Below are 60,948 nucleotides of genomic sequence, written 5' to 3' on the forward strand. Positions count from 1 at the left end.
AGCGTTTAGGTGGGACCCTTCAGGGTGGGAAATGTGTGGGTGGGCAAGGAGGGCTTCAGGGCCAAGCGTGCGGGTAGGACAACACAGGCGAACTCAGGGATGAGGCAGGTAATTAGGTTTCGCTAAAGCTTGGGGTCCCCGGTGCGGGAGGATCACAAAAGCACGTGGGCTTTTGTGGACCTTCCCAGGGATCCTGCCAGGGGGGCGGGTGAGAAGGAGTTTCTCAGACAGTCCTCTGAAATCTCACCCTGCCTAAAACCCACCATCTCCTGGGGTGGGCGGGGCCCGTGCTCCCACCCCCCACCCCTCAGGAAGGGCTCAGATGCCATGCTTTCCTCTGCATCCTTCTTACTTCAACCTCTCAACTTGCGGAAGCCAGGCTCGAATTGGCACCGCAATGCTGGGAGGGAACGGGGAGAGAATCCAATTCCTATTACATGGAAAGAGACCAATGCAGAAAAGATAGATTGTTCCCCCAGGTTGAAAAGTTAGAAGGTAGAAGCAGAAAACTTAAAGGGAAGAATTTCTCTGTAAATCCAGATATAGACCCTCCCCTAAAAAAAAAAGTCTGTAATTTTATCAAAAGCTCCATGAGCGCTGGGACCACATCTCATTTTTCTTTGTATGATTTCCATCTTTGCACATATCGGGCACCAGCTGTGTGCCAGGCCCATTGCAGGATCCTTTCACGTGTCCTCATTTATCCTCCCAACTGGGCACGGGAGCAGATTGTGGGAAACTAAGGCCCAGAGGAAAAACAAGGCCAAGGGTCCTGAGTTGCCACCATTACTAGTGGGCCCAACTGTTGGACCCCAACTGCAAGTGCTGTCTCTAGCCTCAGACTCCACTCCCCCCAGCCAGGCCCCTGGGGCATGAGGAGCTTAGACAGAGCCTCTGGGGACTGGGCCACTCAATCCGGGGTTGGAAGGTGCCAACTTGCTTTGACAAAGGCAGCCTAGACTTCCTGTGATGTGCATCCTCAAGTGGCATTGGTGCAAAACACAAATTGAACAGGAAATAGCAATATGACAAGTACCAGGAAGGAGAGGAATGACCCTGGGGACTGGGTTAGGATTAGATGTCCACCCCCACCCCCGTGCCCCCAACCCCCCCCCACCCCACCCTACCACGGGTGCCCCACAGATCAGCCTGGCCTTTGTGGTGAAGGGAGGGGTCTGGGAAGGCATTAGATCTTCCTGTTCCAGTAGAGGGAGGTGTTAGCTCCTCACACCCCCGCCCCGGCCGTCACCTCTCCGTAGAGCTGTTATCACAGTTTTATTTTTAACCTGGGCTCAGTGCTTTCCTTATTCTCACTGTGTAAACATGTTCTGCTGAGCCAAGTGGACACCCGTAATTACCTTTTCTTCTTGGTACAACTTTCTGGTTTTCCTCCAGAGTTGGTCATCGCTTAACATTTTTGCTGGCTCCGTCTCCTTTAAACTTAGAGCCCAGTCTTCCTTCCTCTGACAGGGGCTCTGCTCATGTGACCGTCCACACTGTCAAGCGTATCAGTCCATCTCTATGCTTTGATGAGAGTCGGGCAACCCCTGCCCAGGCCCCAGCCCCCACCCCGGCCTCCCTGGTGTGCTCAGACACCTTCCTTCCAGGTATGTCAGGGAAATAGGAATGCCACCACTTCAGCTTCCTCCCACAAACAGAGAAAGCCGCCAGGAGGAGGGCTAAGGAGTAAAGGCCCTCTGCTTGACAGTGAGAAGTGGGGCTGGGTGTGCTGTGGCCAGTGTTCAGGACAGCAGGTAGCTAGAAACAGCCCCCAGCCTCTCAAATCTCTTCTCTCCTTTCCGTGCTCACTTGGCTACCCTCCTGCACGTCCGTGGCCTGGATTAGAGCAAGGCCCTCCACTGCGCTGGCTGGGTGGCTTTCTGCCTGTTGGTGTGGGTTTGTGGGGGCCCATGCCACTGGCAAGCACTACTTCCTGCTCTGGTCCCCCAGCCCCCCTGGAGTGTGCTTGCCACGCCCTCTGCAGCTGCCTCTGCCAGCACCTCGGCCCCCCCCCCTCCCCACAAAAAAGCAACAGCTGAATCAACATTGCAGGAGGAAGCTACTGGCAGGAAGAAATTAAAAAGAGAATTTCTCTTTTTAAGATGGGGGAAGGGTCTGGAGAAGACAAGGGCTGGGTTGGAGGGGGAATTTGCAGGTCAGGTGGGAGGGCGGTTGGCAGAGGGAGGTGAGATGGTGGAGGCGTGCCAGCCAGGAGCTGGGGGCTGGGAAGGAGCTGCTGGCAGCCTTGCTGCTCCCGTGAACGCCCGCACGTCACGTGGGGCGAGTTCTCAAGGGACTGCGTTCTGCCTTTTGGGTGCTGGGTGCTGGGTTGGTCTTTCTCCGGCTCTCGTGCCTCATCTGTCCCACAGACACAGCATCGTGGGCCTCATGTGTGACTGCAGCCTCCCCCCAGTGTCGGCAACAAAACTGCACCCACCCGGGAACCTCTGTATGGTGAGCTTGGAACCCCTTCGCATGTTCTCCATCATTAAATATTTCTTAATCTTCACACTGTTGCAAAGGAGCCCCCTTCTTGTGCTCTCGGGGCTGTGTGTTGTGGGGATGTGGCTGGGCGGGAAGGGGGCTGGGGGTGCCCAGGTCAATGTCCACGATGGCAAGGGGATGGCATCTCTTCCTCTTTTCTACACTCACCTGGCTGCCTCCTGCCCGCCCCAGCCCCCAGGCCTGGCACACTTGGGTATCCCTCCTCATCCTGCTTTATATCACCATGGCATGCTTGCTTCCTGAGCCAGGCCATGATGTTCCGGAGGGCATGGCCGTGCACCCTCTGGGCGTCCAGCTCAGTGTCCCGCCCAGGCCCTGGAGTCCTCAATGAACGCCTGGTGAAATAAAGTCAATTTTCTGGAAGGTGGAGGTGAAAGTGACTGGAAGTGGAATTTCTCGACTGACTTAGGGGAGAAGATTATTCCCCGAATGCTGCTCCAAAAGCTCACTCATCCCTGGCTTCAGTTTTCTTCGAGATGCAAAGCCCTGTCCCTCTCGGTCACTCCCCACAAAGGCCTGTGATGTCCTCAGTTTCACGTTTTCATTCCCAGAGCTCCCTGTCTGCCTTCTTGCCGCCGGCGTTTCAACGGCTTCGTGAATTCCCAAGAAAGGATGCGCCAGGGTTGGCCGAGGCCATTTCCCTGGTACTAGATGAGATTTAATGACATTTCATACAAATACTGCCCCATAGAGACACAGACACTTCAGAACGATGGACACAGAACGATACCCGCACTGGTGGGTATTGTTCCTGGCGGGTGCCGCTGAGCCGAATGGGGTGCACACTGTGCACCTGAATGCAGGATGCCACCCCCCATTTCGCCCCACTCTTTAATTCGCCTTGTAGATCTTGTCCCCGGATGGCTGGGAGAAGGATTCTCAGGGCAGTTCTGATGCTAATCTCCCCATAGGCTGGAGTCTCTGTCTTGCTGGTCTTCTCAGCACAATGCCTGAGAATCACTCATGTTGTTGGGTCTCTAATGTTTGCATTTAATGCTATAAATTTCCCTCTACACCTTGCTTTAGCTGCATCCTACAAATACGGTATGTTGTGTTTCATTTCATTCCGTCCAAACTCTTTTCTAATTTCCCTTGAGGCTCTGTTTGATCCATGGATCATTTAGAAGTACGTTGTTTCTTAGGAGATTTCTTCTGGCTTTCCGTTGCTTATTTTCTGGTTTAATTCCATTTAATAATTCCATTATGGCTACGGAACGTATCATGCATGATTTCAATTCTCTTAAATGTGTCCTGGTTTATGTTATGGCCCAGGACTCAGTCTTCCTTGGTGACCGTGTTGTGGGCACCTCCTGCTGCTGCTGGGTGGAACGTCTTTCGGGTCCAGTTGGTCAGGGCTGCGTTTTAGGTCTTCTGTGCACTTGCTGATCTTGTGTCTAATTTTTTAAAAATTGATTTACTGGGAAAGGAGTGTTGAAGGCTCCAGCTGTCATTGTCTATTTCTCCTATTAGTTCTTTCAGATTTTGCTTCATGTATTTTGATGTTCTGTTGTTAGATGTATGCACATTTACAATTGTTGTATCATCTTGTTGCATAGACCCTTTCATCATTAAGTCAAGCCCCACCATACACCTGGTACTTTGCATTGTTGTGAAGTCTACTTTGCTTGATATTAACACAGTCATTCTATTTTTCTTTTTATTAGTGCTCGTATGGTATATCTTTCCCATCCGTCTTCTTTTTACCTACCTGTATTATCATATTCAAAGTGTGTTTCTTATAGGTAGCATATAGTTGGGTCATATTTTTAGAAATTCCACCTGCTAGTATCTGTCTTACAGTTGGTGTATTTAGATCATTTACACAATGTAATTATTGAAATTGTTGGATTTAGGTCTATTGTTCAAATTTTTGTTTTGTTTGCTCCCTTTGGTTTTCACTTTTCTATTTCCATTTTCTGCTTTCTTTTGGATTGTATCAGTGTTTTTAGTATTACATTTTAATTTATCGGTTGATTTTTAAACTATATCTTTTGTGTGTGTGTGTGGTACGTGGGCCTCTCACTGCTGTGGCCTCTCCCGTTGCAGAGCACAGGCTCCGGACGCGTAGGCTCAGCGGCCATGGCTCACGGGCCCAGCCGCTCTGCGGCATGGGGGATCCTCCCGGACCGGGGCACGAACCCGCATCCCCTGCATCGGCAGGTGGACTCTCAACCACTGCGCCACCAGGGAAGCCCTAAACTATATCTTTTTATGTAGGTTTTTCAATGGTTGCTGGAGGAATTGCAATATATATACTAAACACCTCGTTGTCTACTTAAAATGAACATTTTACTGTTTCAAGTGAAATGAAGTAGAACTTTAAGACGGTGTGTGTCCCTTCACTGTTCTCCTTTTATGTTGGAGCTGCCACGTAGTTTACATCTACATTCATTGAAAACCCCACCAGACAATGTTGTCATTTTCACCATCAACATATTGCAAAGACCTTAAGAGGGAAAATAGCGTAGTTACCCGCTAGTTTCCTTTTCTGTTGTTTTTCCTTCATTTCTAAGTTTCCCAGTTTTCCTCTGGTATCATTTCCCTCCTGAAATCTTAAGATTTCTTTTAAAGTTGTCTGCTGGGAACTAATTTTCTTACTGTCCCTTCACCTGCGAGTGTCTTTTTTTTTTTGACCACACTGCATGGCCTGTGGGATCTTAGTTCCCCAACCAGGGGTTGAACCCTCGCCTCCTGCAGTGGAAGCTCAGCCTTAACCACTGGACTGTAAGGGAAGTCCCGAGAATGTTTTTATTTCCCCTTCGTTGGTGGAAATAATTTTGTGGGAACAGAATTGAGAGCCGGCAGTTCTTTCCTTTGAGCACTTTATACAGGTTGTTCCACTGTCTTCTGACCTCCGTGATTCTGACGGGAAATGTGATGTTTTCAAATGGTTCTTCCCCTATATGTGACGTGCCATTTTCCCTGGAGGCTTTCAGGACATGTTTCTTTATCTTTGGTTTCCAGCAGTCTAAGTGTGGTGTGTATAGGCTTGATTCTCTTCAAGTTTATCCTATTTGAGATTCACTGAGATTCTTTAATCTGTAAATTTATATTTTTCATCAAATTTGGGAAGTTTTCAGCCATTATTTTTTCAAATACTTTTTCTGGGTCAACCCGTTATGCCTCTCATCCTGGGGCTCCAACGGCAACAAATGTTAGATCTCTTGATGTTATTCCACGGGTCCCCAGGCTCTGTTCATTTTTTGTCAATCTTTGTTTTCTCTTTGTCTTTAATATTGGATAATTTCTATTGGTCCTCAAGTTCACTCACTCTTTCTTCTGTCTTCACCACTCTCCTATTAAGCCCACTCAGTGAATTTTTTATTTCTGTAATCATATTTTTAATTTTAATACCCAGTTGGTTCTTTTCTATAGCTTTTATGTCTCTGCTGAAAATTTTTACCTTTGCATTTGTTTCAAGGGTGTTTTCCTTCCTTAATGGAGCACATTTTAACTAATTGATTTAGATGCTTTATGTGATAATGTCAACATTTGGACCATCTCAGAGTTGGCGTCTATTCGCTGTTTTTTTCTCTTACAAATGCTTGAGATTTTCTTTGTTGTTGTTGCTGTTTGAGTAACTTTTCAATTGTGTCTTGGACACTTTAGATATTATTTAATGAGACTCTGGATCCTATCAAAATCTTCTCCAATGTTCTCCAACATTTCTCTCTGTCTCTCTTTTTTTTTTTTTCTGGCCATCAGCCTGGTTGGGTCAGACCACAAGTTCAGACCTGCCTCCTGTGGGCTGTGGTTCCGATGTGAGTTTAGTTTTCAAAGTCTCTGCTGTGCTACTTGGATCCATGTTGCACTTGCATCCCCCTGGTCCAGTTTTCAACCTTGGCAGTGGTCTACACCACGACTCAATTCTCAAAACCTTTGACATGGTATTTGGGTCATTTCCACATATGTCCAGCTCAGGGGTGAGTCTGGAACTTCATATAAAGCTTTATAGGGGACTTTCCTGGTGGTGCAGTGGTTAAGAATCCACCTTCCAATGCAGGGGATGCAGGTTTGATCCCTGGTCAGGGAACTAGATACCATATGCATGCCCCAACTAACGTTTTGCATGCCGCAACTAGCGAGCCCGAGAGCCGCAACTAAGGAGCGGGCCTGCCACAACTAAGACCTGGCGCAACCAAAATAAATAAATAAAATTTTTTAAAATAGGCTCTATAGGGTCTCTTTCTCAACCTCCTTCTTATTATTTTCTCTGATGCTCTCTGGCTCCCCGAGTCTTCCTTTCCGGGTCCTCTGGCTATAAAGCAGGAATTTTAGCCTCCTGCACTGTCGCATGCTTCCTGTGCCTAGATCCACCTCTGGGTCAAAGTGACGATTACAATAGCTTCTGCCGCTATAGCTGCTGCTACCACCATCTTGGGAGTGCGGCTTTGGGACAGAAATTTGTCTCTGGGGCAAGACCAGGAAAAGGAAAATGAAATAGGGTATTTCTCTGAACTCTCTCTGTCTTTCAGGGCATGCTCCTCCCAGCCCACTGACCAGAAAGGAGGGGTTCTCTTGGCTGTGCTCACTGTGCTGTCCTGGGGTGCAGGCTACCCTGAATCTAGCGCACGGGCTGTAGGGGGACAAGACATTTGCTACCACATCAGCCTTTCCTCAGGTTCTGATTTCTCACCCCAGTCTGTCTAGAAAGTTGCTTTATTTTATCCTGTGTGATATTTCTAGCTCTGGTCAGTGTAAAGGTGGAGTGCAGTGTGCTTACTGTGTCTTAGCTGGGACTGGAAGATGTTGGTGCCTTTTTTTCTTATTCTTAATTTCAATTCATTTTTCACAGCTTCATTAAGATAGAATTTGAATGCCAATATCCACTCATATTAAGTATACAATTTAATGATAATGATTTTTAGCTGAATTTACAGATTTGTGCAATCATCACCACAATCTATTTTTAGAGCATTTCTGTTACCCCCAAAAGGTCCTCATGCTCGTTTGCAGTCACTCCCCGTTAGTTCCTTCTTTTTTTTTTTTTGAATTTTCTTTTTTATACAGCAGGTTCTTATTAGTTACCCATTTTATACATATTAGTGTATATATATGTCAATCCCAGTCTCCCAACCCATTAGTTCCTTTTCAAAAAGGAAAATAGATTATCTCAAGACTACAGAAAAGGGTGGAGATCAGCATCCCTACACCCTTGTACCCACCATCCAACTTCATCAAATCTTAATATTTTGCTTTACTTTGCCAAGAATTTTTTCTTCTTTCTTCCTCATGAAACTACCCACCCCACCCCTGATTATTTGGAAGCAAATCTGAAACATCCTGTCATGTCCTGTGCAAATATCTTAACATGAGACTCTGAAAGGTGACGATTCTGTAACATAATCGCAAAACCTTTAACACGTCCAAAAGTTTAACAGTCATTTGTTAATGTCCTGTGGTCTGTGCACTGTGCCTGGTTGCTATTCTCTCCCATCTCTTATCTCGGGTTCCCACACCTCCTCTCCTCTTCTGCAACCTGCTCTTCATCTTGGGGGCTTCTCTCCAGCCTGGATTTTGCTCACTGCATCCCTGCCAGACCATTAACCCAGCCCTCTGTCCCCATTGCTCCTATGTACTGGGAGGTGAAGTGTTGACGTGATTCGGGTTCAAGAGTAAAAGTTGTGATTTTTATGTTATTTACTTTATGATTAACTTACTTTCTAATGCTGTTTTCTCCAAGGCCTAGGACAGCAAGCAACTTGTGTCTGAGTGGAGTGTGTCCTTGTGGTGTCACAGCCAGCGACAGTCACCAGGAGGCGTGATTCGGGGACATTCTCAATCTCTTCCTTTTTTGTTGTATTTTCTGGAATAGTTCCATAAAGAGGAAGTTCCCTTGATAGAGAACATATCATTAGAGTTTGCTCTATTTTTAAAACTCATCGAGACTATATATATATATATATATATATATTTTTTTTTTTTTTTTTTTTTTTTTTTTTTTTGCGGTACGCGGGCCTCTCCCGTTGCGGAGCACAGGCTCCGGACGCGCAGGCTCAGCGGCCATGGCTCACGGGCCCAGCCGCTCCGCAGCATGTGGGATCCTCCCGGACCGGGGCGCGAACCCGTGTCCCCTGCATCGGCAGGCGGACTCCCAACCACTGCGCCACCAGGGAAGCCCGAGACTATATTTGAGGAAGGTGACCCCTTCGCAGGTGCTGTGACCCTGGAACTCTGGATTCTCCGGAACTTCTGAAATCATCCCTGATACCTTATTGTGTGTTCTTAGTTCACAATCTTTCTTGTTTGTTCTGTTTCCCTTGCCTTAAAAGAAGGATTTGTCATATTTTCTTCTTTTTCAGATGTATACTTCCTAGTTCTGTTCTTTAGGAGAGTTTTAATCGTTGTCACATATAAAATTAAATATTTCCTAGCAAAGTGTCCATTGATGAGTATCAGAAGCTGCAGCACCTGCTCATCTGTTCTGCTCCTCTAGGATTTTTGTTTCCAATTGTTAATATTTTTACCTCTGTTTTAAAATCAGCAATTACTTAGGCTTAACAGTCTTTCCTTATTTCTTTGGTCGCCTTTCCCTCAGGGACCCTCGGATTCCTCTTGCATTCCTTCATCCGTCTGTCTTTATTTCGGGAGTGCCTCTTCCAAGTAGATTTTAGGGTCGTTATGTGTCTGAGCCCTGCTTCGTCTGAAGGCTCTGCTTTCTGCTCCTTTGTGGATGTAACCAGTGTCTCCTCTTCTGCTTCCCTTCCTCCCCACCCTAACCCTCCCCTTCCCTCGTTCTCTCTCTCTCTCTGTCTGTCTCTGTCTCCCTCTGAATCTGTCCTGTTTTCTTTCTATCACTAACGTTCTGTGATAGCATCACAATTTAACCCGGTTCGGGACCTTTGTTCTTCCTCCCAAGCCACGCGGCAGCCTCTTCATCTGGGTCCGGTCCTCTCTCTCCGACCTCCTCTTCTGTTGTCCGGGTCTCTCCCCTCTCTGTTTACTGTTCTCTCCTGGAATTGCTGCGGGCGGGGCCGGGCAGACGGACTTGCCTCTTCCCTGTCCCATCGTCCTCCCGGGCCGACGCCCTCATCCTGCTCTCCAGCTTCTTATTCTGCCCTTTGGTCCGTGTGACGCTTTTTAATTTCCGTGACCCAAGTTTGAGTCCCCAGTGCCTGTGTGCTTCTTCTTTGGTGGGGGCATGCTCCCCTCCCGTGTGCACAGTCTGCGGGCCGGGTCCCTTCCTGGGGTGAAAATTCCTGGGCACTGCCCTCCAGGGTTTTCTGTCCCCTGCGGGGCACGGCCACCCCCTCGGCCCATGGGGCATCGCATGGTGCCGCCAGAGGCCCTGCTCCCACCCCATCCTCCCCGCACGCTGCCCCCCTTCCAGCTGTGAGCGTGTGTGACGGATGGTGTGTTCCCATTGTGTGTTGCTCCTCTGCCAGCCCTCTGTCGGGCCCTGTAGGCAGACGGGGTGAGGTTGGAAGGGGCACATGTGGTGCAACCAGCCACATGTAACTACTTCCTCCAGTTCCTGACTTAGAACAGGAAGCATCGCGCCTTCACCAGTGGAGTCTCGGGCGGGCCGGCGTCTTCCCACACCCGCTGCAGCACCGGCCTGGTGAAGAGCGGAGCCCAAGCCCCCGCCAGCCCAGCCAGGACCAGCCCTGCTGAGACTCCAGAGCATCAAGCAGGTGAGTGGACAGAGGCCCCCCTGTGTCCGGGCTGGTTCCTCTGAAGGGGAGCAGCTCAGCCCTGAGGCTCTCCCGTGGCCATGGCTGCTGCCCTTCCCAAGGCGGGCAGCTCCAAGGGGCCCAGCCTGCAGAGGCCCTGGTGGCCCTGGTCCGTGTCACACACCCTGGGATCGTCCACTCTAGGCCCCCTGAGCTGAGATCCGGCAAGGGGAAGTGCTGAGCCCACCGTGGGCAGAGCTAGTGGCGGGGTGATGGGGATGTAACCAAGGAGATGGGACTGGCACGCTGGGAGGATGCACTCAGACCCCAGCCTCGGCTCCCCTGGTGAGGGTCCCTCAACAAGCCCCAGGCACCTGCTGAGCCCCTGATGTGGGGACTGCGAGGCCGGGCAGAGCCAGGAGGAGGCTGGGGGACAGGCAAAACCCCTGTCTGGTGGGTACGGGGCCGGCACGGCCAGGCTGCGCAGGAGGGTCCCTGGGCCTCCCCAGCTGCGCCTTCCACTTCCTGCTTGAGCGGGTCCTGTTCTGTCTTCACAGCTCTGTGGTTGCCGGGGTGGTTCTGTCCTCCAGCAGTGTGTGTGTGTGTGTCTGTGTGTGTGTGTCTGTGTGTCTGTGTGTGTGTGTCTGTGTATGTGTGTGTGTCTGTGTTCTGTGTGTGTCTGTGTGTGTGTGTCTCTGTGTGTGTGTGTGTGTGTGTGTGTGTGTGTGTGTACGGTACATTGTCTCGGGGGTGGGTCTGCTGCTTCTCTGGGACTCCCGAAGGTTCACCAGCTCTGGCCTAACGACGTGAACACGCTGGGTGACAGTCAAGCTTTAGGGGGTGAGGCATTGGGTGTGTGACCTAAACCTCCCACAACCAGGCCCCTGGAGGCCTGTCCCCTTAGGATTGGGGGGACTGGGGCCCGAGGACCTGGACAAGCGCCGGGAGAGGGGACTCACGGCTGCCCCAGGGCTTTGTCCCGACGGGAGTGAATGGAGACATTTCTCGAGGGGCTCGGCCCCGCAGCCAGACACCGCTCCAGTGACCTCGGGTTTCTCAGCTGAAATCCGCGTGGATTGGTCTGCCTGCGGCTGTCAGCTTGCACTGCGCCGGAGCAAAGACCCGGGCCGGTCACGGTCGCTTCCTGGAGATCTCACGAGGGAAGACACCCCAGACAGCCGGGGCCCTGAAGGAGCTCAGCAGAGGGGTCACCACTGTCCAGGGGATGGGAGAGGCCTGTCTGCACCCCGGCAAGGTGGGCAGGAGATAGGCCTGCTGCTGGGCCTCCCATCTGCGAAATGGGCCCGTATTTACATTCCAGCTGACTCTATATCAAATTGTTATTCAAAACTCGCTTCCCTGGAGGGGGCGAAGGTGTGGGTCTGCGTCCACAGGGTCCCGCGGGTTCAGCTCAGGCCGAGCTCCGCCGGTTACAGGGCTGTGGAGAGGCTCCGCCCCATGAATGGGGCAGCACAGAGCCTGCAGCGGCCTCTCCTGACTCGGGCCCCGCCAGCTCTAGGAAGAGTCCTGGGTGGCAGGGTCCGGCGGCCTGCACACCTGTCACCGCGAGTGGCCCACGGTCCCGCCTGAGCCCACGTTGTGGGACAGCTGCCGGCAGCTAGTAATTGTGCCCCCAGCTGAGAAGCCCCGTCCGGCGCTCCCCGCCAGCACTAGGCAGTCTCCTGGTGACGCCACGGTGACACCACCAGGCGGGCAGGGCTGGGATGCTAGTGTGGTCACTGTCCGTTTCCCTTTGCACAAACTGGACCTAAAATGGGGTGTCGGTTCTGTCGTCACCCAGACCTGCCCGAGCGGAGAGCTGATGCCCGATGGGGGTGCTGAGGCCCCCAGGGAGCACGCGGCTGGCGGGGGAAGGTGCCGAGTCCCACGGGCCCCGGGATGCCGAGACCCACCTGTCCCAGCCATGCTGCCACGTGTCACCTGCCTGGCCGCTGGGGCCCCGTCCCCCGTCCCCCATCAGGCTGGTGGAGTCCACATTCAGCTGTAGCAGCGGGCGGGGTCCCCAGGCTGCTCAGAAAGAGCGCCTGCCTTCCCCCTCCCGGGCAGGCTAGGCCATGTAGAGGGGAGTCCTCGGTGGGCCTGGGGGTTTCCAGACTCTCCCACCGCTGACGAGTGGGTGTCCTGGGGACATGGCAGGTGCAGGTGAGTCCCTGAGCTGCCAGCCTGTGGCCCGAGCAGGCCTTCCTGCCTGGTCCAAGGTCCCCACCCCCGACCAAAAGCTGGGGGTGTCCGGGCGGCTCACCCTCCCAGCAGTGGAGCAGCAGGGCCGGGGGTGCCTGGGAGCACGGTCCCTGCTCAGCATGGCACCCCACGCAGCCCAGGTCTGAAACCGTGTCACGCAGGCCCAGGGGTGGGGTGCCGCCACCTCAGGGCTCTGATGGGGTGGAGAGAAACAGGAGCCCGGTACCCTCACTGCCTCTGAAACACACGGAGCAGGAAAGCACGGCTCTGCCCACTCACCTCGAAGTGGTGTTGAAAAACCCTGAGCCTGGGGTGCTCTTGTTGGGGTCTGTAGTAGTGCGGGCTCCCCAGAGAGACAGAACCAATAGGATGTGTGCGCGTGTGCGTGTGCGTGTGTGTGTGTCTGTGTAGAGGCAGAGATTTATTTCGGGGCTTGTACGATTGTGGAGGCTGGCAAACCCCAAATCTGCAGGGCGGGCTGGAGACCCAGAGGAGAGGTGACATTGCAGCTCGAGCCCAAGGCCGTCTGGAGGCAGAGGTCTCCCCTCCTCGGGGGACATCAGTCTTTTCTTTAAGGCCTTCGACTGGTTGGATGAGGCCCGCCCACATCGTGGAGGGCCATGTGCTTTCCTCAGAATCCACTTACGTAATGTTAGGCTCGTCCAGAAACACCTTTGCAGCAAACAACCACATCCAGACGAGGGTTTGAGCAAAGCTCTGGGTACCACGGCCAGCGGAGTTGGCACGTGAAATTCACGTCACAGCACCCTTGGCTCTCTGTGACAAGGGGGGAAACTGAGGTCCGGAAGGGGGTCACCTGTCCACACTCACTCGGCAGCTGGGCGCAGACTTGGGCGTGTCAGCCCCGGGGTCAGGCGTCTGTCCTGGCTGTGTGGCTGACCCTCTCAGAGCCCTCCCTAGGAACAGGGAGCAGGTTTGGTCCACCCCCGGGGCAGCTGCGGGCGAATCGAGGCTGTGAGTGCAGAGTGTAGCCAGGCCAGCAGGGTGGCTGCCACGGGCAGTGCCCTGCCCTGGTCCTCTGGGATCTGGGGTCCTGAGTGGCTGTCCAGGCAGGGACCGCCACCCACCAGCTGAGGCTCCCTTGAGAACTGACCATGTCTGCCGTGGTCCCCAGCGCTGTGGCCCAACCTTGCACAGCCACTGCCCAGGCGTCGTCACAGAGCAAACCACGGCCCCTTTCCTATTGGCAGGTGTGGGGTCAGGCCCCTCAGATGCTCAGACCTGGCCAGTCTGAGATGCAGAGGCCTCCGCACCCATGTGGCTTGATTCCGCTGTTCTGGAAGCTTCCGGAGGGAAGGTCGTCTGGGTGTGTCGCACCCTGGGCTGCAGCCAGAAGTAGTTGGAAGGGTTCCCTACTGGCTGAGGAGCTAAGATCAGGGCCTGAGGTCAGCCTCCTTGACGGACGAGACCTCAGCAAGCCAGGGCTCCTGCCTGACGGGCCTCCGTGGGCACAGGGCATGCATTCTCTCACAGTACTCCAGGGGCTGGGGGCGCACAGAAAGGCAGCCCCTCGGGAGCCGTGCTTCCACCAATTTATTTCTTTTGTAAACATATTTTTATTTGTATATGGTTACAAAAGACAAAACAAACGCTTTAGAATTTGTTGCAGGTGGAAGCATCCAACGGTGGTCTGGGGGTCCTTGCTGAACACCTAGTGATGCAAACCCCCAGTTCACTGTTAAATAGTATGGGTGTGGCCACGCGTTGGTGTCTGCAGCAGTGGGGCTTTCGGGTGCGATGGGAATCTGGGGGAGGTGTGGAGGTGCCCTAAGGTCTTGGCAGAGGTCAGAATCCTAGAATCCGGGAGAGCAGTGCCCAGGGGCCAGACAGGCAGCGCATGTTCAGTGAATGAATGAGTGAGCGAACGAGCTATGAGCAGATGTCCCAGCAGGGGGTCACTGTCCTCAGAAGTGTCCGCAGTGGGAACAGAGAAACTGACCACTTTAGGAATCTGGAGACATCTCCAAGCAATTCCTCAACCACCACAATGTTCAGATTTTCTTAAATGTATGAATTTAAAAGAAAATCATTATATATGTTTATTGTAGAAGGTTTGGAAAATACAAACCAGAGTAATGAAGAAAATTGAAAATACTTATAACGCCGCCACACAGAAGAAACATGGCCTGTTTCGATTATTTACATGTATTGTTTTCCCGCTCAGCGACTTTTGATTGTAAAAATTGAGCTGCGAGCAGCCGTCCACACATTTTCATGCCATGTGGGTTCCACTGGGTGGGCCTCATGGATGTTAAAAACAGTGTCCAGTTTGACAGCTAGACCAGGAATCTCGATATTTTGCTTACGATGCCCAATTATCAGCCAGAGCGGCCTTTCCGAATGTTTGGTAACAGCTGCATTTCTTCTTTTGTGAATTATCTGTTCACAAGATCCTTTTCTATGGGGTATTTGCCTTTTTGTTATTATTTCTAAAATCTCCTTGGACACAAAGATTACCATTCACCTTCTGCATGAGACATACTAAATATTTTCATCTATTCAATTTTTTAGGTACAAAATTTGTTTTTAGAGCTTGTCTTCTTTTTATTTTTTTAATTTATTCAAGCGTAGTTGATTTACCATGTTTCAGGTGTACAGCAAAATGATTCAGTTTCCTATGTATATATTCTTTTTCAGTTTCTTTTCCATTATAGTTTATTACAGATATCGAATAGAGTTCCCTGTGCTATACAGTAGGTCCTTGTTTATCTGTTTTATACAGAATAGTGTGTATCTGTTAATCCCAAACTCCTAATTTATCCCTCCCCCCTTTCCCCTTTTAAACCATAAATTTGTTTTCTATGTCTGTGAGTCTGTTTCTGTTTTGTAAATTCGTTCATTTGTATCAATTTTTAGATTCCACATATAAGTGGTATCATATGCTATTTGTCTCTCTTTGTCTGACTTACTTCACTTCGTGTAATAATTTCTAGGTCCATCCATGTTGCTGCAAATGGCATTATTTCATTCTTTTTTATGGCTGAGTAGTATTCCATTGCATATACATACCACGTCTTCCTTATGCATTCCTCTGTTGATGGACACTGAGGTTGCTTCCATGGCTTGGCTATCGTGACTATTGCTGCTAAGAACACTGGGGTGCACGTATCTTTTCGAATTAGAGTTTTCATCTTAGAGTCTATCTTCTTTTGTTTGATATTTATTTATTTGGCTGTGCTGGGTCTTAGTTGCGGCATGCATGCAGGATCTAGTTCCCTGACCAGGGATCGAGCCCAGGCCCCCTCTATTGGGAGCGCAGAGTCTTAACCACTGGACCACCAGGGTGTCTGAGTCTATCCTCTTGGTATTTTCTCCCTTAGTTTTTACGCTGAGTGTCCTTACTCTGAGATACACATTCTTCTATTGCTTTTATCATTTCTATTTGCTAAACCTGGGTTCACGGGTCCCGTGGTGTGAGGGGGCACTGCCACGGCACGTGCCTTCCCGGGAACGTGCTCTGCCTGGTGCCTTTGAGTCCGGAGGCCGCTGCTCTCTTCCCTCCCCCCAGCCACCGGCCCGAGGGCCAGGGTCACACAGACCGTCCCCGAAGCTCTGGATGCATTTTACAGGCCAGCGCACAGCTCACTGCTGCCTTGCCTCTTCCTTTCCTAAGCTCCCTGGCGACTACCATACGTGCTCTCTTCCAGATGACCCATTTTATTGCTTTTTCCAAAGAAACGATTTTCGACGTATTTATCAATTTTAGCTTTTTTGTTTGTTTTCGGATTCATCGACTTTTTCTGCTGTGTATTTCCCACCTCCCTTCCCTTATTTCCTGAGCTTTGTGGCTCTTCCTCTCACGTCTGCACTTTCCATCCTGCACGTGTATCATCATTCCCTTCCGTCAGGCAGAAAAGCATTTAGGGCTTCAGGCTTCCTTCTCCATCGGGGACCCGTTGAACAGAGAAAGTTGCGCTGTCTCTTTTCTGAAGTGTCTGTACGTGTATATTTGATTTGCTCTTGGACTTAAGGGATATTGAGCAGAGTGTTTTAAAGGTTCTAATTAACACGTGTGTGTTGGGGGGGCACCTCATTTTATTCCATTTGGTCAAAAACTGTGGCCCTAAAAATTTCTGCCATCAGCCTTCATGGGCGGTGAACGGAGCAGCGACGAACACGTGCAGTGGATTCTCCTGGGGCCGAGAATGTGTGGGTTCAGCGAATATGCGGGTGGCATCTTCCTCAACCCCCTCTGCCCTCGTCTTCCGATCTGTCTGGAAACTCCGTGACCTGGGGCGGGGATGGGGGTGGGGGGAGGGGTTCCAGCCCCCACTGGAATCTGCTTCTGTCCAATTCTTTTTTGTCTTCACATAAAACAGAAACGACCACATCCTAACTTTGTCTTTTGGTTTTAAAAGGTTGATGCCTATTTTAGATCCATTGTCAACACTGGCCTTTTTCTACATGAAGCAGCCTTGCACCCTCAGCTCCTGGGATGAATACCGCACCCCTGCCTTCCCCTCTTGTAACCTTTTCCTGACAGCATCTCTGTTCCTTGTCACTTGCTGGCCGTGCCTCTTGGAAACCAGCACCAGGTGGTTTATGGTCTGACCTTGAACGGTCAAGGGCAGGCTCTGACGCAAAGTCCTGACGCTCGGTGAGTCCTGGGGCCCCGCAGGGCGTTGTCTGAGGGTCTGCACTTCGGCAAAGCTTTCGTCTTTGACAGCAAGCCTCATCTGACAGCAGCGTACCCTGCCTCGGACGTGGGGCCTCCCTCTGCCTCTTCAACTTTTCTTTCTTTTTTGATGTTTCCTCTTTCTCTTCTGTCTTTTACCAAATAGGGACTATGGGCTTTTGTGGAGTGCGTGGGATTTGGAAGGAATATATCCTATTTTTCTTCTGGTGTTCCCTGACGGACCCCGACGCTCAGAGCTTTATTCATCGTGAAGGGTGATCCTCAGGGTGCCCAGGGTCCGCGGGGATGCGCCACTTCCTGCAGTCGCACTCGGTCGCGCCAGCAGCCCCCTGCCGGGCAGGGTCAGGCTCAAGGGTAGCTCTGACACAATGTCCTCACAGGCCCGTGGGGCCTTGGGTTTCTCAAGCCTCCTCGACTTGGGGTTTTGCACCTTGAGTCCTGGGGCGGGGCTGCCCTTAGATCTGGGGAGAGTGCAGCCTCGGGGCCGTCGGGGTGGCAGGGAGGGTGCCGCAGGTCTGGGCTCGGGTGGCCCAGCTGGAGCCCGCGCCCTCCTCCCTGCTCTCGGATCAGCTGTCGCGGCCGAGTCGGGGCCTCACATTCACGAGGGCGGCCCGAGCCTGCCCTCCCCCAGAGCGGGACCAGGCCCGCAAGCCCTTCCAGGCACGCAGAGGGAGCCGAGGCAGAGTATGCCGCTGGGGCAGCCGGGGACCCGGGCACGGGCACTGCCCTGCGCCGTCCAGGGGGCCGGGCCCCAGGACGACACCCAGAGGAGGCCTCGGTCTGTGAGGCCCCGCCATGATGGTTGCGGCATCGGGGCCTCTGATGGCCAGTCCTGGCCGCCGGGCATGTCCGCTGGCACCCCTGCCCGGGGCCGAGAGGAGGGCTGGCTGCAGGCTCCGCGCTCCGAGCTCCCAGAGCCACTGCGTGTGCAGGCGTCCTGCCCCCGAGGGGCCGTGGGCACTGGGGCTGGGGCGGAGCCGGGCGCAGCGGGAGTCCCAGTGCTTAAGGGGGAAGGGGGAGCGGCGACACCCCTCCCATGGCCTGTGGGTCCTCTTGCCGTAACCAAGGTGCGCTCCCCACCGCGTGGGAGGATGCTCCATCTGTGAGCGGCACCGGGTCCGCATCCTGCCGCTGCCGGGGCCCCGGTTTCCGCAGGCGAGGGCCGGGGTTTGCCTGTGGTTGCTGTGACTGTTTGGGGTCCGTGGCCACAGGAAAGGGCATCGAGCTGCTTTTGGAGGGCCTTCCCCACCCCTGGCGGGACTGGCCCCCCCGCCGGCTACGTGCACAGCTGGGGCGCCTGGGGCGGGGGCTCCCCAACCTCTACTGGGAGCAGCCTCTGCCTCCGAAGTGGGGTGCTATCTTGAGGCCGACTGGGCCCGGTGGCGCCCAGGTCAGCCGGGGGGTCAGTGAGCACGCGCGGGCCTCGCGGGGCGTCCGGCTGCGGAATATGCTAGGGACCCAGAGGGCTCTGGGGCAACACGGGGCTTTCACAAGTGGGTGGGCGTGGAGTAAACTGAAAGCACCTTCCCAGCTCCCGCTCTGTGACCCCGGAAGCCAGAGCAGGGCGTAAGTTCTGCTTTTGACCGGAACAGGAAAGAAAAGGGAAGGGGTCTGTTCTGTTATGACACTTCTAGCTCCTGGTTACAAGCTTGGTGGGGACCGGGGTGCGGGGTCACCCCTAAAAGACCGGAGAGTGGGGCTGGGTGGGACCTCTAAGCACTGGGTCCCCCCATGGGACCCCCTGGGACCCTCCTCCACCCCAGAGCCGCTGGTACACATGCAGGGGTTATGGGAGAGCAGAGGCGAGGGCAGGACCCACCTCCAGGTGCACCCAGAGCCCACAGGCCACGGCAGGGGCCACATGGTCTTCGCCACAAGTGGACCTTGGGTGGGAGCATCTGCCGGCCCAGCACCGAGCAGTGTGCTGGGGAGAGGAGCTGGCGTTTGCAGGTATTCAGGGTGAGCCTGTTGATCCTGGTTGCGGATAAACCACCCCCTTCCTGCCTGCTGCCTCTGGTTTGCTGGCAGCTCAGCACCGTCTCTGCTCTCTTGGCGTCAGATTAAAAGGCAGCAGCCCTACAGGTTCTCACACGTGGGGGCTCGCGGGCCCACGCAGCGCTGCCACCCCTCCCGGGAGCTGGCCTGGAGGACGTTTGCTGCTTTGAGCCCAGCCTGGGTCCCTTGGGGCACTTCCGGGGGAGGGTGCTGCTTCTACCTCCAAGACCGGAGCTCCAGCGCCAGGCCTCCAGCCCGCCCCCACGCTCTTGCCTCTGGGAGCATCAGGGCCAGCTGGTGGTGGCCCAACACCCTGTCCACGCCTTAGCCCAGGCCCAGCAGGTGTGGATGAAGAAGAGCTCAATAATGGTCACCTAGAGCTCGTGGCCTCGGGTACAGCAGGTGATGGCTCTGCGGGCCCTTCTGTTGTCAAACAGCCCAAGTTCGAGTGCCTGACGCACAGTGAGGCCAAACAAACGGAAAGAGCGGAGTTTGGAGCAGAGAAAGGTTTATTGCAGGGCCGAGCACGGAGACGGGTAGCTCGGGCCCAGAAAACCCCGAGCTCCCCAAAGGGTTTCGGCAAAGCGTTTTTAAAGGCCAGGTGAGGGAGGGGGGTCGCAGGGTACGCGATCAGCTCGTCCACAGCTCTTTGATTGGCTGATGGTGAGGTAAGAAGGCAGGGTCACAGAGGTTCACGTTATCAGTCCTTAGGTTCCAGTAGGTCTGGGGGCTACACGTTCATGGTCATTGTGCAATTAACTCCTTCCATTTGGTAGGGGTTTTAGCTGCGCATCAGATACCGTTTGTTCGTTATCTGGGTCCTTCAAGGAGGAACTAAAGATTCTGTGACTGCCGTATGGCTGATTTACTGTTTAAATTCTTACCAGTTCTCCTGGCCCAACTGAAAGTGTTCACATCCTTTCAATCGTTAATTCTCCAGCCAGGCTTTTGTGAGTCAGGGGAGGCCTGGGAGACTAAGCTTTTCTACAGACAAGAGGCAGGCAGAGGATGTGGGGGGAGGGGTCTGTCCCAGGCAGGCCCCAGATGTCCTGCCCGATTACACATCCTCGCCCAGCGGGCAGCTGGCACAGTCCTGGCGCTGGTAGGTGCTCAGAGTTGGCTTCTCCTCCAAGTCCGGGTTCACCCCCCTCCCAGGAGGCCTGGGCCGGCCGAGTCTCTGCTCCAAGCTCCGCTCAATTCACTGAGGACTCGGGGCCACGAAGGCCACGCGGGGCCCTGACCCGGAGCGCGCGGCACCTTGGGCGCGCGTGTGTGCATACGCGTGGTGAGTGTGTATGTGTGAGCATGTGTGCGTATGTCACTGTGAGGAGACCCACTCCCTGCTGGTCCTCGGGGGCTGGGGGCTCAGCTGCGTGGAGTGCACGCAGCCCCACTCAGCCCTCCTCTCCCGCTGGCGGCACAGCCCCATTGAGGTGGATCGAGGAGACTGACCCGTTCTGGCTACGCCCCAGCGCTGAGCACCCCTCGGCAGCAGGGACGGCCCGCCCAGCACTGCGTCTCTGGGCCCAGGGTCTGGGGTCCCAGGCCCAGTCACCGCCCCCTCCCCTCCACAGGACATGCTGCGCCAGCGCCCCCAGCTGCTGCTCCTGGGGAGCCTGCTCGCCCTCCGGTCTGGTGAGTCCCGCGGGGATAGCTCCTCATGGGAGGAATGGGACCCGCCCTGGCACCCTCCTGCCCCCAAGTCCCCTGGTGGAGGCTCAGGAAGGGCCCTGCTCTGCCGCCCTCCTCCATTCCCCCGCCCACCGTGGGGCCCACCCTCCTGGAGGCCGCTTCCCCTGGGGCCCCGGTCTCCTCCCTCCCTCCTGGTCCTCTCCACCACCCCGTTCACACCCCAGTCCCTGGAGGGCCTGCTGTCTCTGTGGGGGGTCGGCCAGTGCCTGCCACAGGCTACGCCCCCCAGCCTGTCTCCTCTCCCCTAGTCCTGTCCCAGGAGTGCACCAAGTACAGGGTCAGCACCTGCCGGGACTGCGTCGAGTCAGGGCCTGGCTGCGCCTGGTGCCAGAAGCTGGTAAGAGCCTCACTGAGCGCTGTCCGCCGCCCCGAGGGGCCTCGCGCCTGGCCTGCCCTCCCCACTTCCCTCCTCCCGGGCTGGACCTTCTTCTCTGCCTCTGGAACTGCTGCCTCCAGGAGTGTCAGCACTCTGCTTTCTAGTGGAGCAGAAGCAGCCCAGGGACACGGTGCCGTCAGAGACAGACAGGCAGACTCAGCATGTCCCCAGGCAGCCTGGCGGAGGCAGACCGGAGAGTGAAACCGCTGGGTCTGGACAGGTGCTGCCCGAGCCCCAGAGGCAGGAGCCCTGGCCAGAGACAAGGCAGAGATGCTTGCAGCAGGAAGGCAGCTGCTGCCGCCCGCCCGCTGTCCGCTCCCAGAACACGGAGCACTGGGGAAGTTCCCTGCTGGAAACCTAACTCTCTGCTGTCCTTAGTTACTTCATATTTAACTTGTGAGACCCTCTGGGAAGAAAGGCAAAGGCCAGGACGTGGGGTAGCTCCACCTCCTCCTGGGGAGGACCCCTTCCCTAGGGACCCCCAGATGCTGACCACGCCCTCCTCATGGGGGTCCCTGAGGTTCTGATACCACAGGTCTGTTTGGAAACACACACATGCACTCATATTATTTTTTTCTCAGTTGTTTGAGGGTAGGTTGCAGACACAAACCCCTTTGTCCCTTAATATTTCCAGGGACTTTGCCGAGAACAAGGTACTCACTTACAAAACCACAATGCATTTATCAAAGATTGGAAATTTAACCTGGTACTTTACTCTGATCAAATTTACACACCTTAAAAAAAAAAATTTACACACCTTGTGCAAATTTTTCCAATTGTTCCAATAATGTCTTTGATATCATCCCCCCCTCCCACCCTACTCCACACCCCACTGGTCAATATTATAATCCAGGACCACACATTGCATTCAAATGTCTCTTTATCTCCTGGAATCTGGAACATTCGTCAGCTTTCTTTGTCTTTCACATCCTTGCCATTTCTGAGGAGTTCACGGCAGTTTTGCAGAATGCCCCTCCTATGGGTTTGTCTGGCCTTCCCTCTGATTCAGCCCAGGGTGTGCGTTTTTGGCAGGAACCCCTTACAGGGCTCCTGTTGTCACTCCGTCCTGATACTGGGGATGCAGCCTGGACCACTCAGCTGAGGTGGCGTCTGCCAGGCTCTCCACCATGACGTCACTATTTCCCTTTTGCAATAGTAAGTAATTTGTGGGGAGATACTCCGAGGCCAGGAAATACTCTGCTTCCCATCAGGCTTACACCCACTAACTTGAGCATCTGTTGGTGTTGGCTGCCTGAATCAGTTCTCACTGGGATGGTTGCAAAATGGTGACATTCCTGTTCATTACTCCTTCTAATGGCTTCTAACGTAAGGAGGAATTTTTCCTTCCCCCAACCTCCCCCTCTCTGTCTCTCTCATCGGTGTAAACCCGTAGATGTTTGTTTTATTCAGTAGCTTATAAGCTATCACTTTCATTTTGCCATTTTGAAGCTCGAAGTGCTCCCCGTTTGGACTTTGGGAGCCCCCAGGCTGGCCCTGTGTCCTGTTAGCACGCCCCAGCATCACTTCCTGAGCTCTCTTACTCTCTGGGATCGGCAGAGCTCCAGGCCCGTCTGCACTTTCCTCGCCCCCACTAGGGACTCAGACATTTCTCTGAGGGTTCCTGGTTCCCCTTCATGAGAAGCCAGCCTCCCAGCATCCGCAATACACTTCCCCATTTTCTTAATCCTACGATTCACAGAAAGTGGTTACAGAGTTGCTACCTGCAGCACTGCAGGGGGGAAATCGGGTGTGGTCTGTGTCGTCTCCTCTCGTTGGGGTGCGGTCATAGTGCCGGCTTAAAAAGTCCGTCCTCAGGGTGAATTCCTCCCTTCCCTTTCCTGAGTTTGTCATATGCATTTGAAATGCAGTCGGGTTCAATTGTTTCCCAGTGGATTCCATTTTAGGGGTTTCTTCCCTCTCCATTCCTGTTAATTTTCTTTCTCGAGTACTTAAAGCATGCATAGGGTTCCGAAAGCGAGGACAGTTCAGAGGCAGCTCAGGAAGCACCGCCCCTCTGCTGGCCCCGCCCCGGCGCTGGGCACGCCCCCTGCACCTGCCTGGTCTCCTGCCGGCGGTTGCTCTCTCGAGCCGCCTTTTGTCGGAGGAAGCCGAGAGCAGGACCCTCCGATTGCGGCCGCTTCTCTCTCCCTGCCGTGTCCACATCCAGGGGGCCTTCGTGGGGGTCACGGTGGTCACGAGGGAAGACCCAGGACCCCCACGCTCCCCTCCGGCCTGTTTCCTTCTGAGCTGCCTGGCCCAGAGCCCTGGCCTGTATTCCGGATCCGCGTGGTGCCTGGGGGATGACACGTGGGCCAAGAGGGGGCGCTCGCGTCCCCTTGGGAGGGAACCACTCCCTCCTTCGTCCGGTGCTGCTGACGCTGCCCAAGGGCCTGAAAACCCTGGGCCAGGTGCTCCGTGGGCCGCGGAGAGTCCCCGTGGCTCCACCTGGGGCTGGAGCCCTTGGTTCCTGAGTCGCCTCTGCCCGCTCGCGGGCTCTCCTGGGATGCGAAGCCTCGTGAACAGGTCCTCTGGAGGCCGCCCAGCCCCTGCCTCGTCCCGCTGCCGCCGGGACTCCTGACCTGAATCCGGTGCAGATGAGGGGGTCAGCTTCGCACAGCATCCACAGTGTGGGCTCCCATCTTTTCTCTGCCCCTGACCCCTGACCCCTGGCTCCCCCAGAACTTCACGGGGCAAGGGGAGCCTGACTCCACTCGCTGTGACACGCGGGAGCAGCTGCTGTCAAAGGGCTGCGCGACGGATGACATCATCGACCCCAGGAGCCACGCCACGACCCAGGAGGACCAGGTGGGGGGCCAGAAGCAGCTGTCCCCACAGAAAGTGACGCTCTACCTGAGACCAGGTAGGCTTGGCCTCGGCTGGGGGTGAGCCAGCCCCTGATGGCCGCGTATCCCATGTGTCCAGGTCAGACAGCCAGGTGGGCTGGGCGAGGCCCTGGGACTGCTGGGAACCAGTCTGAGCTCTTCTCTCTGCCCCGGGGAGGGTGCCCCCAAGAACCCCGTCTGCAACTGGTGCCTAGTCTCTCTCTCTTTTTTTTTTTTTTTTGCGGTACGCGGGCCTCTCACTGTTGTGACCTCTCCCGTTGCGGAGCACAGGCTCCGGACGCGCAGGCTCAGCAGCCATGGCTCACCGGCCCAGCCGCTGTGCGGCATGTGGGATCTTCCCGGACCGGGGCACGAACCTGCGTCCCCTGCATCGGCAGGCGGACTCTCAACCACTGCGCCACCAGGGACCCCCCCTAGTCTCTCTTTTAACCCTGAGTTCTGTGTCCTTTTTACAAGGGAGAACAAACCATCTAGAAAGCACTCATTTGTCACACTCTCAGAAGGCCAGGTACTCTTGGCAAAGTAAAGGCTCTGACAAGTCCTGCAGCCAAGGAACCCCAGTAACCATTTAAATCAGTGCTGCCCACCTGACTTGACCACGGACCCAGGTTCAGGACATAGCTCCCTGTTAGCGCTCCGAGAAACGCCCTTCAGGAAGGCGGCATGGTGGAGCAGCGGGGGGTGTGGCGGGCGGGCCTGGGCGGGGCTGGGGCGGCCACACGTGGGAGCTGGTGCTGGAAGGTGGGCCAGGCAGAGGGGACTCGGTTCGGAGCTCGAGTCCTCACGTCTTTGTCCAGCACCAGCTGTGTGCTAGGCACCGTCCTGGGAGCTGGGGACACAGGCTATTTGCACTGACAGATAGACAAGTAATTAGAGGTACACGTGGTGATTAAGATGGCGAAGCGCAGAAGCCAGCGGGATGTGGTTGAGGAAGAGGGGGTATCCCCAGGATGGCCAGGGAGCCCTTGCTGGGACGGGACGGATTTGCCTGCTGGCTGGTGGTAGAGAAGGCCTTGCCAGGGAGATCGAGGGAGATCCAGGTGGATCCGAATTTCAACAATGCCAGATAAACAGCGAACACTTTTCAGTATCTCTGTGCCCAAATAGTCTTCTATTTGGGAATGTGCTCTTTATCTGAAATTCGAATCTGAGTAGGCGCCCTGCATTTTACCTGCAGGCCTCAGACAGTGGGGGTCATGAGGGTCCCGAGGCCTGCAGGGGGCACCAGTGCCCCCGAGCCCCGCTAGATGAGGTGGCCTTCACTCTCCTGCGATTCCCAAATCCCGCAGGTCAGGCGGCTGTGTTCAACGTGACCTTCCAGCGGGCCAAGGGCTACCCCATCGACCTGTACTACCTGATGGACCTCTCATACTCCATGCTGGACGACCTCATCAACGTCAAGAAGCTGGGGGGCGACCTGCTCCGGGCCCTCAACGAGATCACCGAGTCCGGCCGCATCGGTGAGCTGTCCGCTCCCTCCTCCCCTGAGCCCCGGCCAGCCTGCTGCCTGCACACCCCCCAGGCCCCCACCCCGGGCACCTCTGTGCCCCCACGTCCTGAGGGCAGGGCACCAGGGCTCCAGACCTAGTGTCCCTGGTGCAACCCCCCCAAGGGCCACCTTGCTTCCTCCCCGCCCCCCCCCCCGCTGCCCTCTGGCGTGAGGTGGGGAAGCCGGGGCTCACAGCCCGCCCGACCCCTAGGCTTCGGGTCCTTCGTGGACAAGACGGTGCTCCCCTTCGTCAACACGCACCCCGAGAAGCTGCGGAACCCGTGCCCCAACAAGGAGAAGGAGTGCCAGTCCCCGTTCGCCTTTCGGCACGTGCTGAAACTCACCGACAACTCCAGTCAGTTCCGGACAGAGGTCGGGAAGCAGCTGATCTCGGGAAACTTGGACGCCCCCGAGGGTGGGCTGGACGCCATGATGCAAGTCGCAGCGTGCCCGGTGAGGCCCCTGCCTGCCCTGCTTTCTCCAGACCCGGGGGCCTCCGTCACGACACCCACAGATACCACTGTTAGCAGCTTGTGACCCTGTGCAAACCTTCTGAAGCCTAAATACAAGGAAATGATCCTGTTAAGGAGGACCCCTGAGCCACCTAACCCTGGCGGTTCCTGCAGTAGAATCACCCCTACTTCCAGCGCCCCTCGAGGAACAGAGGGTGTCCTGGCCAGGCTCCCCGACAGTCATGTGGCTTAAGTGTCGGTGCCGGCTGTCCCCTGCCCCCTGCTGACCCCTCACCACATGGTCCTGTCCCGCCGCTGTATTGTGACGTGTTGCAACACATCGACCCACGGTTAGCCACGCAGTCCCGCCACCTTCACACACTGGACCCCAGCCCTCCAGCCTCTCTGCTCCCTGGGAGCGCCATCCTGCGTCGCAGACACGCAGTTTCATTTCTGTGTGACGTCACGGGTCACGGTGCGCGTGTGCCCTGGCTCTGTCGCCTCCTCATCACGGTGTCCGTGGGCTCCTCCGTCTGTGTTTGCAGTGAGATAAACATTTCTAAGTCCTTTTTCTTCTTTGGGAGTGTCCCCTTGGGAAGTGGCCCCAGGTCCGAGCTGACTGGGCCACAGAGTATGCAAATGTAAACATGCATTCCTGTCCCTTCGGTGTCCCACGCATTCCCCTGGGCATCTGGGAGCTTGTCGTCCCACAGACACTTCTCGGGCCCCCCTGGGCGCTGGGCCCTGTCTCTGGTCCTCCTGCCCCCCAGAAAACCCAGGAGTGGGGGGCACACAGCCCCGAGGCCAGCACGGCAAGCTCTGCCTTGGCCCCCCCAGTCTGGGGAAGCTGAGGCAGGTCACCTGCCCTCTCCTTGTCAGGAGGAGATCGGCTGGCGCAACGTCACCAGACTGCTGGTGTTTGCCACGGATGACGGCTTCCACTTTGCGGGAGACGGGAAGCTGGGCGCCATCCTCACTCCCAACGACGGCCGCTGCCACCTGGAGGACAACATGTATAAAAGCAGCAACGAATTCGTGAGTGTGGCGGTGTCTTGGGGGGCGGGGGGGGGGGGGGGAGGTAGGCTCACTGCCAGCCCGGGGTCCAGAGGGGTGGGGAGGGGCCCTCGCTCTGGGGGAAGCACTCGAACGGCACCAAGAGGTCAGAATTCTCTGGTCCAGGGCTGCTGTGAGACGATGCTCGGCACCCTGGAGTCGTAAAGCCCAGGCACTGCAGAGGACTTTAGAGATGTGACCCTTGGGGTCCTCCACCTGCAGCCTGCAGACTCGAGGTGGGTGTTGGTGGCAGCTCTCAGGGGCCCACCGACTGGGACAGGACAGATGTGACATCTGAGGCTCCGGTGAGCCTCTGCCCGAAATCGCGCACGTCGTGAGGTTGTGAAAATGGGTGCCACTGTGCTGGGGGCAGCGTCTGAGATGCCGCCTCCCGGAGAAGGCAGAGGCGTCTCGCCAGCGCCCCACAGTGCAGACACTGCGAAACGCTGCTCACCACTCCTCCGCTTTGCGTGTCTGGGAGCGGCTGCTTGCCACTGGATTTCTTTTTTAGTGCATTGATCAGGAAGCACTTCTCAGCTTTTAATATTTTCTGGAGTGTATTTCAATATTGTCCGGTTCCCTCCTAATCCCATCATCTTACGCGTTTGCGAGCGTTTGCGAACATCATTGGGAACGGCCCCATCACAGCAGGAGGCAGGCGGAGCCTCTGTGCCCCGGGCCGTCACTTCTGCCGACAGGAGCGGACAGGCAGCTTGGATGGCTTGTCCCCAGCCTTGGGAGCCATCTGACCGGGGGTGCCCTCTCTAGGACTACCCATCGGTGGGCCAGCTGGCGCACAAACTGGCAGAAAGCAATATCCAGCCCATCTTTGCTGTGACCAAGAGAATGGTGGCAACGTACGAGGTAAGCGGGCTTGAGCAATCCGGCAGGAAGAGGCGTCGCAACTGGATGGTGACCAAATCCTGGGTGACCACGGCCTGAGTTCTGCTTCCGGGCTGGGTGCGTGGGCTGTGGCCGCACAGCGGCCCGGAGTGTCAGGGAGTGAGCGCTGCTGCTGAGGGGATGAGGCCTCTTGAGGCCGCGTGACACTGACGAGTCCTTGCACTTCAGTAATCGTGGTTTTGCCTCAGCGAAACCCTTTGGGTCTGCAGACCCCGTTTTTCACGTCAGGGAAAGTTCCTTGTTTTGCGTCCACATACGTTTGCACGTCAGCACTGTTCACGCAGTGTAAGGTGTACGCAGGAGGGCTCCGGAACCCCCAGCGCACGGCTCAGTGTCGCGAGGAAAACACCCCCATAACCAGCAGGTGCCCGGGCCCCCCAGCAGCTGTGACAGCGCTTCCTTCCCGGCTCAGGAGACCTGGGTCTGTCCCGACTTTTCTGAATTGCTGTTCTTACTAAATTTTTCTGTGGCGTGGGGAATTCTCGTGGGGAAGTTTCTTTGTCGTAGAGCGTTTCTCATCCCTCCTCCTTCTCCCAGTCACTGTGGGGCTGTTTTAGTTGCTGTGCTCTCATCTGCCGGGCTCAGCGTGGTGGCCTCTGGCTGCGATGGGCTGGGAGCGCCTCCCGGCCCCTGTCCTTCCCTAAGTCCCGGTCCCCTTCCTGCTGAGGCCTGTGGCCTGCTGTGCCTGTGTGGGGCGTTTGCCAGTGGGGCCAGCCGCGCCTGCCATCAGCGTTCCCAGGGGATGCCGAGGGAGGAGGGGCGGGTGTCTGGAAGACCCCCCGGGGGCTGGCAGTGGGTATTGGCCAAGCCACAAGGACAGCAAGGCTGGTGGCCGGGTGCCGCCGAGAGGCCACCCACCCACATGAGCTGCCCGAGCGCTGGCAAGTCAGGGCCTCGCAGCTGCCGTGTCCCTGACCGTGTTACGGGACGTGACAGTCTCCTCCTCGCCAGGTGGTAGCAGGTCCCAGTGATTTGCTATTAGGGCAGGGATCGTGTCCCAGAAGGGAGTGTGGTGATGGGGTAGAAGCTGGAGACGGGAGACTCGGACCCCAGGCCCTGCTCCCCAACAGCAAGGACAAGGCCCCGGGCAGGTCACAGGCCTTTCTGAGCCTTAGCTTCCTGACCCCACTCCCGGGGCTCCTAGCGAGGGGGGGTCAAGGAGGCCCGAGTCTGTATGGGCAGCTTACGCTGGACCCTCCTCAGTATGTGTTTCTGCACCGAATGGAGAGCAGGTGGCCGGGGGGTCTCCGAGCCCTGGCGGGGTCCCGAGGCTGAGGAGGAGAGGAGAGGGTGGCAGAGGCCGGAGGTGGGGTGGCCAGGCTGTGTGTCCTTGTGAGCTGTGTGGAGGAGCCTGGACTCCATTCTGGGGCGCCACAGCAGGGCTTTGTGGCAGGACGTGACCCACCCTTGGTTCTGCAAGATAAAGTGATGGTGCAATTTCCCGTGAAAGATGGGCTAAGCTAAGGGTGGCAGGGGACACAGATGTTCCCTGGAGGCTGCCCTAGACTTGTCTGCATGACCTCGGGCTCCGGCCTGCCCACCCCAGAGGTGCCGCTGGACCAGCCGGCCCCGCCTGCCAGACCCAATTGCCACAATGTTGTTTAACACACAGCCATTGTGAAAGTTAGATTAGGTCAGCTCACACGCTCAGAACACATCGCTTCCTGGTTTTGTGCCACATTTCACGATTACCTGTGCCCTTGGGTTGTTTGTGCCTATCACATCTGCGTGATGGGGTGGCATCTTTTTTTTTTAATAGATTTATTTATTTATTTATTTTATTTGGCTGTGTCAGATCTTGAGGCACGTGGGATCTTTCGTTGCAGCGTGGGCTCTCTAGTTGTGGCACACGGGCTTAGTTGCCCCTTGGCGTGTGGGATCTTAGTTCCCCGACCAGGGAGTGAACCCGTGTGCCTTGCATTGGAAGGCGGATTCTTAACCACTGGACCGCCAGGGAAGTCCCTGGGGTGGCATCTCACCATGGCGAGGCACGCCTTCCTGGCTCTGCCTTCAGTGCTGGGAAATCAACAAGGGTGGAGTATTTCTACTGAGGAAATCGGCAAACGCTGCAATTCAGGGTGTGCTTCCTGAGAGCCAGTGGTTAAACGTTTGCCTGCACAACACTGGACCACGTGCTGTGTTACCTGAATACAGTAAGAAATCGGGGGCAGGGTTGTCTGAGCCAGCTCACAAGCAGGAAGGAAACCCCCTGGGGTGTTATTACAAAACTGGGTGGATGCTGAGGTGTCCTGGTACCAGGGCTCTGGCCACGCCCACCTGTCTTCTTCCCTGACAGAAGCTCACGGAGATCATCCCCAAGTCTGCAGTCGGGGAGCTGTCAGACGACTCCAGCAACGTAGTGCAGCTTATTAAGAACGCCTACAACGTAAGTGCCCCCCGGGTAGTCAGCCAAGACGCCGCCCCGCTGCAGGCCAGCAGGAGGAAGGTCTGGAGAGGAGAGCCCCTGCGTTCTGTGGGCCATCCTCGGGCACTTCCCCAGGGCAGCTGTCCTCCTCGTTGACGGTGTGGTAGGTGCCACCCCAGGCCCTCCGTGCCTCCCCTGGGGCACAGGCATCAGGCCTTCTTCCAGCCAAAGGGTCTGCTGGCCTTGCGAGCACAGCTCGCTGGGAGCACCCAGTAAGCACTGATGACACTGCGTTGAGTCAGAGCCCCACTGAGGCGGCTCCGTTTGCTGCTCGTACCCTCCTGGAGCCCTAGCCACCCCCACCCCGAGCAGGCCCTCCCAAACTCCAGATGCTGCCCATGGGGGGGGCTCTGTCTTTGCACCGACGATGCCACCTTCAGTGAGTGGCTCATTCACCTCTCTGTCTCTCTCTATCTCTGTTTCTCTGTCTCTCTTCCTGTCTGACGGTCTGTCTCGCTCTCTCTCATTCACTTAGACAGTTTTTCCAGCTCCCACCCTGTGCCACGCACTGGGGTTTCAGTGGTGGGTGGACGGTCAAGCTCCCGTTCTTGCAGGGCTGTGACGCGTCTCCACGTCTGTCCCTTCCACTGGCCTGTCTCGGGGGGCGTGGCATGGGGTGCAGGACCCGGCACCCGTGGAGCTCTCAGTGGACACGCGGGTGGAGGGAGGGGGATGAGAGGCGTGCCGCCCATCGGCTGGGGAGGGGCGGGGAGGGCCGGGGCAGCGGGATGAGCCTGAGCACGGTGCTCTTTGCCCACAGAAACTGTCCTCCAGAGTCTTTCTGGATCACAACACCCTCCCTGACACCCTGAAAGTCACCTACGACTCCTTCTGCAGTAACGGGGTAGCGAAGGTGGACCAGCCCAGAGGGGACTGCGACGGCGTCCAGATCAACGTGCCGGTGAGGCTCCCTCCCGGCCTCTGGAAGGGGCTCCCCCAGGGACAGCGAGGGAGGGTGCACCCCGGCACACGGCTTCACAGGGACCAGCAAGAGGCGGGGTCCAGTCCACCGCGGGTCCAGTTCCTTCCCTTGAAAATCCACACACACTGTTCGCGGCCCGGTGTACACCGGCCGCCGCGAGGACGGCAGCGCCCCCTGGGGGCAGATGCCGGGTACAGCGCCACCCGCCTAAGAAGGGCGTTCCTACTACACGGGGCATCTGCTTTGCTTTGATTTTCGTGTTTTTGTTTTGTGACAAACACATTAAAGCAGGGGCCACACAAATGATTATAAACAGGCACTGAGTTATGTCCCTGATATTTTTAATTTGTCGTGACCAGAACAATTAAACTTTTCCTTTCTCCAGCTGTGAATTAATATTCAGCAAAATACTTGCTTTTATTTCTAAACGACATCGGAATTCTTTCAGCTATGTGACTTACTAAATGTGTGGGACTTTTTAGTGAAATGTGTCCCCCTCATACGGGGTGATTCAGACAGGAATTTATTCAATCTTGTGACTGATTGCTTACTTCCCTGATGTTTCTGCTCTGTCTTCACGTACGGGTTGGAGATTCACTCACGTTGATTTGCAGTGAGGCTTGCCGTGGCCGAGCTGGTGCCCCCTGAAGCTCAGTGCTGGCTGAGCAGCAGTGCTGTGTGAGTGGCAGGGACTTTGCCCTGCCCGCTCGGTTCCCCTTGGGCTTTCGGGGTCAGAATACAACCCCACATGCAGAACCTAGGACTTCCTGTGCGATTTTGGCATCTTAGCCTCCAGGCTTCAGGACAAAATACATGGAGAAAATATACATCATTTACAGAGTCATTCTAAAATTTTTTTAAAGGGATGTGAGATTAAAAGTATTCTAGGGCTTCCCTGGTGGCATAGTGGTTGAGAGTCTGCCTGCCGATGCAGGTGACACGGGTTCGTGCCCCGGTCCGGGAAGATCCCACATGCCGCGGAGCGGCTGGGCCCGTGAGCCATGGCCGCTGGACCTGGGTGTCCGGAGCCTGTGCTCCGCAACGGGAGAGGCCACAACAGTGAGAGGCCCGTGTACCGCAGAAAAAAAAAGTATTCTAAAGACATCCCTGCTCAAGTCCAGGCCACCAGAGGATGGGGGGGGGGGGAGCTGCAGGAGGGCTGGAGGGCATGTTCCAGCATCTCTGACTCTGAGTTTCCAACTCGCATCCTCTCTTCCGTCATCTCCCCTCCCAAGTCCTGGAACCACCTGGAGTGTCCATGTCCTTCCCTCCCCCCACCGACATGCACTCCCCTGGGGGCCCAGCAGAGGCGGTCCCCTCCATGCTTGGGAGCCCAGGACGCTGACCCTCACCCTGCTAGGCCGTGCCCTTGTCCACGCTGCCCAGGGAGGAGGTGGGAGCAGGGTTGTGTGCCCGGGGTCCAATGTTCACCTGAGCCCTGCTTTCCCACTACAGATCACCTTCCAGGTGAAGGTCACAGCCACAGAGTGCATCCAGGAGCAGTCATTCGTCATCCGGGCGCTGGGCTTCACGGACACGGTGACTGTGCAGGTCCTCCCCCAGTGCAAGTGCCGGTGCCGGGACGCGAGCCGGGACCACAACCTCTGCGGCGGCAGGGGCTCCATGGAGTGCGGAGTCTGCAGGTGCGGCCGCGGCCCCGCCTCCCGCGCAGGCGCGCCACGGCAGAGCCCGCGCGGGAGGGCCCTGACCCCACATCTCCCATGCAGGTGCGACGCCGGCTACATAGGGAAGAACTGCGAGTGCCAGACGCAGGGCCGGAGCAGCCAGGAGCTGGAGGGAAGCTGCCGGAAGGACAATGGCTCCATCATCTGCTCGGGGCTGGGGGACTGCATCTGCGGGCAGTGCGTGTGCCACACGAGCGATGTGCCCAACAAGAAGATCTACGGCCAGTTCTGCGAGTGTGACAACGTCAACTGCGAGCGCTACGACGGCCAAGTCTGCGGGGGCGAGAGTGAGCGCGGGGAACAGACCAACCGGCGGAGCCTCAGCCGCCCCTGGGGCGGTTGCGGGGGGCGGCTCGGGCTGGGGCTCGGGCGGGGCTGAGTCTGCGGGGGCCCCTGTCTTCCAGAGCGAGGGCTCTGCTTCTGCGGCACCTGCAGGTGCCACAACGGCCACGAGGGCTCGGCGTGCCAGTGCCTCAAGTCTACGAAGGGCTGCCTCAACCTGGATGGCGTCGAGTGCAGCGGCCGCGGCCGGTGCCGCTGCAACGTGTGCCAGTGCGACTCCGGCTACCAGCCGCCCCTGTGCCTCGAGTGCCCGGGCTGCCCCGCGCCCTGCGCCCGCTACGCGTGAGTATCCCGCTGCCCCGCCCGCCTCGCGCCTCCGCGGCCCGGGAAAACCGCCGTCCGGCCGGACCCGGGGCGCGGGGCGCTGAGGACGGCCCCGCAGCTCCGGGTGGCCCGGGCCCCGCGCCCCCGCCCCTCCTGCCCGCGGTCACGCCGCGCCTCGCCCGCAGCAACTGCGCCGAGTGTCTGAAGTTCGACCAGGGCCCCTTCGCCAAGAACTGCAGTGCAGCGTGCGGGGAGACGAAGCTGCTGCCCAGGCCACTGCCCGGCCGCACGTGCAAGGAGCGCGACTCCGAGGGCTGCTGGATGACCTACACCCTGTTGCAGCGCGAGGGGCGGGACAGATACGACGTGCACGTGAACGACACGCGCGGTGAGCCCGGGTGGGTGGGGTCAGGACCGGGTCCCCGCACCGCTCAGCCCGCCCGCCATGCGCCCTGCTCCGGGGCGGCCGGCTGTCCCGCATGGGCGCTTCCCGGAGCGCTGGCGTTGAGCGCGGCCTGGAGCGCAAGCCCCGAGAGCCGGCCCAGGGGACCATTGGGGCCGCCGGACCCACATCCGGCCCTGGCCCTGGAGGGGCCCGCGGAGCCGGAGCCGGCTTCCCCAGGGGCTGCCGCCCGGCTCGCCAGGGTCCCAGAGGCTGACTCTGTCTTCATAGGTTCCCGGGACACGGGGTGGGGACACATGAACCGGTTCCCAGGGGTAAAGACGCCGGCGGGGCGTGTCTCAGAGGTCAGAAGGTCTCTCTGAAGAGGACGCTTGCAGCTGAGACCAGGGGATGAGAGGGTCAGAGGTGCTGGGCTGGGCTCTTACTGGGCCCCTGTGAGGCCGGGGGCGGGGGCGGGGTGGGAGGGGTTGGGCTTATGTCTCTTCCCAGACACACCGGAGGGCCAGCCGGCTTTCAGAGGAGTGCGCTGTGCTCTCACAGGCCGGGTGCAGACCTGGGAAGGGCCACTGCCCAGTCCGGGCACTGAGCAGGGCGGGGTTGGGGTCCTGGGGGCGGCGTGGACAGAGCTTGCCCTTGGATGGAACTCTGGGCGGGATCAGGAGGGAGGGCAACAAGTAGGGACGGAGGGTAGGTCAGTGTTGAGGAGATAGGTTGAGTGGACAATGGCAAAGCGTGTGTGGGACGCGGGGACTTAGAGTAACACACCCACGAGGGGATGGGCTTGAGGGTTACAGCAGCAGCACGGGGAGCCGTGTGGACACACCAGCTCTCGGTACCCCCGCCCCTTTACTGCTCAGAGAGGCTGCGGGGGTGGGGCACAGGCCGCGAGGCCGGCCTCTGGGGTGAGCGCAGCAGACGTGGGACAGCAGCCCACCCCGGGGACCTTACAGGACTGAAACCTGCTCCCAGCTCCCCTCCCCACGACAGGACCCCCAGGAAGGCAGATAGAGCCCAAGCCCTTTGTCTGTTACCAGGGCGGCAGAGCCCAGCCTGCTGGTGCAGACAGCTGTCCCCGGGTGTTTTAACAGGCACGTGTGGGGTCAGGTCTGGCTTTGTGCGCGCTGGCTAAGTTGTTCCACTTCTGTGAGGGAGGGAGGTTCCCTGGAGAGGCCAGGATGGTGCGGGGGGAGTGCCAGCAAACCCCAGTGCCCACGAGCCGGGCAGACGGGCTCACGCTGAACATCGTGCCTTGATCAGGCGCCGCGCAGGCATGCTGCAGTCCAGAGCCTCCCCTCCCCCAAGCTCAGGGGGAGGCTGGGTGCAGCGCCTCAGGCACTGGGACCCCACCCCCCTCATTCCCAAGGCTGCTGCCATTGGTTCCCCTGGGAATGCCTTTACGAGGAGAGTGCCCACCCCTAAACTGTGATCCAACGTGGGTTAGGCTAGGTTCCAGTGATTGGGTCATTGGCTGTCCAGGTGGGAGGCCAGGGTCTGGCCCTGGTTACTTACTGGCCCCCTCGGCCCCCTTTCCTTCTCCATGAACAAAGGGCCTCTCAATTTCATTTGGAACCACACGGCCTGGCCTTGTGCCCAGCTCTGCACCCTCCCTGGCTGGGGGCCGGGGCCAGAGCCGGTTTGCTCACTGCCTGTCACTGAGAGCCAGCAGCGGAGCCCCGACACCATGCAGGGACGGGCGGGCCTGACGCCCCCGCGTGTGTGCCTCTTGCCTAGAGTGCGTGAAGGGTCCCAACGTCGCCGCCATCGTGGGGGGCACCGTGGCGGGCGTCGTGCTCGTCGGCCTCCTCCTGCTGGGCATCTGGAAGGTCCTGACCCACCTGAGTGACCTCAGGGAGTACAAGCGCTTCGAGAAGGAGAAGCTGAAGTCCCAGTGGAATAACGTGAGTGGCCCCGGGGCCCCGCAAAGGCGCGCCTCCCACCTGTGCGCCGAGGGCACGCCCACGGGAGCGCGAGCCGCCTCACCCCACCCTCACAGCTCATCCTCCCTGCGCTGACAGGTCACGCTTGCTTTTCTCACCAGGACAACCCCCTTTTCAAGAGCGCCACCACGACTGTCATGAACCCTAAGTTTGCTGAAAGTTAGGGCTGCTTGGTGAAGACGGGCCTCCTGTGCCGCCCAGGTGGGAGCGCCCCACGCCACGTCCCCTCCCGCAGGCCGCCCGTGACCCCGTCGCCCGGTGGACTCGGCTGGCGACACTTGACAACTTCACCACTAACTGAAAGTCCACCGTTTTTCCTGCCCCCAGAATGACAGACGCGGCCAAATAATTCTAGGGATGCATCAGAAGGGCCAGCCTCCCCCTTCTGACTTTTGATAGCAACTTGAAGAAGGAATTGCTTGCGTCCCATAAGGTTAGACATGTGTTGTCCTTTGTAAAAATTAGCACAGCGGTCTGATGAAAGGTGGTACAGATTTATTTATATGTGAACTTCTCAGAGTGTAAAATTACATCCCGTTGATCGTGCTGCCCCCAATCACGTGTACAGAAAAAATTAATAACCCTTCCGCAGGGGCTTCCCTGGGCGCCGCGCTCTGTGCCCCACCTCCACTGCTCTTCACACGCTCCGAGGGTCCGTGTAGACTTTGGGCCGTGGCTCAGGGCTCTCTTTTCCTCCTTCCTCACCTGCTGGCCGTGCAAGCCCCTCTCCGTCCCTGTCCCGGCCCCACCTCCTAGGCAGCTTTCAGAAGACAGGGGACGGCCCCAGCAAAGGGGTCCCCCTGCAGAGCTTGAACGGGGCCGAGGCAAGATGGGAAAGTGGGCGTCTGTCACGCTCTCGGCTGTCTACACCCGCTCTTGGGTGATGCGTGGAAGAGAGTTTAAATAAGTGTGTTTCTCACGGGCTGTTTCCTGGGGTGACCTGGAGGTCAAGGTGATGAGGTGTGATGGTAGTAGGTGGCAGGTCCTTGTGTGATCACCTAGCCATGTGCATGTCTGCCAACCTCTGCAGGCTCCGTGTGGGTCAGGGTGCGGGTGTGGCCTGTGAGGGCCCGTCAGGGTGGGGCGGTCCTGGGTCCCCAAGGAAAGGGCTCTCTTCCGGTGTGTTAACATCCTCTGCAGCCCTGCCGACGCTGCTCTTTCCTCACGTTACACAGACCTGAGAGACGCAGACAGATGTGAGCACGGGGTGCATATCTGTGATATTCATTCCCGCGCATAGACATAGTTTCAGATGCTGTTTCCCCTTATTTTTTTCCGTAAAATGTATAACTTTTTATTAAAACCCCAGCATAACTCTTTATTAAAAACACATCAAGTCAGGGCCTTCCCTGGCGGCTCAGTGGTTAAGAGCCTGCACTTGCACTTCCAGAGCACTGCCCATGCCCGTCTCTGTGCAGAGAACAGTGCGCAGAAGCAGAGACCCTCGCTGCCCTCCGGGAGGTACACAGAGGGTAGCCTCACAGCCCGTGTAAAATGGTACACGATGCCCACTGAGACGGAAAAGCACGTGGTCCAGGACTGAGAGCGAGGTTTAAAAAAATAAGAGTGACCATCTCCCCCTCTACACCCCCGCAGCTGATAACTTTCACTGCTGCTTGGTCCCCTGCAGGGGGAAGCTCTGCCTTCCCTGCTCGAGCCCACTCGCTGCTGCTTGGATGCCAGCACCCTGTCCTGTCTCGTCCTGTGTCGCCTCATCCCACCTAAGGCCTCTTACGCCTCTCCATCCACACACCAAGCGAGGAGTGTGGCTAAGGCCCACGGGCGCTCCCGCCTGTTGCCCATCACTCTAGCGCCCCTGGCATCCCTCCTTCCTGCCCTGTCCATAAACAAGCGGGTTTAAAACAGAATAACCAACGGTTAACCTTCTACCGCCTTAGTGGTGCTGCATCCTTCCACACCTAGGCGAGGAATCAGGCTCTATTTTTCCAACACGTTAAAACCCGATTGAACAAAATGGAATCACTTGCAGACAACGTTGGGCTGCAGGTCATCCAGTCTCCCCACCTGGTCAATGTGGATGGCTGTGCAGGTTCCTCGCCTTGACCCTTCCCTCCATGACCCCCCGAAGGCGAGCCCCTCCTCACACGTGATCTGCAAGCCGCAGGTCCCCACTCCGGTCCCAAGCCCTTGCAGACGCCCCCCCCCTCCCCGCCATGTCGCACAGGCACGTCCAATGGAGTCTCGTACTCTTCCCCCAAACGGCTCCTTCCTCTGGGGTCCCCTGTGTGCAGTCCCCGTGCCCTTCCTGTGCATCCGCATCCACAGACACTTAATGACCATATTTCCTTTGTTACAACTGGGGTGCAATTCCCTCCTGATGCCCCTTGGTCCCCAAAACTCCAGCGAGTGCCCTTCTTCCTCCGGCAGCACAAGCCCGTGGACCAGAGAAAACGTCCTGAGCCGCACCCTCCAGCTTGGGCGATGTCCTCATTCACCTTCTGGTATTTTTTTTTTTTTTTTTGCGTTACGCGGGCCTCTCACTGCTGTGGCCTCTCCCGTTGCGGAGCACAGCCTCCGGGCGCAGGCTCAGTGGTCATGGCTCACGGGCCCAGCCGCTCTGCGGCATGTGGGATCTTCCCGGACCAGGGCACGAACCCGCGTCCCCTGCATCGGCAGGCGGACTCTCAACCACTGCGCCACCAGGGAGGCCCTGGAATATCCCATTTTTTGTGGGTGGGGAGGGGCACGCCTGTGGCTTGCAGGATCTTAGTTCCCCAACCAGGGATGAGCCCGTGGAAGCGCGGAGTGCTAACCACTGGACCGCCAGGGAATTCCCAAGGGATGTCATGGTTTTAACCCTCAAAGTCCCTTAGCCCGGGAAACCCTGAAGTCTGGGCAAATCTGGACAGTGGGCCATCTCTGGTACGTATGTTTTTCCCACACAAACAAACAATTAACTCAGTTCTCTGAGGACACTGGCCAGACTCCCACAGATTTAACTCCATTCTGACACCGTCTGCCTGGAGATCTCACAGATTAAGGGCTCATTCCCACAAGACCACCCCCCGTCCCTTGACCATCCCAGGTTGTCATTTGTGCTTCTGACGGACCAGCTATAGATCAGAGATTCGGTTCATTTGCAAGAGGGGTTCACAGAACTGGAAAACAGTTTACTCACTAGATTACCAGTTTAGTTTTGTAATAAATGAACAGCTAGATGAAGAGGTGCACAGGGCAGGGGTTGGGGAAGGGGCACAGGGCCCCCAAGCCCTCTGAGCCCACTCTCCCCCTCACTGGAAGCTCCCTGAACGCGGTGCTTCTGGGTTTCTATGGAAGTTCCATTATACAGGCGTAGGCATGGTTGAACAAAGCACTCCAGCCCCTCTCCCGTCCCTGAAGGCAGGGGACGCAGAGGAGACTGCAAGTTCCCCAGGCAACCAGATCTCATCCACAGCTGCTTTCCAAAGGTCACCACACGAACAAACTCAGATATGCTTGAAAGGGGACTGTTACGAATAACAAAGACACTCTTGTATCACTGATTACTTGGGAAATTCCAAGGGTTTTAGGAGCTCTGTGCCTTGAACAGATGAAGACGAAATATATATTTCTTATTAATCACAGTATCACACCACCCTCTGGGCCCCCAGCAGACCTGCGAATGGGCACATCTGGAGGGCATCTGGCTTTGAGTCCGCTACTTGTATTTTAAATTCTAACTGCTGAGGGCCTTTTACTGTACGGGACCTGGGGCTCTCCACCTGGGCAGTTGAGGAGCTAGAATAGTGGGTGCCTTATTGCCCTTGCAGAGCAGCACTTCCCAGCTCAGGGTCTCAGCAGCCTGTGCCTGGGGAGCTTTAAACAACCCCTCGCCCACCAAGTTCTGACTGCCTTGCTGGTGTGTGCGTGCGTGTGTGTGTCTGTCTGTCTGAGAGCACGGGCATTGCCACTTTTAAATGGACTTCAGGTGATGGCAGCTGAGGTTGAGACCCCGCTGGCCCGGAACCACGCTTCTGAAGGGCTGGTTCAGACAGCAGGCTCAGCTTCACCAGGCGGGGCCTGGCCCCCGACCTGCTGAATGAGAGGCTCTGGGACAGGCTTGAGTTCCACGGTTGAGTTTGCCAAGTCCTGCAGGTGGTTCTGTGACACTCTATAGTTTGTGTATAGTTAGGTGAAGCAAGCAAATGGAGGCCTAGTTCTGGACCTAAGGTGCCTCTGTGCATGGGGGCTGCAGGTGCTGTGGGTGCAGGGGGTGGCGCCCCCTCAGGTGAAGGCTCAGAGGGCGCTCCCCTCCCGCCCCCCCACCCCCCCCACCCGTCCACCCTGCCTCTCACTGGCTGCATGACCTTGAAAGAATTAAGTTTCCTGTCTTGTCAAAGTGCAGGTGAAGGGGTCACAAGAGCCCCCTTCCCCATCCCTGAGAGGAAGTGCGTTGAGGGTCGTGACTGCCCGCGTGGAAGGGGGCAGGTGGCAGAGTTTTCTGTGTCTCGGTCCAGGGCAAATCCCTGGGCTCCAAGAGCTCCAGCCTGGCAGGGACCAGGGAGCCCTTCCCAATTGCAGCCCCCCTTGGAGCCATCCTCATACCCTGGGTGCACGCACGGTGCATGCATCTCTTAACCCAACCACAGAAAATGGGCTCTGGCCTGTCGGCACAGTCCTCTGCTTCTGTCCATCCCTCCCGCTGCCCCAGAGCCCCGCTGTCCCTCCCCGGCCTGAGAGCACCCACAGACCTTTCCAGATCCCTCCGAGGCACCTCCAAACTCTGAGGCCCTCAAGTGCACCCTTTGTCCTCAGCTGAGCTGCAAATGAGCTCTCCGCAGTGTTAATGATCACGGTGGTTAAAATGTGACCGGCCCAGGTAGACGCTTCGATCTGTTTACACAGCCTTTCTGGAAGTAATTCTTTAACTTACTAAAGAATGTACTAACAATGATGAAAAAATCAGATGGCACACTCAACCACCAAATAAAAACAACTCAGGTGAAAGGCCCAAATTGTGTGATTCCCATATGCACGGTCCAGGGGCGGGGGCCCTGGAATTCCAGAACCAGCCGGGCTCAGGCCTCAGCCCACCGTGGCCGGTCTACCCCCGGACAGCCCTGTCCATGGTGCTGCCGTTGGACACTCCTCCTAAGTTAACACCACGAACTGTATCAAATCTCATCCCTTAACCACTGTTCTGGAAAGACCATACATTCTTCTTTAATTCCAGGTTGCAAACAGAATACTCATCTGTTTCTCTGGAAAGTCACTGTATTTCGTATTTCTCGTCCTGTGTGGTTTTGGGTCTTTCCTATCAGCTTGAAGCTCTTTGACAATTGAATGTGTCAAGTTAAATAATGCTGTCCCGTCCTCCCCCTTTTCAAACAGGGACTTGGGCTCTAGTTACTGAGTTGTGTTTTTTTGTTTGTTTTTGGTTTTTTTTTTGCGGTACGTGGGCCTCTCACTGTTGTGGCCTCTCCCGTTTGCGAAGCACAGGCTCCGGACGCGCAGGCTCAGCGGCCACGGCTCACGGGCCCAGCCGCTCCGCGGCACGTGGGATTTTCCCAGACCGGGGCACGAACCCGCGTCCCCTGCATCGGCAGGCGGACTCTCAACCGCTGTGCCACCAGGGAAGCCCCTGACTATTTTTTGAACTTCCTCATTGTCGAATTGTCCCACAGCTCAGTTGTATTTTAAAATGCCATTGCTGATGGCACTGTTTGAGATGCAGTAGCGTTCACTGTGTCTTGGTTAATGTTTACAAATGTCCAATGTCCTTCAAATGCCAGTACATGGTTGTTGTGTGGTTGTTACGATGAAACAATGTTGCTTTCTGGGGCCATAGTTCCAAGCCCAGGCTGGTATTTTTAATTCCAAAACTTTCTTTTTTAAGAAAACTTTTTTTAATTGGCGTCTAGTTGATTTACAGTGTTGTACCAATCTCTGCTGTACAGACAAGTGACTCAGTTATACACATATAGACATTCTTTTTTTATATTATTTTTCATTATGGTTTATCACAGGATATTCAATATAGTTCCCTGTGCTGTACAGTAGGACCTTGTTGTTTATCCCGGGCTGGTGTTTACTCCAGTTCCAATGGCAAATGAGTCTTTAAACATCTTTTTCTATAACAGAAGATCCAAACCAAAGGGAGATAGGAAGTATTTGAACTGGAGGATGTAGGGCAGACACAGCTTACTGCAGTCAAGGGCCCTTTGCTGCCTCACATGAACAGGAAGGAACTTTGTCCCTCTACAAAGAGCCAGAGGCAAGTTGAAGGCATGCTTGTTAAAACATTGGACATCCACACTGGTGTGACGTCACAGACGTGCAGTCACTGTGTGCAGGAGCGCCAGGCTCAGGGACGCTAACAGTGGGCCCCAACCTGCGGCCCTCGGGTCCTTTCTGTGCGTGACCCCGTGACCTTGTGATGGTCAGCAGTGCTGTGAGCTGAGCTGTGCCGCTAAAGCGCACGGAAGCGGAGGTCATGGAGGTAGGAGCTGGCAGGGTTGGGATGCCAGCCTCACAGTCCTGATGCGCTGTTTTCCTGGCCCTATGACCTTCCGCAGGCACCCTGCTGGGCCCAGTTTTCCACATCTGGCAGCGGGGAAGGATGAGGTCACGTTGCCTTTGGTCCCTGCACATCGCAGAGGCACAAATACACTGCAACCAACTGTGTCCTCCTGGCCGAGAAAAGTCTTTCCACACTGACCCTGGGGGTTGAGGACCAGTTACATTCCAACCAGTTGGGGCCGTCTCAGGGAGGGCAAGTACGGAAGATTTTAAATGCCACACCGCTGAATCCCAGCACACTGAGAGGGAGGGATGCTCTGATAAGTCTGCACCACACCTACCTCGCCGGGGTCAGCTAGATTCCGTACTGGACTGCAAAGCCCACTGCCCGGATTTCACCGCAGCCCTCAAGAGTTGAGGTAGGTGTGGGACAGCAGTGGAACACGACCCAGTATGTGACGTTGGGGCCCTGAATTAGGTCAAAGATGGCAGACACCTCCCCCGTGACGGACGGCCCACCCCTGATCCCAGCACTGCTGCTACCGGGAAGGTGGTCTTACCAGGCTGGTCCAGGAAGCCACAAGCCAGTGACCCCAGGAAGCTTAGGAGAAGTATCCCTGGCTTCCCTATACAATACCCAAAGCCCCACTGTACTTTGGCTATGGAAACACAATCTTAAAAAGAAAGCAACTGCACTCTCGCAGTATATGTTTTCATCATTCCATGACGCTGTCCGGGGCCGGGGTCCAGCAGACCTCCCAGGAGCCGGCCTCCGCCCGCCCGCTCCCTCCCCGCGGCCCGAGCCCCGACTCGGGGGAGGTGACCTCCGGGTCGGAGGTCTTCCGGGCTGGGGTCAGGGCCCCAGCGTGCTGGCTCTGCGAGGCCCGCGGAACCAAGCCAGAAAGCAAGGCCTCCCGTCCACTCGCTGAGCGCTCCTCCACCCCTCCCAACCGCGCAAGCGCACTGAGCCTCACCGGCCCCCCCCCGCGGCCCGCCCCCTTCCCGCCGCGCAGGCGCACTGATCCGCGCGCCGGGAGGCGGGACCGCGAGCGGCGCGGGGCGGGCCCCTGTTCCGCACTGGCCCGTCCGCCGCCCCGCCCACCTCCGCAGCGCAGCCCTTCCGGGCGGAGGCGCCTGGCCGGGGTCCGAGGTGCTGCGCGTCCGGCAGACGAGGACGACGATTGACTGGCGGGGTCGCAGCCGCCATGGCGTCCGGCAGTGTCCGCGGGCCGACTCCGCGCTGGGGACTGGCCCTCGGCGGCGCCGCGCTGTTCCTGCTGCTCCTCCCGGCGGCCGCCGCGCAGGGTGAGGGCAGCCGGCGGGCTCGGGGCGGGGGGGCCGGGGGTGCGGGGCGGGGTCGCGGCGGAGGGGGAGGGCGGGGGGCGCGGTGTCGGGGTCAAGGGGTGCGGAGGGCCGGGGGTCGCAGCCGCTCTGGGTCGCTGCTCTGGGCCCGCGCGGTCTGCGGCCGGGGGGCCGCCCGAGTGTCGGTCCGCAGCCTGGGGCGGCGGGGCTCGGGGACGGCGGTGGGCCGGCCCTTTGTCCTGGCTCAGCATGCGGGGTGGTCCGGGACCGCGGCGTCGGCCTGGCCGAGCGCAGCGGCGCCACGACCCTCGGAAAGAGCCGTCTCGGGTGTGGACTCGGGGTCGAAAGCAGAGCTGGGGAGCTCGCTTGTCCCACAGCGGGTCGGCGGCCGGAGTCCAGGGGCCGGGCCCTTGTGCGGGCGCGGCTGGTGTGTTGGGGGCCCTGCTCGCTTCGAGGAGGCCTGTATGCGGCCCCTACACCCGCCACCGTGCGGAGTAGGCCCCTCCGAGGAGCTCCAGGGATAGCGGCCGGTGCTTGGGCTGAGCCCGCCCTGCCGCTGGTTCCTGGGCTCTGCAGGCCCGCGCTGCGTGGGCAGGTGGGCGGCCTTGCTAGGCGATCCCCCCTGTCCTCAGTAACTACCTGTGCCAGGTGCCGGGCCCACGGTGGTGACCGGCAAGTGGAGGCGACGAGTTCCAGGGGGGCCTGACCAGGAAACGGCAGTTGAGAGTCAGGGGGTGGTGGTGAGGGGAGTGCATGACCTAAGGGCCCAGCAGTTCCAGAAGCGCTGGTGCTGGAGGGTGGCTTCCTGTAGGTGGTCTGCAAGCCGCTGGGGATCTTGGGAGCGTTTGATCTGGCTGCTGTGTGTGGCATCCCCGCGTGGTCGCTAGTGTGGGGAATCGAGCCTTGGGCCGGTGGCCTAACCGACCTGGGTCAGCCTGAGGGGCCGGGGGTTTTCTCAGCGCCAGTTAGCTGCGGCTTCGTTACCTTCTGTTTAGCACAGCACAGCACCTTTCCTCTCTGTGACCTCATGGGGTGTCGGTTCCAGGGCAGGACTACTTGAGTTTTTTCTCATCGCCTTCTAAGCGTACTTGTGTGTACGTTTGTGATACTGTTCGTTAATGCAGAGTCGAGTGACACAGAATAGGGAACTTCCGGCCCAGATGGCTTGTTCAGCACAAGTGTGGTGCGAGTGCTCTTTACCAAACTGGGTGGCTGAGAGCCAAGGGTCCTCAGTCTCCGGAGAACCTCTCCTTGGTGGCCACCGGAGAGGCCGCCGGGTGTGTATTGTTGAAGTGGGTGTGTCAGGAAGCGCCCCAGGGGTGTTTGACTGCCAGCTTTTCACCCTGCCCTCGCCCTGGACTTAAGGGCAGAGACTCCTGTGGGTTGCGTGGGCATGTCCTGTGACAGTTTGGGAGTGAAACTGGACTCTAATCCTAGTATTTCAGGAGAAAAGTGGCTCTTCTTCTAGCCACACTGAGCCCGGGCTTGCTGTGAGACTTTGCCACTTGTCATGCTGTAGGAATGTGACTACGCTATTTAAGAGATTTTGTTTTCCTCGCAAGGATGCTGTGTGTATTAGGAAAAATCACTCTAGAGAAACAGAACCAACAGGATATACGTAGCTATAGAGAAAGAGTTATTATGAGGGACTGGATCACGTGACCGAGGGGCGGAGGAGCCCCATGAGCTGCCGTCTGCTTTCCGGGAGAGCTGGCGTGTAGCGCAGGCCACACCTCGAGGCCAGGCAGTGGGGAGCCCGGGGGATACGGCCCAGTCTACGCCTGAAGGCCCAAGGGCAGGGGGAGGTGGACGTCTCAGCTCTCACACAAAGAGCAGACTCCTTCCTTGCCTTTCTGTTCTGTTCGGGCCCTCAGTTGGTTAGGTGATGCCCACCCACCTTGGAGAGGGCCAGGTGCTTTCACCCGTCCACCAACTCATGCTCGTCTCCTCTGGAAACACCCTCACGGACACTACCGGAAAGAGTGTTTTGGGAATTCCCTGGCAGTCTAGCGGTTAGGACTCTGCGCTTCCATTGCCGGGGGCTCGGGTTCCATCCCTGGTTGGGGAACTAAGATCCTGCATGCTGCCCGGCAAGGCCACAAAAAAAGAAAAGAAAGAAAAGAAAAAAAATCTTAAAAGAAAGAGACAAAGGAAGTGTTCTACCAGCTCTCTGGGCATCCCTCAGCCCAGCCAGTCTACAGATAAAATTAACCATCACGGAGCATCAGACCGGTCCAAGCCCAGCCACGTCTAACGTCTGTCTTTACTGTGCACTTGGGTGGCGGGGAGACGTTAGGAACCGACAAGGTGTTGAAGATCTTCAGAGGGAAGTTCATTGAATTAAAGAAGTTTCATGGGCTTTGGACCCCGCTTTAACTGGGTGTGGGGTCAGACTCCACCCCAGAGTTTCACCTTTACATCTAGAGGGAAGGCAGCCCCTAAAGGGAACTCAGTCTTGTCCTAAACAGAGGGGTCCGGAGGAGCTGGTGGTGGCCGGGGTAGCTGGGGGCGGGGGCTCCTTACAGCGGTCTTGCTGCAGAGAACGGGGGCTTCCAGGCAGGTTGCGGGGCATGGGGTGTGTGCACGGGTCCGAGCCTTTGCCCTCTGCCCTCCTCACTCCCCCTTTTCTGCTGAGGCGGTGGGACAGCCAGGACTTTTTGTCTAGGTGAACTTTCTGCCTCGTTTCTCACGTGAAATTGACCGCGCGGGCACTCTGTGCCCTGTCACCGTGCGGCATGGCCATAGTGCCCGGTCCTGGGGCTTTTCCACTGCTGAGGGCGCTGCCGAAGGCAGGCAGCCCTCTGGCCTGTTGTGTTCCACGGTAAATACACTGACTCACTTCCTTGTTTCTTTACAACATCCCTCTTTACACACACTGGTGTGTCCTTTTGTGCTTAAGCAGTTTAGGAAGGAACTCAAATGTATCATGGGTTAGTGTGTCCTGAGAACCTTTTTTGTTTTAACTTAGTTTCCCAAGAGCATGAGACTTAAGGTTCTCTAGTCATTGGTAAGGGGAGTCCAAGCTGAAGAGTCCCGGCCGCGGGCCTTCCGAAGTCAGGACGGTGACATTCAGCGTTAGACCTCGGAAACTCAGGCCAGATGTTTACATGTCTCTGGCTTTCAGCACAAAGTTTTCTGTTTCCGGGATGAGATAAGATGCAGTGAGTGACTGCTGACGCCCAGTCTCTGAGGCAGCTGCAAATGGTTAACGTATTTCCCTGTCTTACTACGAAAAACACCCTGGTGTTTTCAAGGGCGAGGAGGGCACTACCTTGTCTCGGCTCTGAACTGACTTCGGGAGGCTGTTGAACCTTGGCGTTGCCGGGAGCAGGAGAAGGGCGAGGCCGTCTCCTTGGCCCTTCCCCTCCCAGGCCTCTCTGTTGACTCATCTGGCCCGTGACCCAGAGACCCCAGGGTGGACGGGTTTATGGTGTGTATCTTGGAGCCGATGTCGGTTAGGTTTGTTCACGCAAGACCAGTTACCACACAGACTTTTAAATTGGAGAGGCCTGAGAAGAAGTGCCCATGCTGTAGCACCTGCTGCCTGGGGCCTCTCTCACGGTGCTTCAGGACTCGAGAGTGGGTGTGGTAGGCGCGTGCGGTCTCCGCCATACCTCCCTGCCCAGCGCTTTAGAGAAACAGTTGAAGGAATAAATGGTACAGTGAACTCCCGAGTCCTTTCTGCTCTTCCAGCCTTCGCCATATTTGCTTTGCTGCTCCTTGCCTGTGTCTGCGTGCTTCTGTTTCTTTTGGCCGTGCCTGGCGGCCTGTGGGATCTTCCTTCCCTGACCAGGGATTGAACCCGGGCCACTGCAGTGAAAGCGCTGAGTCTTAACCAGTGGACCACCAGGGAAGTCGCTGCCTGTTACTCTTGTCACCAAACCGTTTGAGAGCAAGTTGTGATGTGGCCATTTACCCTAAATTCACCAGGGTGCGTCTCCTAAGAAGGGCATAGCCGGAACGTGACGGTCAAGTCTGCACAGTGACCATTGGTACGATCCCGGACCCTTGATTTAACACACGACTGTGCACACAGATCACCAGTTACCTCAGTAGCGTCCTCGGTCTGCTGACCCCGGCTGGCGTGTTGCTTTCAGGTGTCGTGTCTCTCAGCCTCTGTTCCCCTGGAGTAGCTCCTCAGCCTGTCCTTGTGCTCAGAGGCTCTTTGTGGTCCTGTCTGGTTTCCTCTGATTTGATTCGGGTGCATCTGGGGGGGATTCAGCCACTGGGTGACTGTCCTTCCTGCACCCCTCAGAGGCACCTGCTGTCACTTTGTGCCGTTCTTGTCACAGGTTGTCTTGGTGATATCTCCGATCACTTTTCAGGTGCCATTTTCTATTCACAGGTATAATTAAGCCGGGGCGGGGGGTGCTCTGACACCGTACGTAACGTCTTGTCCCTCCGCAAACGGCGCAGTGGCCTTGGTGTCCCTGTTTACTGGGACGGAGACTCTTGGCTAGCTGTCCTTCCCTGTGTTTATTCTGTGTCCGTGTGAAATCATGGGTGTTCAGGAGGTGAGAGTCCATTCCTGTCATTCACTCTGACGTTAAGTTGTGCCACTTTGGCAAGGAGGACCCCCTCCACTCTGGCTTCTGGGTCCTTGTGCCACTTTCTGGCTTTGCAAGCTGTCCAAGGCCGGTGTTGTCCTTTCTCTGCCCCGGTTGTGGCGTTATTGTTCTGCCCGTTTCCTTTTAGTGGGGACAGTGGCTGGAGACCAAAGACCTGGCAACACGTGTGCCGTCCTCTCTCAGCCCCTTGGTGGACAGAACTGCGAATCCGTCCTGCGGGCCGTTCCCTCCTGCCGGTCCACAGGGCCCCGGGGCCCCTCTCGGCAGTCCTCTGAGAAATGGAGGTATTTCAGGGGCCGCCAACTGGCTCCAGCTTCCTGGGCCTGAGGGAGTAACGCAGTTGAGGGTCGGCTGAACGCGAACCCAGCAGCAGGCCACTGGAGGCTCTGCGGAGGGTGCTGCTTCATGGCGACTGCGCAGAACGGCGTGTTGTCACAGAAGGGGCTTTCGTTTCAGATAAAAGAGGATTTTGGTTTTTAAGAATGGAGCGTGGAAGGCTGTTGAATAGACGAACTCTCCAGCTATTTCGCAGCAGCAGTTACTGCGTGAGTCCTGCTTAGCAAACGACTTAAAGCTAAAGCTCTTTCCCCTGCATTTTATTAGGAAAACCTTGGAAACTAGAGGGAAGTTGGGAGACCTGGGCAGTGAGCGGCCCTCCGCCCACCACCAGGTCTGTCGCGTTTTGAAGTTACAGCCGCGCACGCCCCCACCTCCTCCCCGTGCACCTCACCACTGAGAGCTCAGCGTTCGCCTCCTTCTTTTGAGATCAAGTTTACACACGGTGAAGTGCAGGGATCCTGCGTGCACCATCCAGCGAGTTACACCTGTGAGACCCTGGCCTCCTGCAGCCTCGGAGCAGGCCTCTCCAGGGGCTTGGTGCCCCAGCCAGCCCATCCTCCCCCCACCCGGCCCCCGAGGAGGAGTCCCGCCCATCCCCGAGCCCTGCGCTGCGGGCCTTTGCGGGAGGCCCCCCCCAACGCACGTGGTTTGGAGTCATCACGTGTGACGAAGACTTCTCTTTAGGGCTGAAGAGTGTCCACTGTAGGACTGGACCAGTTTCCCTGTCCATCCTCCAACGACCTCTGCCCCTTGCCCCTTGGGTACAGAGTGTTAGGAGGAGGTGGTCCCGGGGAGGGTCGGGTCCTCCATCCAGGCAGGAGGAGCAGGCCGCCCAGAGGCCCTGGCCGGGGAGCCACCTGGCAGCTCTCAGGACCAGTGGGGAGGCCGAGGGGCATGCGGGGCGCCTGGACATCTGGGCCATTTTCAGCTCTCAGCTGTTCCTATACATAAAGTTGCCATCAGCCCCCTGTGCATGTCTCCCCGTGCAGGTGTCCCTGTGCACGTGTGTTCTGGTTTGTCTTGGGTACGAGACTGAGAGTGGAATTGCCAAGTCTCGGAGGAGCACGTGTTTGTTTTTGAGCCGCTGAGCCCGCCCGCCCCGTCACCACCATTAGCATCGTCAGTCTTTGTAATGCAGCCGTTCTGGTGGGTGTGAAGTGGGGCCTGACTGCGATTCTCACGTGCCTTTCCTGGTGGCTGATGGGATGTGCTCAGGCCTCTCCCAAGTGTGTGCGTGTCTTGAGGGGCGGCATGGGGTGAAGAGCGGCTGCTTGATGGTGGACTGGAATCCTTTATTCGTACACCACCTCTTCGCTTCTGCTTAGCTTGCGTTCTAGAGCTGTCAGCTGCTCGGGGTTTGAGCCCTTCCCGTAGCACCTGTGCGGTGAAGAGTGCCTGGGGGTGCAGGGGGTGCTCCGCAGGGTTGGGACCGGCGAGGGGGCCACGGCCTGGCTTGAGTCTGGCCTGGCATCGCTGTGGCCTCTGGTTCCAGGGTGTCTGCTGACTGGACAGTCAGTGGTGTGCGACCATGCAGGTGAGACGCAGGCGCTGGCCTTGCTGGCGGCGCCGTCTTCTCTCCCAGGAGACCCCTGGGGTCAGGACCACATGTGTGCTGCTTGTGTGTCCTCCCGGGGCCCTGCCTGTAGAGGCCCGGCCTGCGTGCCTGAAGGCTTGGCGCGGGAGGGGCCGCCTGTCCCGGGCTCTGAGCGTCACTCGCCCACCCCTCCCCGCGTGGCGCCGCAGGATTCTCAGTGACGCGTGTTCCTTGCCCTGCAGGTTGTTCTCAGAACACGAACAGAACCTGTGAAGAGTGCCTGAAGAATGTCTCTGTAAGTAGCACAGGGTCAGCGTGTGATCCAGAAGCAGACCCGCTGCCTCTGGCTCCGGGGCTGCGTGTGTGTGTCCCGGGTTCTGTGGTCTGGGGTTTGTGGAGGTATTTTTCATGACGGCTCTTAACAGCCTTTCTCAGGCATATTAAAGCGTCTGGTGAAAGCTGCACATGCCACTTGAGTGCTGTTCACGTGCTCCTTCCGCTCCTGAAATAAAGCATGTGAGTTTCGCACAGCCCAGAACTTGTGTGAGCCCCTGGGGCCCGCAGGCCTGAGCAGAGGTGCCCGGCAGCAGGGTGGGGGCCAGGGAGGCGGGAGCACGTTTAGCCCCTCGTCTGCGACTGTTGACCTGTGCCCAGGGCTTTCCCACGGGGCTCACTCCACCTTGGAGGCCTCTTGTCTTACGGACGGACCCTGAGACGCGGCAGGTGTGCTCGGAGCCCTCCCGGCCCCCGCCGGGCTCTCGCAGTGCTGAGGGGGCCTCGAGCTGGAGTGCCCGTGCTCGCCCTCCTTGTGTGGGCTTGGGGGGTGCCTAGACCACAGCGGGGTGCACACCTCCTCTGAAGGCCTGACCCCCACTCTGAACCCAGACAGGTGAGGTCAGAAGTGCAGATGAAAGCCAGGGCAGACCCCGCTGCGTGCGAGTCCTTAATGCACACGGGCTTCCGGAAGGATCTGCCGGCACCCCTGCGTTGTTCACCACGTGCGTGTACCTCATTAATCTAAAAAACAAGAGTGACAAACAGCCACGACACCAGCACAAAGAGAACTTATCCTCCCAGTGAGCTCACGTGGCTTTCGGTGAAACTGTCACGTAAAAATGGAAAGTTAGGTGTTTAAAACTTGAGCTGTTTGAAAATGGTGGATTTCCCAGAAATTGTTAAGCCAGGAAAGAACCACTGAAATGGAAGGAATTCTGAAACGGCCGAAATGAAGAGGGCCTCCCTGCTGTCTGTCATTTTGAACACAAGACACCAACGTGGACACTGTGTCAGTGGCCCTGGGACCCCAGGTTTCACTAAAACATTTTTCTGTAACAGATTTTCACCCTAACTTGGGACCAAAACATACCATGACTTTCCATCCTGTTAAAACTTCAAAGAAAAAAACTTAGTAAAATCTTTACTTTCAAGCTTGAGAATATCCTGAACGTCCTGACCTGGGCGGGTTGTTAGGTTGACCCAAACCTCACATCTGTGCCAGTGCCTGCCCGGCTCTGGGCCCCTCGGCTGGCGTGCTGGCCAGGTCTCTGCCGTGCATTCCAGGGACTCGGGCACACCTGCCAGGTTTTCTCCAGCTCTGCGGTGCTGGACAGATGCCCTTGCGCTCTAGTAGAATCATCTTTAAGACAGCCAGCAATAAGACAGACCGCTTGGTTCAGTCCTAGAGATCAAATTAGCATCTTTACAGGGTGATAACCGTGGGCGGACACCACGCCACCCATGCCTGGCTCGGTCCCTCCTGCAGGCGGCTAACGCCTGGATGCTCTGGGTGTTGGAAGGTGGTGCCTCGGAAGGGAGGGCAGCATCCGGGCGAGGGGAGCAGGCCACGCAGAGGCCCCGGGCGGGGACCAGCAAGGAGGCCGCGAGGCCGGCAGGGCGCCTGGTGGAAGGGGCTTGAGTGAGGAGGGCCTTGGTGGGTTGGCGGCGATGAGCCAGTGTTGGGAAGGGGGCCGCGGGGGGACAGCAGTGTGGCCGGCGGGGCTGGCCCTTCAGCATTTACGCGTCTGATGCCTTGTCATTGCCTCTTGCAGTGTCTTTGGTGCAACACTGACAAGGCGTGCTTAGACTACCCGGTGACCAAAATCCTGCCGCCCAGCTCTCTCTGCAAGCTGAGCTCTGCGCGCTGGGGCGTGTGCTGGGGTAAGTCGCTGTTCTCATTGGCTTCTTGCAAAACCAGTGCCGTTTTGAAAATTCTGGTTGTGCTCAGTTAATGTAAGCTGCCAGGAGTGGGGAGGTGGGGGAGGCCGGTGAGAGCAGTGGCGTCTGGGAAAGTGGCCGGTCCGGGTCTGGAGGCTGCCCTGAAGGCCACGGCCTTGGCTCTGCTCTGCAGGTATCTCCCCACGTCCCGGGGCCATGTGGGTGGCGTGTCAGCACCTGTGTCAGTGTCATACCCTAACCCATACCCTAACACGTACCCTAACCCTAATCCGTTGTCGTACCCTAACCTGCACCCTAAACCGTACCCATTCCCTAACCCGAACCCTAACCCTTACCGGAAGCCTTACCCTAGCCCGTACCCTAATCCTAACCCGTACACTAACACTAACCCGTACCCTAACACGTACGCTAACCCTAAACCGTTGTCGTACACTAACCTGTACCTAAACTGTACCCGTTCCCTAACCCTAACCCTAACCCTAGCCCTAACCCTAAACTGTGCCCGTTCCCTAACCCTAACTCTAACCCTAACCCGAAGCCTTACCCTAACCCTAACCCTAATCCTAACGCATACACTAACACTAACCCATACCCTAACACGTATGCTAACCCTAAACCGTTGTCGTACCATAACCTGTACCCTAAACCGTATCCGTTCCCTAACCCTAACCCTAACCCTAACCCTAACCCTAACCCTAGCCCTAGCCCTAACCCTGCTCTTTCTCCAAGGGAAGTGATCCCTAGGTGAGACCCAGGTTGTTTCCTAGGTGGCCTTTTAGGTTGGTTTGTGGTGTGTGTTGCCACATGGAGCTCATTTTTATGAGTTGGGCTTATTAATCCTTTCCTTTATGGCTTCTGGTTTGGGGCCATCGGGAGGCCGCCTGGCTACAGGTCATAGGAGCCAGTGCTCTTGCAGAGAATTGTGATGATCTGTTTTATCTGTCTTTTTTCTAATTGATTTCCATCTCAGAATCTGTCAGCCTCCATCTGAAACGACTCACTTCTGATTTCACCAGCTGAAACCCAGGGAACCCAGAAGTTTGTGTCTGTGGGAGTGTGTGTGTGTATGGGTGCGTGTACACGTGCAGGCACACCCGTCACATCCTCCCAGCTGGCCGTTCCCTCTATTGCCCTCACTCCAGAAAGGCTCCTTGGGCCACACGGCCGTCTGCTTCCATGTTGGCGGCCGCCTCCTCCGTGGAACCTTCCCTCCCCGTCTGTTCCGCAGAGATGGCTCCCGCCCCAGGGAACCAACCATCAGCATCTGGGACCTTAACTGTTAAAATGCTTTTAAACTGAAGCATGACTAACACAGTGCACACGTGAGCCCTCGCTCCCTCTCTCTGGGCCCTGGACTCCAGAGGACACACACACGTACACACGTGCAAGTACAGACACATGCGTGCACACATGCGTGTACACTTGTGCATATACAAATGCCCGCGTACTCAGTGAATTTTCACGTGAGTCTGCAGGTGATCGCCACTCAGCAAAACACACAGACCACGTCCAGCGCTCGCCTATCCTTCAGGACACCGTGGGCGGCCGCTGCGGTGCACTGGTGGACACCGGGCTGTGTGCGGGCTGCCGTGTGCTCCCGCGTGGGCTGGACACAGACACCCACCCGCCCTGGGCATGCGCTCAGGAGCACACTGCTGACTGGCACCCCTTTCACGTCTAGCCTTAGTCGGTGGGCCACACGGTTCTCAAGCGTGGCTGCCCCCGTTGATGCCGCTCCAGGCAGCATCGGGGCACACGGGCTCACGGTGGGGGGAGCAGGGGCGCTGGGGGCAGACTTTGTGGTAACAGGAGGGCGCGGTACCCCGGCTCCTGAGAGAAGGTGTGCTGGCCTCGTCGGGTTTATTCCTCGGGCCTGCAGGGAGCTGGGGCCTCATCCCCAGGAGCCGAGCGGGTGGGGCCTTGCGGTCCACCCCGTCGGGCAGCACCTCACACTCCTCAGCCCTGTGCCACAGGTGCTTCTATTCTTACAAGTAACTGTAGAATCGTCTTAACCAGTTCTAGGCAACATTGGGGTTGTGACTGTAACGACCTTAAATATAGGTGTTCAGGGGACTTCCATGGTGGTTCGGTGGTTAAGACTCTGCACTTCTGCTGCGGGGGACCTGGGTTCAGTCCCTGGTCGGGGAACTAAGATCCCACATGCTGCACAGCTCAGCCAAAAAACAAACAAACAAACAAACACACACACACTCACGTTCAGTTGGAGAACAGCAAGGTCTTTACCGTCTGAACCCTCGTCTGGGAACAGGGGTCTCTCTCTGTTCAGGTCTAGTACGTCCTAGAGTAGATTTCTCGGAAATAAGCCCATAGTTCAGCTTCCCATCATGGTGGAATTTCTGTTCTGTTTTATAACTGGGTTTAGCTGCTAATCAGAAAAGCTCTTGTGGGGGCAGGTGTATTTTAGAGCCAGCTGTCTTACTGGTCTCATGGGTTTTTGTTTTTTCTTGGTTTCTTTTAAATTTTATTTTATTTATTTATTTTGGTGGCACTGGGTCTTAGTTGTGGCAGGCAGGCTCCTTAGTGGTGGCTCACTGGCTCCTTAGTTGTGGCACGTGGGCTCCTTAGTTGTGGCTCGCAGGCTCCAGAGTTGTGGCATGCAGACTCTTAGCTGCAGCATGTGGGATGTAGTTCCCTGACCAGGAATCAAAACCACATCCCCTGCATTGGGAGGCGGATTCTCAACCACTGTGCCACCAGGAAAGTCCCTCGTCGGTTTTTAAAGTTGATTGTTCTCGGGACTTCCCTGGTGGCACAGTGGTTGAGAATCCACTTGCCAACATAGGGGACACGGGTTCAATCCCTGGTCCGGCAAGATCCCACATGCAGCGGAGCAACTAATCCTGTGCACCACAACTACTGAGCCTGTGCACCACAACTACTGAAGCCCGTGCGCCTAGATCCCATGCTCCACAATAAAGAGAAGCCACCACAATGAGAAGCCCGCACACCACAATGAAGAGTAGCCCCTGCTCGCCGCAACTAGAGAAAGCCCACGTGTAGCGACGAAGACCCAACGCAGCCAAAAATAAATAAATTAAATAAATTTATTTTAAAAAGTAAATAAAGTTGATTGTTCTCGAGTTCTCTAGTCAAAAAGTTACGCCACCTGCTTGTGGCAGTCTCCTGTTACTACTGTATCTTGCAATTCTGGCACTTCCAGAACAGGTCAGAGGAGGAAAAACCACATGGTTCAAAGCTCAGAAGGCAGAGCGAGTGCTGTCACACTGGCAGCCTGAGGGGGGCTGGGGGCACCCGGGCACTGGTGTCTCCCTCCCCGACCCGAGGAGGAGCTCTCACCTTCCAGACCCCAGCCCACCCCACCTCCCCCCAACCAAGAGACCAGTGGCACCCGAGCTTACGAGCTCTGAGCTCTATGCGGCAGGAGGCCGTCCTGTGATGGTCGCACCGCTGTCCAGGGCGGGGCGGGGTGGTGCTAACTGGAAGGTGTCAGCCTGTCCTGTGATAGGCTCTGGCTTGAATGGAGTGGAAAAGTACCGACTGACTGGTTTTAATTTGTAAATCCTCAAGAGAAGTTGGAAAGAATTGCAGCTTGTTCTGAGTGCATTTGGTCTGGACAGGAAATCACAGTCACCGTTCTCCAGCCCCTGGGCGTTGGCCTGGGCCGCAGCTCCAGCCGGTGCTCTGCCCGCGCGGGCAGACGTGTGTCCTGTTGGCAGCAGATGGGAGGCTCTGGTCTTTGACTTAGATAATCACGGAAGCCGGTCGGTCGGGCTTAGCATCTGATTGCGTGAGATTGAGTTTCAAGTGTTGTAGCAGCTGAGTGCACTGCGGAGCTTCTCTTTCTTCCTGGTTTTGTTAACTTTTCTCAGGTTGGAAACAGCTTTTCAGCATCAGGTGATGAGAAAAGCCACCTGTTGCTTCAGGTTGATGGAAATGGTGACTAAGTCACAGAAGCAGGCTGGAGGAAGGCGGGGGCGTCGTCGTCCGTCCGTCGTCGTCCCCCCCCCCCCCCCCCCCCCCCCGCCAAGGAGGAGGCGTGGCCGCGAGCGGGGCCCTGACTGTGCGCCTTTGCCTTGGCAGTGAACTTCGAGGCCCTGATCATTGCCCTGTCGGTGCTTGGGGGCGCCCTGCTCCTGGGCGTCGCCTGCTGCTGCTGCTTCTGCTGCTGCGGGAGGAGGCGGAGCCGGCGGCCGGACAAGAGCGAGGAGAGGGCTGCTCGGGAGCGAGAGGAGCGCCGGGTCCGCCAGGAGGAGCGGTGAGGCCCCGCGACCGGGGGGCCGTTACTCGGTCCCAGCTTTCTCCACGTGGGAAAGTCAGGACCGTGTCGGGCGTCCAAGGGGGCTTCTCGGTGGTGGCGTGGAGGGTGGGAAGCCGCGTGGCAGGGACCTGGCCGGTGGCCACCAGCTGGGACTTTGGGGCTGGGCCGGCGAGGCCTCTGGAGGCCCGTCCGGTTCTGAGCCCACGGGGGCTCAGCGGGAGGAAGGCTTCTGCCTGGGCTCTCCTGTCTGTCCGAGGCGTGTGCGGGGGGGGGGGGGGCGGGGGGCTTGTCAGCCCGCAGCTGCCTGCCGAGGCTCCTGCGAGCTCCTAACCATCGTCAGAACAAGCGTAAGGTCTTTGCTGATTGGTTCGTTTTCATACGGAAAAAAATGTCTCCAGTCACAGTACGGGGTGTTGGAATTGCTTTCCTTGAAATGAAGGGGTCCGTGCTCAGCACCCTGCCTGTCCCGGTGGGAGCGTGGCTGTGGCCACATCAGAGCCGCCACCACCCGGCTCTGGCTCCCGGAGGCCACAATGGAGTGAAAGGCACAGCTGTTGGCATTACACTGTGGGGACTTCCCTGGCGGTCCAGTGGTTAGAGCTCTGCGCTTCCACTGCAGGGGCCCTGGCTTTGATCCCTGGTCGGGGAGCTAAGATCCCACAAGCCGTGCAGACACACACACACACACGAAATGTACACTGTAATTGGCTGCTGAAAAGGATTTCTGTGTTTTCTAGGAGAGCAGAGATGAAGTCGAGACATGATGAGATCAGGAAGAAATACGGTGAGAATCGCCTGGCTCTGCATCCCCGTCGGCAGGAGCTGGCCTGGCCGTCCTGGCTGCGCCCAGCGCCTGGCGAGCTCCGCTATAGGGTGTGGGGGGCACTGGGGGCAGTGCCCGTAAGACGAGGCCCGCGAGTGCTCTGCCTCTGCCGGCCTTCCTGGCACCTGCTTGCTGGCGAAGTGCTGTCGCCTTTGCCGCCTTGTGGGCTTGCTTGCCCTGCGGTGGGGTGAGTCCCTTACCTGCGGGGCTTTGCCCGCCTTCCCCCTTGTGCTGGAGTTGCTCCCGGCCCGCCTCCTGACCGAGTCAGCAGTGCCCACACTGAGGCCTTGGACCGCTTGTTTCCCGGGAGCTGTGTCCAGGCTCTGTTCTGGGCTTTTGTTTGGTGAGGCTTTCAGTGGGGGGACTATTTTTTCGGTGTTTGAGAGCACTGAACCTGCTTCTGTGTTCAGCTGGCTCTGTACTGATTTTCAAACCACCGATATCACTGGTGTTTTCTGCTCCCTGGCACTTGGTTTCCGATGAAATTTGGAAATCATGGAAAGCTTTTTGAAATCTGATTTTAACGTTAATGTAAATAAAAGACGAGATGGTTGTGTGCTCGTGTGCGTGTACACACACACACACACACACACACAACGTAGCACAGGTCGTGATGGGGTCCTGGACCTTTGCTCTGCTCGGCCTGCACGAGGCCTTTTCTGGAACAGTCACGGATTCCCTGTGCTCCTGTCTTGGAGCTGGTCAGTTGCCCTTTAATTGCACTGATAGAATTCTCTTGTGCCCTTTGTGTAAAGCCCTTTGAGTGGCCTGGACTTTGGAAGGAAGCCTCAGCTGTGGGGAACCTTCGAGCTGCTGGTGGGAGGGGGAGGGAGGTGCTTGGCCCTATGAACACCACATGCACCGCAGACGAACCCGTCTCTTGACGTTAGAAGGCCTTTGGTTTCTTTATCACAAAGCAGTTTCTGTGTGTTTTCCCTCTAAACTAGAAGTAGAGCCGGAGCTGGGCCTTAACAAGACTGCTAGTATTCGGTATTTGGCACGTGATAGCTTTTTACCCAAAACCAGCTGTGCGCTCCGCCCCACCCCCAGGCTGAGCGCTTCCCCCCGCAGGCTGAGCTCGCCCTGTTGCTCTGACAGAAGGGCGTTCTCCCCCCCCCTTAGCTTTCCCCCACTGTCCCCCACCCCCAAACCCTGCGGTAAGTAGATTTGTTGCAGTGGCTCCGGAGAGCTGCGTGTGCAGCCAGGTGTTTAAAGAGGGGAGAGGGCGCGTTGCCACGACGCAGAGAGAAAACGCCGAGTCTTTGGGCGCTTAGCTCCTTCACAGGCAAACTGACCGCCACCTTCTTTGTGTGGCCTTAGTTCTGAAAATTAATCAGCATTTATAAGAATAGCCGAAGCAAGGTGGTTTTGTTTTGTTTTCTTCCGTATAATTTAGCCAGCCACTGAGGGAAGAAACGGTGGCTTTAAATTTCTTATTTCCCTTTGAGAGAATCAGCAAACAAGTCTATTTCTTAGGATCTGTGTTTCTTAGAAATATTGTTTCCAATAAATTCCACTTCAGTTTTCAAGTCGCCTCTGGTGTGACGTTCACGAAAAGGTGAAGGGTAGTGTTTGAACCTGCCTATTAGCGCACCCAGCTCCCTTTTGGCCGCAGTAAATCTTCATATAAGACGCCATGTGCTGCTGTCTGACCCTCGCTTCCTGTTGGCTGAGTGCATTTCTAATCAGGCCCGTTTTGTTTTCAGGTTTGTTTAGAGAAGAAAACCCGTATGCTAGATTCGAGAACAACTGAGACGCACTTCGTGGCACGGCAAGCGGACTCCACGCCTTTCCTCGGGCTGTGGGTCAGCAGGGACCCGCTGCCCCGTCCGCCTCTGACCCTGGGGAGGGAAGCTGCCCTCCAGGCCCAGGCCTGGGAGCTTCTGTTCCCTCTTCTCTGATTTCTGTATTTAGTCACTTGAGACATTAAGACTGTCAGGGCTTTTCTGTTGCTCATTTGGGGAGGAAACTGCACATCCCTGGCCTCTGCTCCGTCTGCGAGCCAGTGCAGACCATCTCCCTGCATCCGGGCCCGCGCAGCTCCACGCGCAGGAAGTGGGGCTTCTGCAGTCCGTCTTGGGGCCACCCCCCAGCCCCTGTCATTTCCCTAGAAAAGCACAGACGACTTGCCGTTGACATCAGGGTACAGGACGCAGTTGGACGAGGGTTTGCTTTCTGACCTTGACTATACCGAATAGCACTGAGCGGTAGTTAAACTCACCTTATGTCTTTTTTTCTTTTTTTAAGAATTCTTGGATTTTATTCTCCCACCTAAAAGATTCCACCAACAGCTTTACTGTCAAAGTTCAGGCCACTTATGGGATGACTTTTTAGTGTGTCTCTTTACTGGAACATCAAGATATTTTTCCAGTAAAAGTTCGAATTATAAAACCTCTCTGAAGGGCAGTAGTCGGTCAGGTGCTGGTGTGTGGCTGGCAGGGGGGCGTGTCTAAGAGGCTCCGCCTGCCTTTCCCGCCCCACTAACCACAGGCCTCAGGCCCCAGGGGCGGAGTCTCCTGAATCAGACCTGCCCTGCCATCTGCGACGGTCACCTAGGGCTCTTGGGTGACCACCGGTCCGCCCCCGGCGAGCAGGGGCCTGCACTGGCCAGGCTCCACGGGGCCGCTGATGGAATCTCCACGCACGACAGACGCTGGTGGCTGTCCTGCTTGGCCGACAACCTGAGCTCCGGCCTCTGCTCCTTTGTCTCGGCCGTGTTCTGGGAACTTCCTTCCATGGCCACACGTGGTGGTTCCTTTTCTTCCAGATCAAGACGCGTGACTGCAGTAAATGGTCTGAGCGCTTCCTGGCAGGGACAGCAGACCGTGGAGTCACCGTGAACAGCCTTTCTTAAATCTGAAAATAGTCCTAGTTGCCAAATTGCTTTGAATGTGAAAACCATTGAGCTTTGGGGAGGCGGGTGAACAAGCACGTGAAGTGAGCGAGTTCACGCGGACCCAGTGATCAAAGGACGTGTCATCAAACGGTTGCACGTGCCTTGTTAGCTACACAGATCTGTTTGATTTAACAGTTCTACCTTCAAGTTTCACAAACAGCCTTTAACAAACTCTTTGGTCTTATCTCTCTGGTTTCTTGGGCGTTTGATAGCAATGAAAGTATTATGAAACATTCCTAAGTATTTTATAACAGTTTGCAAATCTTTACTTTCTACTGTTTGTTCATAAAAGAAACTTTGTGATAGACTTCAGTGAACTTTGTATTAACACGGTAGCTCGTGTGGATGTAAAGTCACTCTCTGGACCTGAGGCTGCCGAGCTGAAAGCAGAGCCGGGTTGCGAGTGCGAGTCTGCGAGGCGTTAGAGCGGGCGTTACGGCGGGCGCCGTCCTCCCGCACAGCACGGAGCCCGCCCGGGAGCGCCGCTGCAGTCACGAGCTTCTGAAACGGTACTAAGAGCAGCCAGAAACCGTAACCTCACGGAGACCGTAAGCCTGAGTGCCTTACTCTTTAACCAGTTTCCAATCAGCAGATTAATACACGCTTTTGTTGACGATGCTTTGCGTTCCTTGTGTGTCATTTCTGGGCGGTGTGGACGTGACTGCTTGGGGGGTGAGGACCGCGGGACTGTCTGGGTAAAGATGGGCTTCTGCACCCATCGGTGTGAATGAGCAGCCCCCCTCCTAACACCCCTGCAGCGCTGGGAGCAGGTCCAGAGAGCTCCAGGGGCAGCAGCTGTACCTTTGAGCTCGGAGTCCCCGGCTCTCCTGTTTGAAGCAAGCGACCAGCAGCAG

The 60,948-nt window shown here is 56.9% G+C and overlaps 2 protein-coding genes across 2 annotated transcripts; both read left to right on the plus strand.

Annotated features, from left to right (window-relative positions):
- Positions 1–20,549: 20,549 nt before the first annotated feature.
- ITGB2 (integrin subunit beta 2) lies at positions 20,550–36,268 on the plus strand (the record flags this gene model as incomplete). The annotated part of the gene is made up of 15 exons (XM_082839917.1): positions 20,550–20,607; positions 20,913–21,001; positions 23,720–23,900; positions 25,173–25,343; positions 25,584–25,825; positions 26,704–26,859; positions 27,646–27,741; positions 30,077–30,166; positions 30,966–31,106; positions 32,583–32,770; positions 32,855–33,099; positions 33,217–33,436; positions 33,604–33,806; positions 35,553–35,719; positions 35,860–36,268. 15 exons carry the CDS (start codon positions 20,550–20,552, stop codon positions 35,920–35,922), a joined length of 2,310 nt encoding a protein of 769 aa, XP_082696043.1. The 3' UTR covers positions 35,923–36,268.
- A 7,084-nt stretch (positions 36,269–43,352) lies between these two features.
- Positions 43,353–60,712, plus strand: PTTG1IP (PTTG1 interacting protein). Its single transcript, XM_082839531.1, has 6 exons — positions 43,353–43,522; positions 50,203–50,255; positions 52,009–52,117; positions 56,198–56,372; positions 57,113–57,159; positions 58,905–60,712. Exons 1-6 carry the CDS (start codon positions 43,423–43,425, stop codon positions 58,949–58,951), a joined length of 531 nt encoding a protein of 176 aa, XP_082695657.1. The 5' UTR covers positions 43,353–43,422; the 3' UTR covers positions 58,952–60,712.
- The last annotated feature ends 236 nt before the right edge of the window (positions 60,713–60,948 follow it).

The sequence above is a fragment of the Leucopleurus acutus genome (assembly GCF_964270905.1).
Source record: "Leucopleurus acutus genome assembly, chromosome: 5".
NCBI classification, from domain to species: domain Eukaryota; kingdom Metazoa; phylum Chordata; class Mammalia; order Artiodactyla; family Delphinidae; genus Leucopleurus; species Leucopleurus acutus.

Excerpts from the sequence above, each read along its gene's own strand:
- PTTG1IP (XM_082839531.1), top strand. The coding sequence starts at position 43,423 with ATGGCGTCCGGCAGTGTCCGCGGGCCGACTCCGCGCTGGGGACTGGCC. Across the intron at positions 56,373-57,112 it reads CGGGTCCGCCAGGAGGAGCG|GAGAGCAGAGATGAAGTCGA; the intron begins GTGAGGCCCCGC and ends TGTGTTTTCTAG. Across the intron at positions 57,160-58,904 it reads TGAGATCAGGAAGAAATACG|GTTTGTTTAGAGAAGAAAAC; the intron begins GTGAGAATCGCC and ends TTTTGTTTTCAG.